We start from the raw sequence: 60948 nt of genomic DNA on the forward strand, positions 1-60948 counted from the left end.
GACTGTTCGAAGACACACTTCTCGTACTTGGCGTACAGACGATTTTCCCTCAGTCGTTGTAGTACCAGCTGCACGTTCTCTCTGTGGGTCTGGAGGTCCGGAGAAAAGACCAGGATGTCATCAAGATACACCACCACAGAGATGTAGAGAAGGTCCCGGAACACGTCGTTCACCAATTCCTGAAAGACTGCTGGTGCGTTACACAGGCCGAAGGGCATCACACAGTATTCATAGTGCCCATCGCGAGTATTGAACGCGGTCTTCCATTCGTCCCCAGAGCGGATGCGGACCAGGTTGTAGGCACCCCGAAGATCCAACTTGGTGAACACACGAGCTCCTCTAAGCCGATCAAACAATTCGGGGATGAGCGGCAGGGGGTACTTATTTTTCACGGTGATTTGGTTCAATCCCCGGTAGTCTATGCATGGGCGTAGGTCGCCTTCTTTCTTCTTAACGAAGAAGAAGCCTGCTCCAGCAGGAGAGGAGGATCTCCGAATGAATCCCCTTGCCAGGTTCTCTGTGATGTAGGTAGACATGGCCCTTGTTTCGGCAGGAGACAGCGGATATATCCGTCCTCGAGGTGGTGTAGTTCCCGGGAGCAGGTCAATGGCACAATCGTAAGGACGATGTGGCGGAAGTACCTCAGATTCCTTTTTGTCAAAGACGTCCGCGAAGGACCAATAGGCCGAGGGCAGTCCCGGTAGGGACTCTGGAACCGGAGGTCGTCGGATGGGCTGTATAGTCTTCAGACAGTTCTCGTGGCAAGAGGAGCCCCATCGGGTGATTTCACCAGTGCCCCAGCTGACTGACGGTTCGTGTGTCCGTAACCAGGGGAGTCCCAGCAGGATTTGATGGGACATATGTGGGAGGATGTAGAGAGCGATGTTCTCGGTGTGCAGGGCACCGATACGCAGTTCCCATCCACAGAGGCAATCACGAGGGGTTTGTCGAGTGGAGTAACAGGCACCTGGTACTTGTCCACCGTGGCCTGCTGGATGAAATGGCCTGCTGCCCCAGAATCGAGGTACACCTCGGCCGTGAACCGCGTCTCTCCCGTTGCCACTTGAACAGTCCACATAACCGGGTCTGAGAGAGTCCCAGCACCTAGGGTGGCCTCTCCTACCAACCCTAGGCTTTGGAGTTTCCCGGCCTCTCTGGACAGGAGCGTAGAAGGTGTGTGCCCTCTCCGCAGTAGAAGCAGAGGCCCTTGGCGAGCCGCTCTGCTCGGCGTTGTTCAGACTGCCGCACACGGTCGATCTGCATGGGCTCGTGGACGGAGACACCAGATGCCGTTGACTGAAGTACGGCAGGCTTCTGCGGAGGAGAGGAATGCCGTATCGGACGTCTCTCACGGGACACTTCTTTGGATCGCTCCTGAAAGCGAATGTCCACTCGAGTCGCTAGGGTAATCAGGGCATCCAGGGTGGACGGTACGTCACGACCAGCCAGCTCATCTTTAATTCGACCCGAGAGTCCTTCCCAGAAGGCGGCGGTTAGAGCCTCATTGTTCCACCCGAGTTCCGAAGCCAAGGTGCGAAAACGGATGGCATATTGACCCACCGTCAGAGTCCCCTGACGTAACCGGAGAAGAGATGAGGCAGATGCGGAGGCGCGTCCGGGCTCATCAAAGGTGCCACGAAATGCCTGCAGGAACTCCTGGATGTTCGTGGTCACAGGGTCCTCCTTTTCCCACAAGGGGTTCATCCACGCCAGTGCCTCACCCTCTAGATGGGACATCATGAACGCGACCTTGGCTTGGTCGGAGGCAAACAAATGCGGCAGCTGCGTGAAATGGAGGGAGCATTGGTTTATGAATCCCCTGCAGGTCTTGGGATCTCCGGCGTACCGGGGTGGTGAGGCCAAACGAAGTCTGGAAGCATCCGAAGAGGCTGCCACGGGAGCTGAAGCCGTGGATTGTCTAGTGGAAGCCCGAGATGCTGAAGATGTAACTGACGCTTGCAGCGTGTTCAGGCAGGCGTCCACAGAAGACATAAAGTTCAGCATGCGGGTCTGAGTCTCACGCTGGCGGGTGAGTTCCTCCTGCAAGGCCGCTAGTGCTTCGGCGGGATCCATGGCCTGTTCTTACTGTTAGGGCCAGGTGGACGGGCAGACCCAGGAGGTGGATCCACTGGGCCGAACTCCTTGATGAAGGCAAGGGGTCCGGTAGCCGGAGCACTACGGGTAGCAGGACAGTCCGTGTACAAGAGTAGAATGCAGAAGTCCCTGGGACCACGGAGTCACTGATGGTAGTCCGGGTGACGGAGCTCAGGTTCGGAGGCCGAGATGTTGTCAGGCGGAGTCCGGAACCGATGGAGCGTGAGGACGGGTCACCACAGGGATCAGGGATGGTACGGACTGACAGGATGGCAGATAGTCAGCGTTCGGGAATCAGCAGGACCGGATGGTGAGGCAGGATCGGCTCTAGAAGAGAGAGAGGTGAGTATATCACAGGGACAAGGAGACCTGACTCCTAGCTTGGGAAACACGAAGAACAGGCCCCGCCCACTTGGACACTAAACCCCTTTATACCCTGTACCTGTGTGCTCAATTTCCTGTCAGTGGACGCTGGCCCTTTAAGAAAGGGTCAATGACCGCGCGCGCGCCCTAATGCGCATGCGCGCGGCCCGGGTGCCAGAAGCCAGGGCAGGGAGCGGTGAGCAGGAAGCAGGAGAGCCGGGCTGGGGCTGTGTAGCCGACGGGCGCCGGGAGCGGGGACCGGGCCGCCAGGAGACCGCAGGCAATGGAGGCTGGAGACCGGGGAGAGAAGCAGGGAAGCCGGGGAGCGTGGCAGGTGAGCCGGGGAGCAGAGCAGGGGACCCGGAGAGCGTGACACCCTGATGGAGGACATTTACCAGGAATGGGGTAAAGGCTAGGATGGGGGAACAATTACCAGGATGAGGAACATTTACCAGGATGGGGTACATTACCAGGATGGGGGAACATGCCGGGATGGGGTCATTTACCAGCATGGGGGAACATGCCAGGAAGGGGGACATTTACCAGGATGGGGGAACATTTACCAGGATGGGGGAACATTTACCAGGATGGGGGAACATTTACTCTGGTGGAGGACATTTACTAGAAGTGGGGTACAATGCCGGGATGGGAAACCTTTACCAGGATGAGAAACATTTACCAGGATGGGGGAATATGCTGGGATGGGGTACATTTACCAGGATAGGGCCATGATTGGGACAAATATACCAGAATGTAGGAAATATATATCAGGATGGAGGACATGTTTACCAGGAAATGGCCCAGGAAGGGGGACATAACTACACAATGAAAGGGGAGAGGAGCAACTAGTATGTGTTTATGGGATTTCAAGATGTTCAGACTTTGAAATGTAGATGTGGATTACAGGGTGAAATCTGATTGCATTCCATGCTAAAATCTCTGTCTGTCCAATATGCTGCAATTTTTTCCAGAAAGATCAATCCAACTGCTGTGTCTGGAAAGGGCAGTGGAGGGGCTCAGCTTCAATGTGTGGTAAGCAGGCATGAGCGTGATGCCCCTGCTGAAGAGAAGACTGGAAAGGTAAGGTTAAAATCAATTACAGTGGAACCTTGCTTAACGAGAACAATCCGTTTTGGGAGTGTACTTGTTAACCAAGTTACTCGTTAGGCAAAGCAAGATTTCCCAAGGAAATCATTGCAATGCAAACGATTCATTCCACAACGTGTTAAATTTCCCATCCTGGTCCCCTATTCTGTCATTCCACACATGCACAAAAACACACAAACACGTACAAACACACACAAACACAAACACACACAAACACACAAGCACGCATGCACACGCACATATTATATGCTCACCTTACCTTCCGTTCCATCGCCGGTCTCCTGGGACTTGGTGTTCTATGGTACGGGGCCGGGCTGTGTATCACGTTACCATAACGACGATGGAGGAACTTCCTGGCCAGAGCGCTGACGTCAAAAGCAGAGCCGCTTGCCTCTGATTGGCCAGCGCGCTGCCTTTCAGTAGCGGCGACAGGCAGTTCCTCTCTCGTCGCTATGAATGCCGATACACAGCGTGGACTGGAGCGCAGCGGCGAACTACAGGACCCAGGAGGCTGGCAATGAAACGAAAGGTACACATATTATGTTATATTATATGCTCACCTTACCTTCCATTCCATCGCCGGCCTCCTGGGTCTTGTAGTTAGCCGCGAGGACATCGCAATGTACCCGGGAACTACAAGAACCATGAGGCCGGCGGTGGAACGGAAGGTAAGGTGAGCATAATACTGTATGTGCGTGCGTGCGTGCGTGTGTGTTTGTGCGTACATGTGTGTGTTTGTGTGGACTGCAAGTGCGGGTCAGAGCGTGGTGGATGTACAGAACCGGAAGTGTGTGCAGTGAGGATTTCGCTAGTACAGCAAAGCTTTCTCATAAAGTGGGTTACAAATTTACAGAAAGCTTTGCTTGTTAAGCGAAATTCTCGTTAAGTGGGTTACTCGTTAAGCGAGGTACCACTGTATTTACATAATAGGTCTGGTTGGCACTTCGGAAAAAAAAATTGGGTTGAGGGCTACAGTTTGGGCACTCGGCCTGTTGAAAGGTTCGCCATGACTGGTACATACTGTATATACATATATTAATACCTACAAAAAAATAAAACAACAAATGAGATATTAAAACATTAACATAGTAAGACCACATGAGACACATTGCCAGTGAATTATCTAAAACATATAATAAGTGGAAACATGCACTCGGTGAAAGTACAAAAAGTGAGAGATGAGAGTCCAGATTGTTAATTGAAAGCACAAAGTCAGGTATCTGAGGAATTTCTGGAATAGATGAAAATTTCTGAAGGCTACTGCAAGAACTGATGGAGACATCACTCAGGGGAACTACAGAAAAAAAAAGACATTAGGGTGAGAAGAGGTAAGGTATACAATGAATAAAAATAACATTAAAATTGAATCTGTCTGATGATTAGCTTTGTGCAGCATGTTATAAGACAGAAAACTATACTGTAGAAAAGAATTAAAGCTGATTTGTTCATTGAGCATGGGGTGACATAGTATTTAGCCTAAACATCCATTTAGGATCAATATGCGCTAGGTGGTTTCTATTCCCTTCACACAATAACAAGAATTTTATAGAAAAAAAAGCATAATTTTTGCCACATTTTCAATTTTTTTATTTCAAGGTGTTCACTGAAGGGGTTTACTAATGTGACAGATTTATAGATCGGGTTGTTCCAGATACGGCGATACCAAAAATGTGTACTTTTTGTTTTTACATAAATATATGTGTTTATTGGTATAATTTTATTTAACTTTTTTCACTTTTTGTTATTTATTTGGGGATTTTTATAAAATATTTACAATTTGATTTAACTTTATTTTACTTAGTCCCCCTATGGGACATTAACTTTTATTAGTCAGATCGCTAATCATAGCACTTGTCAGTGCTCCTGGCATAGTCTAAAGGCCCTGTCACACTAAGCAACATCGCTAGCAACATCGCTAGCAACATCGCTGCTAACGAACAACTTTTGTGACGTAGCAGCGATGTTGCTAGTGATGTCGCTGTGTGTGACATCCAGCAACAACCTGGCCCCTGCTGTGAGGTCGTTGGTTGTTGCTGAATGTCCTGGGCCATTTTTTAGTTGTTGCTGTCCCGCTGTGAAGCACAGATCGCTGTGTGTGACAGCGAGACAGCAACAACTAAATGTGCAGGCAGCAAGAGCCGGCTTCTGCGGAGGCTGGTAACCACAGTAAACATCGGGTAACCAAGAAGCCCTGTCCTTGGTTACCCGATATTTACCTTTGTTACCAGCCTCCGCCGCTCTCACTGTCAGTGCCGGCTCCTGCTCTGTGCACATGTAGCTGCAGGACACATCGGGTTAATTAACCCGATGTGTACTGTAGCTAGGAGTGCAGGGAGCCAGCGCTAAGCAGTGTGCACTGCTCCCTGCTCTCTGCACATGTAGCTACAGCACACATCGGGTAATTAACCCGATGTGTGCTGTACCTAGGAGAGCAGGGAGCCAGCGCTAAGCGGTGTGCGCTGCTCCCTGCTCTGTGCACATGTAGCTGCAGCCCACATCGGGTAATTAACCCGATGTGTGCTGCAACTAGGAGAGCAGGGAGCCAGCGCTAAGCAGTGTGCGCTGCTCCCTGCTCTCTGCACGTGTAGCTGAGTGCGCTGGTAACCAAGGTAAATATCGGGTTGGTTACCCGATATTTACCTTAGTTACCAAGCGCAGCATCTTCCATGTGGCGCTGGGGGTTGGTCACTGGTTGATGGTGAGCTCACCAGCAACTCGTGTAGCGACGCTCCAGCGATTCCTGCCAGGTCAGGTTGCTGGTGGGATCGTTGGAGCGTCGCAGTGTGACATCTCACCAGCAACCTCCTAGCAACTTACCAGCGATCCCTATCGTTGTTGGGATCGCTGGTAAGTTGTTTAGTGTGACTGGACCTTAACAGGCCACTGTAGCCAGATAACACGGAGGTCGTCATTTGACCTCAGGTTACAATGGTAATGATTGTAACCCCGTGATCATGTTGCAGGGGTCCAAATTGGTGAGAGAGGGAGCACACTCCCTCTCCCATCCTCCTAATTGCTGCAGTCGCTTTTGATCGTGGCATTTAGGGGATTAAATAGCCAGGGGCTACGTTGACCTATGGCTGAGCTGTAAGGAGGTGGGGATTCTCTCTGCACTTTTCTAATGTGTGTTATATTGAGAGGTTGAGGGCACAGGTAAAGGCCCTAGAGGAGGTGAAGAAAGCAGAAACAGTGGTGGAAGCGGTAAATCCAGACGTTTGTCTTGTAATCCTTGGTGATTTCAAGACTTGGACAGTAGCTCCTTTCTTGCCTGTCTCCACAGCTCCAGAGTAATTCAGTGCCCAGTCCGAGAGATGTAACGCCCCTGGCAATGCTTGCTCGTCCAGGTGCCAGTGATGAAATGCACCCTGGGAGACACAAAGTTTTACAAGGAAAAAGTAAAGTCTGCTACATGATGGTTGTTAGGTCCAGGTGGTGGAAACACTGGACCGTACACCGGACTGCCCCAGTGAGGCAACCAGATCGGTCACCCCGCCAGAGGGCCCTGATGCACAGCAGCCGAAGCACTACTGGTAGCAAGATAGTCCGATCAGGGAACTGGGAAGTAGATGTCTCTGGGTTCACAGAGTTCCTGAAAGTAGTCCGGAGGACGAGACTTAGGTTCAGAGGCCGGGCTGTGACGTCAGGCGGAATCCGGAACCAGCTGAACGAGAAAGCAGGTCACCCAACGGAACCAGGGATCGGAGACAGGTGGGACTGAGGAGGTGGTGGAATCCTCAGATGACAGTCACCGACAGGAGTCCTGGAACACCCGTGGATTTGTCAGTAGTTTTTCGTTTGTGAACCCTCCCCATACACACCTATTGCCAATCCACATCATATATATAGCCTGGGTCTCAGCTTCCCATACATGGTAAGTTTTTTAGCTGCATGAGAGGACACACACAAGCTAGGGACCCCAGCGTGGAGAGATGCTTTGGCGTAGTGTTGGGGCTCTATTGCATTGATCAATTCAGTAGCTAAATTTCTCTTTATTCATATATTCATGGCAGTAATGCAGGTTCCATTTTTCACATTTCATTCTTACACATAGCTGTTGGATTTTTCATGTCAGTATTCGCACAGCAGTTTCTGCTATTACATGTATTCCCCTTGCATAGTCACTGGTGTGCATAACTTATCTCCCCATAGTGATGTTTTTTTAGGTTTTTGCACCCAGTTCAGACATAGAATGGAGTTCCAAACGTTATTTCTTATTAGTCACCGACAGGAGTCCTGGAACACCCGTGGACAGGACCGGTTAGCATAGCAGAACGGGCTCTGTGAGACAGACAGTGCTAATACCGGACAATGCAAAAGAGGGACCTGAACTCCTAGCTTACTAAACACGTAGAACAGGCCCCGCCCACCTGGAAGGAAGATCCTTTTATCCCCAGTACCTGTATAGGCAATATCCTGTTTCTGGGTGCTGGCCCTTTAAGAGAGGGTCAATGACCGCGCGCGCACCCTAATGCGCATGTGCGAGGCCCGAGTGCCGGCGGCCAGAGCGGGAAGCGGTGCAGAGGAAGCAGGAGTGCCCGGCAGAGAGTCTAGCGTCGCAGAGGAGTGCCTGGAGAGAGGAACAGGACGCATGGAGGATGCAGGAAAGGGAGCAGGGTGAGCGCGGAGAGGAGGGCCGGAGGCTGAGGCGGTGAGTAAGGAGCGCCGTCGGGGACTGGAGAGCGTGACAGTGGTGTAGTGCAGCCACAGCTTTTTTTAGAGAAGTAATGGAACCTGGGCAACTGGTACTGGGGGACTGCCATGACCATCAGATTTCAGAAACAAAACAAGCCTCATATGGCTATATTGTTGGGAAAATACAAAAATGATGGCTCTTGGAAGAAGGAAAGGGAAAAACAAAAATGCAAGATTGCCGGGGTGAAGGGGTTTCCTAAAACGCCAAGCGTAAAAGAAGTAAAGTGGACCGTCTTTTAGCAGCTTTCCACTTGGAAGACACTCCATATTTTACAATATAGTCTTTAGGCAGGAAAAAAAATGTCGCTTTTGGAGCAGTGTAACCTAAAAAAGCTTGAATTTTATTCATTGTGCATTGGACGTAAAGTGTCCAGCAATCACCGCAAAGGTCGCTACAAAAACACTGGACACACAATGAAAACTGAGGGAAAATGTGGATAAACTGCTTCAGGAATTACCAAAAAGTTACTTCAGGAAAAAAAAAACCGCTGCCGTTTGCTGAGACGGTTTTCACCTGCCCAGAGCAAGGACATGGATCTGCACATGCGCAGAGACGGTCCCAGCAGAAAGCCGAACAAGTCACGTGTGACCTCTGGCCCAGGCGCGACCCTAGCGTTCCCGCAGAGACAGCGCCCCTAGCGCTCAATCAGTGACGGCGCCGCATTCTGCAGGATAATGAGTAAAGGGGCGTGGTCAGGGCGGCTGATTCCCGGCTGGATCAGGTGACTACACTTCCTTGTTTGCCTGCTTGTGATTGGCTGAGGGCGCGGCTCTGCTGTGGACACGTCACTGACAGGCAGCGCAGGCTGCAGGAGAGGCTGAGACGCTCGCGCTCCAGTCCGCATTCAGCTCCCTTGTCTCCGGTACAGCCTGCAGTCACCATGCCTCTCCAGTATGAGCTGTGCCCCGGCCGTATGGTGGGTGGCGACCACCCATGCTTCATCATAGCCGAGATTGGGCAGAACCACCAGGGAGACCTGGAGATCGCCAAGAAGATGATTCGCATGGTGAAGGTAGGACTGGTGATGTGGGGCCCCCTCCCTGCCAGCTGCAGTGTGTAGGCACTGTGAGGAGCAGGCATTGCCCCTGTCTTCTCCAAGGTAGCAAATGTATCTGTCTGTAGTGTGGGTGTAGGAGAGGTGGGAGTGGGTTTGCTGCAAGCTCTATGGCAGTGTGTGGGGGATGCATCAGCCGCTGCTTAACAGCCGCCTCTACTAACACTTGGGCACGTTCCCATAGTGAGCGCAGCGGCTCAGGGTTCCCTGGCTCACCTCTAGAGAAGGCATTCTACCATTACAGATGTAGCAGAGCTGAGCTTACAGGTGACTACTGGTGATGAGCGAGCACTGCTGTGCTAGAGTGGCCGATGCTCATAACAAGTAGTTGGATGCTTGGATGGGCGCGACTCGAGTACCCAAGTATAATGGAAGTCAAGGGCAAAGTTGAGCATTTTTACAGATTATCTTCCATTATACTCGTCGGGTACTTGAGTTGTGCCCATGAGTACTGAGCATGGTAGTGCCCGCTCATCACTAGTTATGGTACTGAGCACCCAAGCATGGTAGTGCCCGCTCATCACTAGTTACGAGTACCAAGCACCCATGAATGGTAGTGCCCGCTCATCACTAGTTATGGGTACTGAGCACCCAAGCATGGTAGTGCCCGCTCATCACTAGTTACGAGTACCGAGCACCCGTGAATGGTAGTGCCCGCTCATCACTAGTTATGGGTACTGAGCACCCAAGCATGGTAGTGCCCGCTCATCACTAGTTACGAGTACCGAGCACCCGTGAATGGTAGTGCCCGCTCATCACTAGTTACGAGTACCAAGCACCCGTGAATGGTAGTGCCCGCTCATCACTAGTTACGAGTACCAAGCACCCGTGAATGGTAGTGCCCGCTCATCACTAGTTACGAGTACCGAGCACCCGTGAATGGTAGTGCCCGCTCATCACTAGTTACGAGTACCGAGCACCTGTGAATGGTAGTGCCCGCTCATCACTAGTTACGAGTACCGAGCACCCGTGAATGGTAGTGCCCGCTCATCACTAGTGGCTATCAGTAATTGACATAATGACCTGGTCGTCTGCCAATATAGGATGATTGGGTTCCTCCTTGTGTTTGAGGGTTGAACATTTATGGAAAGCTCCTTTAAGATGAGGCAGATTTACAAAAGACAACATTTAAGTCTACATATCATTGTATCGCCAGATCCTCGTTCAGAACGTTAGGCTCCAGACTTTTCCTGCTTTTCGAGGATTTAGGAAAGGGGCATAACCTTTACCATTGTCCGCCATTGCTATCAAGAGTCCCCCTGTGCTCTCTCTAAGTTCGTCCCGCCAGTCATCATAAAGACCCTTCCTCAAATAACCCACTCTCACTGGAGAGGCAAGTTTCATACTATTACAATGTAACCATGATATGGATTTGTCCATTTTGGTCCTGTCTGAACAAAACAAATATGCCTTAAAATACTGATAATTAAACGTTAATCCACAAGTAATACTCTATCCCCTAGCCTTCACATTGGGAATATCTGGAGATGGTGCAAATCGGTGTTCAGCGGCCTCTTCAGTGATATGTAGTCAGTGGGAGTAGCCATGAGAACGGCCGCCTACTTGTTGGCATCCCTAGATCCTCTTTAGATTAACCAGCTTGAATCGCTCTGATGTGTTATGATATACATTAGCCAGTCGGATTGGGCTAACCAAAATAATATCCGTGGATGCTAGCAGTTACCCCTTCTCCATCCCCATGTGCCCCCCCCCCAAAATAAAAAAGCCTAAATTGCCTCTTGGTGCCAATGTGGTTCCAACAACGTCGAAACACGCGTTCCTGGGGCGCTCATGACATGACACGTGAGCCCCATGACCGATCAGTGCCAGCTTCCTTGTCCGTGCCATTTGACTCAGAAGTCATTAACAGAAAGTGAGTGGCAGCCGCATCAACATGGGAACCCTTTATAAGTGTGGATAAACGGGCAGCAGCTGTCTGTTAGTACCAGGTAAGGTAGTGCAAACATATCAAGAGACACAAGGTACAAGCAATCAGCAGGAGTAGGTGCACTTGAAGATGTAAGGGTAAGCTTACCTGGACCAACTGACGGCACTAAACGACTGCCAATCGGCAAACCTTTACTGATTGCTTGTCATTTAGTAGAATGTTTATACTGGCAGACTGGTAATTAATGTGCACTGGGCAATCTTTAAAGGCAACCTGATGTAAAAAAAAAAAATGCTGTTAATCTGTTGGTTAATAGCATTTAGACGTCTTGTGGCCCCTGCAATAAGCGTCCCCTTGCTTGGAGGCAATTATCTTTATTCCGGCAGCCTCGTGCTTAATGTCATAGAGGTGAGCATGGTTCTGTGCCTAGTAAGTGGCAGCTGTAACCATGCTCATTGAACGGACTGACAGCCAGCTCATCATTGCATCAGTACAGAACACTTTTCTTTAATGTATTCTGAGAGTGGAGCTAGCAGTGTGAGACATGTAATGACTGACAGTCTGCTCATATAAACCATCGGATGGTTAATTCTAACGTATCATTTCATTCAGCTTTCTATGACCTACATGCCCATATAGACATCTTAGGACAGTTGATCTTACTGACAGATTCCCTTTTAAGTTGTTTGCCTTAGGGCCTACTCACACTTGCGCTATTTTGACGCAAACGGAATCCGTCACTAATGTAGTACAGTTCATTTATTTACAGTGGAAGCGCGACATCATGTGGACACAAGCGGGTACTGCATGACACACACACGCACCATAGTAACGCGCTTCCACTGTAAATAAATGAACTGTACTACAATACTGACGGATTCCGTTTGCGTCAAAATAGCGCAAGTGTGAAACTAGCCTTATTAAATTAAATGGATACACCAAGGGGAATATTGAAACACCATTTTCAGATACTTATAGGGACTTTGTCAGCACAGAATGATAGTTCAAACCATGTAAGTGCATCATGATGTGGCCAAGCATAAAAGTGCACCTTCCCACCATCTTGTTTTCTGTTCATCTCCACCATTTTCTGGCTTTATCAAGCTAAAACTGTCAATCAAAGAAGAGGGGAGGGGTAGAGATGGTGGGAAGGGATATTTAATGATTGGCCACCTCTTGATGCACCAAGTGCCTGTACTTCCTTTGAACAGTCATTCTGTGCAAGGAAAAAAAAAAAAAAAAAATGCACGGTTTCGCTGCGCTGCTCAGAAAGGTAGTGATAAGGTTATTTGGGATGTAGATTTATTAATTATTTACATGCCACTACGCGTTTCGGGGGTACAACCTCCCCCTTCCTCAGGTAGCAGTAAAATGCAGGAAAATCAAATCTTAAATACACAAACTGGATGAAGAGAAAAAAAAAAAAAAAAAAAGAGAATCCTTATTCCCTTAATCAGATTGAATCCCCATCGGGGTGGGATCATTCAGACAATTAGTTGATTAGGAAGGCTCTCCCCTAGAAGATACCGATCTTTTGCATTCATAAAAAAACAATGGTATATACGGGTTTACAAAAAACACCAATACATAATGAAATAAAATGTGCATTAAAAACATTGATAATAGACAATAAATGTGTATTTTGCCTCCATTTGGTGCAATGCATGTGTGATGCCATATTGGCAATATGGGGAGTGACTAAAAAACAGGAAGGTTACTGTTAGTTAAAAAAGCAATGATATAAAATCAATATAGAGACCCAACTGATTTTCCATGTGAATTTTCATAAAAAAGACTTTTGGATAAAAAATTCTTTCGGAAAGATTAAAAAGCTATATAGGTAAAAATAAATTGGAAAGGAACTTTTGATAAAAATGTTGTTCCCCATCGGAGACTAAATTAAATTATTTGACTGGAGCTGACATACCAATATACGTTAAAAATAGGGTAAATTCATATGGAGAAAATTATATGGAGAAAATTATAATTAGTTAGTATAAGAATATAAAGGGGGAAAATGGAGGATTGGAAAAGGAAGGAAAGATGAATCCAAAAGAGGGAAAGAGGAAAAAAAAAAAAAAAAGGAGGAAAATGAAACCAAAATAGGGAAAAAAAATGAGAAAAAATGATAAAAAAATGATATCAAAAGAGAGACAAAAAAATATATAAAATTAATATGAAACCAAAAGAGGGAAGAAAAAAAAAACAAAAAAAAAACCAAAAGAGGGAAAAAAGAAAAAAAAAGAGAAAAGAGGTCCATGAGAGAGAAAAAAAAAAAAAAAAAAAAAAAAAAGAGGAAAATGAAAACAAATTGAAACCAAAATAGGGAAAAAAAAAGGGGGAAAAAAGAGGAAAATGAAACCAAAATAGGGAAAAAAAAAGAGGTATAATAAATAGTTCATTCCCTATGCAACAATGTGAGGATTGGGTGGTTAAATATTGAATTAATGATTTTCAAATATGAGTTTTCAAATTAAGTTTTTTTCTGTAATGGTATTCTGATCCCTCTTATTTAGACCTATTTTACTCGCTCCGTCATTATATTTAGACCTTCAGGATGTAGGGTGGCTAGTTTAAATATCCAAAAGGATTCCCGCTCCACTAGCTTCCAGTATCTGTCCATATTATCTGTCATGATTTCTTCAATGATTACTGTTTTAAAGGTGTCACTGTCCTTATTGTGTTCACACAAAAAATGTTTTGATAGACTGTGTGTAAGTAGACCATGGTGGATGTTGTATCTGTGACCATTTAGCCTGTTGTGTAACATTTGTGTTGTACGACCTACGTATTGTAGGCCGCAGGGACATTCCAACAGATAGATCACATAGGAGGTGGTACAGGTAAGGTGTTGCTTTATAGAAAATTCTTCCCCCGTGATGTTGGACTTGAATAAATGTGTACCTTGTTTCAGTGTTTTACAACATAGGCACCTTGGTTGGCCACAGCGGAAATTCCCTACTGGTTTTTTGATGTCTGACTCCTTCAGGGACACGGTAGATTTCTCATTAAATATTTTACTAGGGGCAATCATGCTTTTTAAATTTCTGTTTCTACGGAACACTACCTTCGGTTTATTGGGTAGGATCCCCGAGAGAATTTTGTCATTTTTCAGGATATACCAATATCTGCTTACCAACTCCTTTACCTTTCTGTATGAATCAGTGTAAGTGGTTACCAGGCAGCTCTTGTAACCAGTGTTTGCCCTACTCTCCTCCAGGCCCCTTTCCTCAATCTTGGACAGGCACTTGTCCTGATCCAATTTCGAACTTTTCTGAAAGGCATCAGCCAATATTTTACTAGGATAGCCTTTGCTCCTAAATCTGGTCCGTAATATTTTGGCTTCGGCTCTAAAGGATTCCACATTCGTACAGTTCTTCCTAATACGCCAGTATTGGCCGTACGGAATATTCCTGATCCAGGTGGGAAGGTGACTGCTGGAAAACTCTAGATAACTGTTGACATCCACCTTTTTAAAGAAAGTTGAAGTTTCAATGGTGGATGTTTCATTGAATTGGATATTTAGATCCAAGAATTGGATAGAGTCTCGGGAGATGGTGGCTGTAAAACTTAGTCCCCACTCATTCTGGTTTAGTGAGTTGATGAAGGTTACCGCACTCTCCTCGGACCCTGACCAAATAAAAAACAGGTCATCTATGAACCTGCGATAGAAGGTTATGTTCCCCATGGCTAGAGGGGACCGTGCGATGTGGAGGGACTCGAAACACCCCATGTATAAATTAGCATAACTCGGGGCGAATCTCGTCCCCATCGCACAGCCCCTCAACTGACGGTAAATATTGCCCTCAAAAGTGAAAATGTTATGGTTTAGTATGAACTCAATAGATTGTAGGATGAACTCCCTCTGTGGAGATGGGAGGGTGTTATCCGCAGCCAAATAGGAGTCCACACTCTTCAACCCAAGCCCATGGTCTATATTTGAATATAGTGCGGATACATCTAGGGTGAAGAACAGGCAGTTGGGAGTTGCGGGGAGTGTTTTAAGAAGGCTGATTAAATGAGAAGAGTCCCTAAGATGGGAGTCTAGTCGGCCCACATATTTTTGTAAAAATAAATCAATGTAATGTGATAAGTTTGCCGTGATGGAGTTGATTCCAGATATTATTGGTCTGCCCGGTGGGTTGGTTAGGGACTTGTGAATTTTTGGGAGAAAATAATAATGAGGTAAGGAGTAGTGTTTGATCTCTAAATATTGCTTCTCTCTCTTGTTTAGGATCCTCTCCTCACTTGCCTTTTTAATCAGGATTTTATAATGATGAAAATACTCACAAGATGGATCTTTTTCTAGGGCTTCATAATATTTACTGTCCTCCAGCTGTTTTGTCCCTTCCTTAATGTACCAGTCTCTATCCATCAACACCACCCCACCCCCTTTGTCTGCACTCTTTATGACCAAATTATGGTTATTTTTGAGGGAATTTATAGCCATCCTTTCCTCCCCTGATAGGTTGTCTCGTTTGTAATGGCAGCGGAATTCTCTGATGTCTTTGAGTAATAGCTGATGGAACGTTTCTATATTGTTACCCCTGTGATGGTGAGGATAGAAGTTCCTGTTCCCTTTGACCTGTACATGTACATATGTGTCCAATATTTCACCATCAGTGTTTTTCTTAGTTGGGCCCTTCTGTTTGGATTGAATCATAAAGTGTCTCTGTAGAGTGAGTTTTCGCACAAACTCATTTATATCCAGAAAAAGGCGAAATGTATTGGTGTTGCTGGATGGACAAAATGATAGTCCTCTTTTCAATAATGTGATTTCCCCTTGATTTAACTGGTAATTGGAAAGGTTGAAAATCCCTTTGTCCTGTTGATCTATATGGGTTGGGTTGCTGGCTTTTTCATTGGGGTTGGATTTATCCCTAATTCCACTCCCACCTCCCCCTCGGCAGCCTCTTCTCTTGTTTTTCTTTTTATTCGAACTTTTGATGGTTTTGATTGAAAAAACTCAGTAATCTTTTTATCGGTGGCCCCCTGGGAGGTGATGGACACATTGAGGTTCTGTTTAGTAATTTGTTCCCCTGGGTTAATTTGGGTTATTCCTATGGTGCTGTGGTTTGGTTCTCTCTGCACCCGAATAGGATCCTCTAAGGATAGGGAGGGTATAACGCTATTGGTAGAGATTTGATTTCTCTGGGAATTTGAGGAATCAGAACTGGTTAGTTCTTGGGTACCATGAACGGTTAAGATGGAGGAATTCATTAGATCCACAATTTCGGGGTCAATTCCCGCCTCATCCGTTTCTGATGTATCTGGTAGTTCCTTCGCTATGTTACTGTAAGTGGGTCTCATAGGTACATTATGGTTCCTCAAATTATTATTAGTGGTTTTGTGTTTGTTGGAATTTAAGAACACTCTGGTTAATACAGGTGTGTTCTCCTCGCCCCCATCGATCGGTAGGTGGGCCATGGTTAACCCAGATGCCCTGGGCAACACAGTGTCCTGGGAGACCCTGGGGGTTCGGACCCTATTTGGTGTGACGTTAGTTTCTGAGTTATTGTAGTTTCGAAAATTAAACCTTGGTGGGTGACGAGGACCACTGTGTCTCGGGTGATTATTAAAATTATTAGAATTACTAAAATTACTAAAATTACCCCTCCTTGTCCCCACCTGTGGAACCCAGGGAATTTTGTTTTGGGGTGGATCATTGGGGACCTTGACCCCCTGTCCCACCTTAGGATTAGTTTTGATGTACTTTCTACTGTGGTCCCAGGGAGGTGCCTGAGGGGATTTATAGTCCTGCCTATCCCTACTTAGTTTTTTTGCCTTTCTAGATATCAGGTCCCCTTCAAATTTGGTTAGTCTCTCTGTTAAGGCTAAGTTCATTCCCTTGTACTCAGGTGTGTTAGAGTATTCTATGAGTTCCTCCTTGGTTTTTAAAATATTGATCATTGCGGTCCCAGCTAATTTATCCCTTTTGGAGATCAGGAGTTTTAACATGCCACTAGAACAATCCAACATATATCCATCCCATTCCTTGGTGAAGCTGTCATCATGGGGAAATGATGAAGTGAATGGCATTCTAAGACCCCTGGGTATAATTTTTTCCTTTAAATACTGTTTAAGGAATAATGTGTCTATTTTTTGGATTATCTCAATTTTGGATTGGTCCTCAAATTTGAGAAAGAGATCAGTCATAATATTCAAAGATACTTTAGAGAGACCAGAGTCCGTTGAAATGAGTCTATCCTGTGGCTCAGGATCGCAGGACCCGATAAATTTGGAAATGAGAACATGCCTGATGGAATCCCTGTTATTACAGAATTCCATTCTGAATAGTAGTTCTCTGTCCGCTTTAATAGTCAGTAATTTTCCTCCACAGTGCACACACTTGGAAGATTAGGATAATGGTGCACTTCCACAGTTTGCTGCTCCTCCAAAAATTTGGATACCCAGATCCTCAGGCAGAGCCCGTAACTGAAATAAAAAAAGAGAGAGAGGGCGCTCCTGTGTGGGATCTTAATGTACCGAGGTATGTACAATGTGAGGTGCACACTCACCTGATAGTGTTGTACGTCAGGTACAACACTGATAGTGGTATTGAAGGGGGATCGCAAGTTCACCGCTCCTTGTCAGCAGGGATCCAGTCCTCCTGACTGCGCAGGACTCTGCTCACACGATCGGGGTTTCCACGTGCAGTGTGCAGCCGCCGGACCGGCGTCTGATAGCAGCTCCTCCTCCGGGTCGGATGGTCCCGTGATTACAGATGCGGTGATTCCCCAGCCCCTGGTGTTAGATTCAAACGGATAGTACGATCCTGGTTCTGGCTGCAGCAGCCCCGTGAGCTCCCATAGGGAGATAAAGATGCAAGGAAAAAAAAAAAAAAAAAAATGCACGGTTTCGCTGCGCTGCTCAGAAAGGTAGTGATAAGGTTATTTGGGATGTAGATTTATTAATTATTTACATGCCACTACGCGTTTCGGGGGTACAACCTCCCCCTTCCTCAGGTAGCAGTAAAATGCAGGAAAATCAAATCTTAAATACACAAACTGGATGAAGAGAAAAAAAAAAAAAAAAAAAAGAGAATCCTTATTCCCTTAATCAGATTGAATCCCCATCGGGGTGGGATCATTCAGACAATTAGTTGATTAGGAAGGCTCTCCCCTAGAAGATACCGATCTTTTGCATTCATAAAAAACAATGGTATATACGGGTTTACAAAAAACACCAATACATAATGAAATAAAATGTGCATTAAAAACATTGATAATAGACAATAAATGTTTTCATTTATTATACCTCTTTTTTTTTCCCTATTTTGGTTTCATTTTCCTCTTTTTTCCCCCTTTTTTTTTCCCTATTTTGGTTTCAATTTGTTTTCATTTTCCTCTTTTTTTTTTTTTTTTTTTTTTTTCTCTCTCATGGACCTCTTTTCTCTTTTTTTTTCTTTTTTCCCTCTTTTGGTTTTTTTTTGTTTTTTTTTTCTTCCCTCTTTTGGTTTCATATTAATTTTATATATTTTGTCTCTCTTTTGATATCATTTTTTTATCATTTTTTCTCATTTTTTTTCCCTATTTTGGTTTCATTTTCCTCCTTTTTTTTTTTTTTTTTCTCTTTCCCTCTTTTGGATTCATCTTTCCTTCCTTTTCCAATCCTCCATTTTCCCCCTTTTATATTCTTATACTAACTAATTATAATTTTCTCCATATAATTTTCTCCATATGAATTTACCCTATTTTTAACGTATATTGGTATGTCAGCTCCAGTCAAATAATTTAATTTAGTCTCCGATGGGGAACAACATTTTTATCAAAAGTTCCTTTCCAATTTATTTTTACCTATATAGCTTTTTAATCTTTCCGAAAGAATTTTTTATCCAAAAGTCTTTTTTATGAAAATTCACATGGAAAATCAGTTGGGTCTCTATATTGATTTTATATCATTGCTTTTTTAACTAACAGTAACCTTCCTGTTTTTTAGTCACTCCCCATATTGCCAATATGGCATCACACATGCATTGCACCAAATGGAGGCAAAATACACATTTATTGTCTATTATCAATGTTTTTAATGCACATTTTATTTCATTATGTATTGGTGTTTTTTGTAAACCCGTATATACCATTGTTTTTTTATGAATGCAAAAGATCGGTATCTTCTAGGGGAGAGCCTTCCTAATCAACTAATTGTCTGAATGATCCCACCCCGATGGGGATTCAATCTGATTAAGGGAATAAGGATTCTCTTTTTTTTTTTTTTTTTTTCTCTTCATCCAGTTTGTGTATTTAAGATTTGATTTTCCTGCATTTTACTGCTACCTGAGGAAGGGGGAGGTTGTACCCCCGAAACGCGTAGTGGCATGTAAATAATTAATAAATCTACATCCCAAATAACCTTATCACTACCTTTCTGAGCAGCGCAGCGAAACCGTGCATTTTTTTTTTTTTTTTTTCCTTGCATCTTTATCTCCCTATGGGAGCTCACGGGGCTGCTGCAGCCAGAACCAGGATCGTACTATCCGTTTGAATCTAACACCAGGGGCTGGGGAATCACCGCATCTGTAATCACGGGACCATCCGACCCGGAGGAGGAGCTGCTATCAGACGCCGGTCCGGCGGCTGCACACTGCACGTGGAAACCCCGATCGTGTGAGCAGAGTCCTGCGCAGTCAGGAGGACTGGATCCCTGCTGACAAGGAGCGGTGAACTTGCGATCCCCCTTCAATACCACTATCAGTGTTGTACCTGACGTACAACACTATCAGGTGAGTGTGCACCTCACATTGTACATACCTCGGTACATTAAGATCCCACACAGGAGCGCCCTCTCTCTCTTTTTTTATAACAGTCATTCTGTGCTACTGACTGAGTCCCCGAGCAATTTTCTGTTTTGTTTTGGGGTTTTTTCTTCTCCTTTTTTCTAGGAGCCATAACTGTTTTTTATTTTTCCATCGACCTAACTATATGATGGCTTATTTTTTGAGTTATATTTTTGAATAACTCCATTAATTTTATTATGCTACACTGTAAAGTGAGAAAATAAATTCTAAGTGTATTGAAACGGGGAAAAACAGGTGCAATATCAAATTGTTTTTTTTGTATTTTTTTGGTTTTGTTTTTTTTTTATGTACCATTTTCACTATACAGGAAAATTGAACTAGCAGTATGATTCTCCAGCTTAGGCCCAAGACACACGGCATGAAAATCGGAGCGAGTGGAGTGTGATAAAACATCGCATTCCACTCGGACCAATATTAGCCTGTGTGTCAGCACACATGAGCGATTATTTTCTCAGCCCTAATCGGACCGAGAAAACAATCGCAGCATGCTACAGGTGCAATAAGATCTTTGTTTTTCTTGCACCCATTCAAGTGTATAGAGCGAGAAAAAAATCGCACTGCACTTGTGGTACATCGGTGAACCATGAGTACAGGGCGAGAATGGCAATAGCCGGCTACGGAGGAGAGAGGGAGATAAATCCCTCCCTCCTCAGTGCCGTCCCGTCCCCCCGCAGATCATGCGATCGGACCTCAGTCGCAGTGACACTCGCATGACACTTGGCTCCTGCTTTGCTGCCAGCGTGAGCAGAGTGTCATGCGAAGATCGCAGTAGATCCCCGTGTGGCCCCGGCCTTAGCACGATTACTCAGACACTAGTGATGAACGAGCGTGCTTGCCATTGCTTATTACTCGATTGAGCATAGGGGTTATCGAGTGCAAATCAAGTACCAAGTATAATGGAAGTCTATGGTAAACTCCAGCAGTTTTAGGCCATGTGTCCACGGTAGAATGTTGCTGCGGATTTTTCTGCATGAAAATCCGCACCTTTTTTTTGCCGCGGATTTACCGCGAATTTGCCGCGGATTTTGATGCAGATTTTTTTTTTTTCCCATTCTATACCCAAAATCCGCACCAAAATCCGCAACAATAATTGACATGCTGCAGATTTTTCCGGATCAAAATCTACGGCAAATCCGCCGCGGAAAAATCCGCAGCATGGACACAGCATTTCCAAAATGCCATTGAAATGGCTTGGAAGTGCCGCTGCTGCAGATTTTCGGAAAGTCCGCGGCAAAATCCGCGCAAAATCCGCAGCGTGGGCACATAGCCTTAGGCTATGTGTCCACGGTAGAATGTTGCTGCGGATTTTTCTGCATGAAAATCCGCGGCTTTCCCGCAAAATCCGCACCTTTTTCAAAGGTGCGGAATTGCCGCGGATTTTGGTGTGGATTTTTTTTTTTTCCCAATTCTGAAGCCAAAATCCGGATCAAAATCCACAACAATAATTGACATGTTGCAGATTTTTCCGGATCAAAATCCGCACCAAATCCGCTGCGGAAAAATCTGCAGCATGGGCACAGCATTTCCAAAAAGCCATAGAAATGGCTGGGAAGTGCCACTGCTGCAGATTTTCGGGAAATCCGTGGCTTTTCCGCGAGAAATCCGAGGCAAAATCCGCGCATTTTCCGCAGCGTGGGCACAGCCTTAATCTCCTATGCTCAATCGGCTAACAAGCAGTGGTGAGCCTGCTCGCTCATCACTAGTACATACCATAAAGGAAGGGGTTAAAGCTAAACCGTTAACAGTATGCTCTGCATAAAAAGCATAAATATTATGTTATCATGCCCTAAATGAACTGCTTTAAAGGGGTTGTTTAGGCATATAATATTGTTGACCAATAGTGCCTTGAAAAATGTTTTCATACCATATTTTTTCACGTTGTACCCAAAAAGGTAAAGGTATTTTATTGGGATTTTATGTGATATACCAATACTAAGTAGCAAGTATTTAAGTGTAAAGTAAGTAATACATGGTTTTCTAAATATTTATTTAAAAATTATAAGTCTGAAAATCATGTGCATTTGTATTCAGCCCCCCTGAGTCAATACATTGTAGGAGCACCTTTTGCTGCAATGACTGCTGCCACTCTTTTTATGGGATGGCTTTACTAGCTTTGCACAATTTTTCATTCTTCTTTGTAAAATAGCTATAGATCAATGAAATTGGATGAAGAACATCTGTGAACAGCAATTTTCAAGTCTTGCCACAGATTCCCAATGGGATTTAGGTCTGGACTGTGACTGAGCCATTCACACACATGAATATGCTTTGATCTGAACCATCCATTGTAGTTCTGGCAGTATGTTAATGGTTGTTGTCCTGCTGGAAGATGAACCTACGCCCCAGTCTCGTGTCTTTTGCAGCCTCTAACAGGCTTTCCTTCAATATTCATCTTCCTCCATCCATTTTCCCATCAAGTGTGACCAGCTTCCCTGTCCCTGCTGAAGAAAAATATCCCCACAACGGAATACTGATAACACCATGTTTCATGGTGGGGGATGATGGATTTTTTTTATTTTTTAACCGAAAAAGGTCTGCTTTGTTCTCATCTGACCAGAGCACCTTCTTTTCCACCTGCTAGCTGTGTTCCCTACATGGCTTTTTGCAAAATGAAAACAGGCCTTCCTATGGATTTGCTTTTAAAGAAAAAAAAAAGTCTTTCTACACTTCAATAAAGACCAAATTTGTTGAGTATGCGACCAATTGCCCTGTGGACCTCTGCAGCACATCCATAGTTGCCATGTGCCTCCTGCCTGCTTCTCATAATTGGTGCTCTTCTTGCTTGGGAAGTTAGTTTAGGTGCATAACCATGTCTTGGTAGGTTTGAAATTGTGCCATACGCCTTTCGTTTTTGGATAATGGAGTGATGTTCAGAGATTGAGCTATTTCATTATAACCTAACCCTGCTTTACTCTTTTTCCACAACTTTATCTCTGACTTGTCTGGTGCGTTCTTTGGTTTTCATGATCCCCAATATTTTCAAACACACATCTGAGACCTTCACAGGACAGCTGTAGTTATACTGAGAATAAATTACACACAGGACTCAACTTATTATTATTAAGTGACTTCAAGAGGCAATTGGTCACTTTATATTTTTAAAATGTTTAGAAAACCATGTGTCATTTCCTTTACTTCATAAGTACTTGCTAATTTCTGTTGGTGTATCACAGTGGTCCCAATCTTTCTTACCATAAGAGCTACATTCAGGTCTGATAGATGGTCGCTAGCTACATCCAGCAGTAACCCTCCCACTTACACCATAGTGACACCAAAACCCCTACAGACCTGATATGACAGCCAAAGTCTCCCCACAGAAAGTACAGTTACAACCAGGAGTTCCCACTTTATCCCCTTTCGTAATTCTGGCATCATGGGCATTAAACACACTGTTGCACCCAGCTAAGTACCCCTCTGACTGGCTGTATCATTCTACCTTCTGTTCATATATATACTTCCCATCAGTATATGCAAATACAGATCTGCTCTTTTATCCACGGTTACTCACAAAAGTCATCGTATGAAGATCTTCTCTTCATAGTTGTTCACTTAACCTGATGCTAATTCGCCGAGCTGGTAGACAACTGTGGTCCACACAACATGAGCCCATAAGCCACAGCTTGAGGATTCTTGGTTTATCACCTAAAATACATCTTATAGAAACCCAAAATTAGAAGATTTGACCATAAGTCACCAAGAAATAATCCTAAATGGGATATACCAACAATTAGTTTAAACTAAATATCCCAAACCACTATAACCTCATTAAAAAGTTTCTTTATTGATGGCAATTAAAAACATAAACACAGACAATTTAAAACAAAAGTAAACCAATAAGGGCTGAGGGAGCAGACACCACACCATAAATAACATCCATTATATCATAGGGACTGATTACACATATAAGGTCCTGATATAACAAAGACCCAGATTTATTCACAAATCGCCAAAAAATTAATACTAAGGACAAATGCAGTAGGAGGTAACCTAATAGTGGTAAATATAACCCATATACAAAAATACCCACTACATTACTCTGCTCAAATGTCCCATATCAGACCTGCTGCCATAATAAGGTGTAGCACTGCTCCCCCGCCAGCCACTCCAACGCGCGTTTCACACCGCTTCCTCAGAGCTTATTGGTTTACTTTTGTTTTAAATTGTCTGTGTTTGTTTTTATTTGCCATCAATAAAGAAACTTTTTAATGAGGTTATAGTGGTTTGGGATATTTGGTTTAAAATACATCTTATGTCTTTGTACCATGAATAAATGTGGAAAATTTCATGGGGTATGGATAAGTAAAAGGCACTGTATATTTAGAACAATCATTGGTATCCAATTGGTGGATGGACAAGTGAAACGGACATCTGAATGTACTCTTCAGCATCAGATGGAGTAGTATGAAGCATGCCACCGCTGAACTGAGGGGCAGTGGAAACATTTCTCATGGAGTGATTAGTTTCACTTCTCTATCTTGACCATCTGATGGACAAATCTGGATTGGTGAATGGTACCTGTCAACTGTTGCGTTTATCAGGAGTGATAATGCTATGGACTTGCCTTGTTTTTCAGGGGTTGACCTAGGCACTTTAGTTCCATTGAAGGGAAATCTTAAAGAAGCAATCCAATTTTTTTTTTTTTTTTATTTTATTCATTAACCCCTTCAGCCCCCAGCCTGTTTTCACCTTAAAGACCCGGCCATTTTTTGCAATTTTGACCAGTGTCACTTTGACAGGTTATAACTCTGGAACACTTCAACGGATCCTGGCGATTCTGAGATTGTTTTTTCGTGACATATTGTACTTCATGTCAGTGGTAAATTTAGGCAGATATGTTTTGCGTTTATTTGTGAAAATTTCGGAAATTTGGCGAAAATTTTGCAATTTTCAAAATTTGAAATTTTATGCCCATAAATCTGAGAGATATGTCACACAAAAAAGTTACTAAATAACATTTCCCACATGTCTACTTTACACCAGCGCAATTTTTGAAAAAAAAAAAAAATTCCGTTAGGAAGTTAGAAGGGTTCAAAGTTCATCACAAATTTCTCATTTTTTCCAACAAAATTTACAAAAAAAAATTTTTTAGGTACCACATCACATTTGGAGTGATTTGAGAAACCTAGGCGACAGAAAATACCCAAAAGTGACCCAATTCTAAAATCTGCACCCCTCACTCTGCTCAAAACCACATCCAAGAAGTTTATTATCCCTTTAGGAGCTTCACAGCAATCAAAGCAATGTAGACGAAAAAATGAAAATTTTACTTTTTTAACACAAAAATGTTACTTTAGCCATAAAAATTAGTATTTTCACAAGGGTATCAGGAAAAATGCATCATAAAATGTATCGTGCATTTTCTCCTGAGTACGCAGATACCCCATATGTGGTGGAAATCAAATGTTTGGGCACACAGCAGGACTCGGAAGGCAAGGAGCGCCATTTGAATTTTTGAGTGCAAAATTAGCTGCACTCATTAGCGGACGCCATGTCGGGTTTGAAGACTCCCCGAGGTGCCTAAACAATGGAGCTCCCCCATAAGTGACCCCATTTTGGAAACTAGAGCCCTCAAATATTTTTTCTAGATGTTTGATGTGCACTTTGAACCCCTGGTGGCTTCACAGAAATTTATAACGTTGAGCCGTGAAAAGAAAAAAAATTTTTTTTACCACAAAACTGTTGCTTCAACCAGGTAGCTTTTTTTATCACAAGGGTATCAGGAAAAAATGCACCATAAAATGTATTGTGCATTTTCTCCTGAGTACGCAGATACCCCATATGTGGTGGAAATCAAATGTTTGGGCGCACGGCAGGACTCGGAAGGCAAGGAGCGCCATTTCACAGCAAAATTGGTTGGAATTATTAGCGGACGCTATGTTGCGTTTGGAGACCCCCTGAAGTGCCTAAACAATGGAGCTCCCCCACAATTGACCCCATTTTGGAAACTAGACCCCTCATGGAATTTATCTAGCTGTTTAGGGAGCACTTTGAACCCCTGGAGGCTTTACAAACGTTTGTAATGTTGAGCCGTGAAAATATTTTATTTTTTTTACCACAAAATTGTTTTTTCAAACAGGTAGCTTTTTGTCCACAAGGGTATCAGGAAAAAATGCACCATAAAATGTATTGTGCAATTTCTCCTGAGTACGACGATACCTCATATGTGGTGGAAATCAATTGTTTGGGCGTACGGCGGGGCTCAGAAGAGAAGGAGCGCCATTTCACAGTAAAATTGATTGGAATTATTAGCAGACGCCATGTTTCATTTGGAGACCCCCTGAGGTGCCTAAACAATGGAGCTCCCCCACATGTGATCCCATTTTGGAAACTAGACCCCCCCCCCCCCATACAAAAAAAATTAGTTTGGCGAAATAAAAAATACAGACATCAGTAGAAAAAAAAAAAAAAATGAGCGCCTGCCAAGACCAGTGCCAAACGTGAGAGCAATGCACGAGTCTCGCATCGCATCATCCACTGCAGTCTGGAAGCGAGCAACTGCGCTGGATAATGCGATGCGAGAGGGCGGGGCGGCAGATGAGAAAGGGCGCAGCGGATGGAAGATGGGAAAGGGCGCAGCGGATGGAGGAGCGGCAGAGGATGGGAAAGGGCGCAGCGGATGGAAGATGGGAAAGGGCGCAGCGGATGGAGGAGCGGCAGAGGATGGGAAAGGGCGCAGCGGATGGATGATGGGAAATGGCGCAGCGGATGGAGGAGCGGCAGAGGATGGGGGGGGTGAGATGGGGATACCTACCTTACAGGATGGATCTAGGCAGCAGGATCACAGCAGACAGAAGAGGCAGCAGATGAAGGAGGCAACAGATCGAGGAGGGTGAGAGGGGGCAGTAGATGGAAAATGGGAGAGAGCAGGCAGCAGATCGGGGAGGGGGGCAGAGTCTGATGGGAGAGAGAGATGGCACATGTAGGGGAAGGGAGGGGGGCTTGCAGCACATGTAGGGGGAGGGAGGGGGGCTTGCAGCACATGTAGGGGGAGGGAGGTGGGCTTGCAGCACATGTAGGGGAAGGGAGGGGGGCTTGCAGCACATGTAGGGGGAGGGAGGGGGGCTTGCAGCACATGTAGGGGGAGGGAGGGGGGCTTGCAGCACATGTAGGGGGAGGGAGGGGGGCTTGCAGCACATGTAGGGGGAGGGTGGCTGGCTTGCAGCACATGTAGGGGGGAGGGTGGCTGGCTTGCAGCACATGTGGGGGGAGGGTGGCTGGCTTGCAGCACATGTAGGGGGAGGGTGGCTGGCTTGCAGCACATGTGCTGCAAGCCAGCCACCCTCCCCCCACATGTGCTGCAAGCCAGCCACCCTCCCCCCACATGTGCTGCAAGCCAGCCACCCTCCCCCCACATGTGCTGCAAGCCAGCCACCCTCCCCCCACGTGGGGGGAGAGTGGCTTGCAGCACATGGAGGGATAGGTGGTGTGGCGATGGAGAAGGGGCAGCCGATGAAGGAGGCGGCGGCCGCCGCCGATCGGGGGCAGCAGCGGCTGAAAAAGGTGGGTGCGACGGCGGCGGGGACAGTGGCGAGCATGGCGGCGGGGACGGCGGTGGATCGGGAGCGGCGGCGGGGACGGCGGTGGATCGGGAGCATGGCGGCGGGGACGGCGGTGGATCGGGAGCGGCGGCGGAGACGGCGGTGCAGCGGGAGCATGGCGGCGGGGACGGCGGTGGATCGGGAGCGGCGGCGGAGACAGCGGTGCAGCGGGAGCATGGCGGCGGGGACGGCGGTGCAGCGGGAGCATGGCGGCGGGGACGGCGGTGGATCGGGAGCGGCGGCGGAGACAGCGATGCAGCGGGAGCATGGCGGCGGGGACAGCGGTGAAGCGGGAGCAGCGGCGGGGCGATCGGAGACAGCGGCGGTGAAGCGGGAGCAGCGGTGGGGCGATCGGAGACAGCGGCGGTGAAGCGGGAGCAGCGGCGGGGCGATCGGAGACGGCGGCGGTGAAGCGGGAGCAGCGGCGGGGACAGCGGTGAAGCGGGAGCAGCGGCGGGGCGATCGGGGACAGGGGCGGGCGGCGGGGCGATCGGGGACAGGGGCGGGCGGCGGGGACAACAACTTACCGCTCTCCTCGGCTTCCAGGGACGGTCACAGGCCGCAGATCCACATTGATTGGAGAGAGCGGTCACAAGACCGGTCTCTCCAATCAGAGCTGGGGGCGGGTGAAGCATCGATCACCCAGCTCCAGCCAATGGCCAGTGCTACAGCAGCACTGATCAGGGCTGAATTTCAATGTTCCAGCCATTTTCAATGGCTGGAACATTACAGTGGCTGTAATTGGCTGAGCTGCGTTCGTCAGCCAATCACAGCCTCTGTAGGTTCGGGGAGGAGGCACCACCCCTCCTGAGGTCAGGCAGAGGTCCCCTCCTTCCCGAATCCACCGTTTAAGTAAATAAATTTCACTCCCCGGGGCTCTGGGACCGCGATTTCGCCAGGACGTACTGAGTACGTCATGGGTCCTTTAGCACCATGTCACCATGACGTACTCAGTACGTCCAAGGTCGTTAAGGGGTTAAATATGTCAATGTAGTGTATAATATAAATTATATATAATTTTAAATACATACTCACACACTACTGCTCTCTCCAGAGTCCACCGCCGCTCTTCTTCACTTCTGAGAGACGTCACCACATTTGCGAGTAGCCGCCTCACTCTGTGTGAGCCTAAGTCTCTTTTAGGCCCTGTGCGCACTAGAAAATGGAATTTTCTTAAGAAAATTCCGCAAGCTGTTAAAGATTTCCGCACATGCAGGAAAAAAACGCAAAAAATCCGCACCGAAATCCAAATGCGATATGGTGCGGATTTGGTGAAGAATTGCCGCAGGTTGTTCCCTGCGGGATGTCAGTTATCCCCGCTCCTGCTGTCCGTGGTGCTGTAATCTCTGGGCCGTGCTTTTGTCCCACGCGGCTGCCTCCGGCACTCTGCTGTTTGTGGGTCAGCTGTGCACTGCATAACTGCATATGCATGAGCCGGCCTGGAAACAGGAGAGGAGAGTCCGGAGGCAGCCTCGCAGGAGAAGGTGAGTATAAGATCAGCGGCGACTTCAGTCAGCTGATGTGCAGTGACCGCTGGAGTCCTCCACCTGTCACTGCAAAGCACATCAGTGAAGTCACCGCTGATCCCGGCGGCTCACTTCACTTGCATCCTGACCCTCACAGTGAGCAGTCATAGTCTATGGCGCTCATTGTGAGTGCCAGGTGTAGCAAAGCTGGAAGCGTCGTGGGAAATCTTGTGGATTACGTCGGACCTGGAGGGCTGTTATTAGGGGTTAATAAAGTGAAAGAGGGGGCTTTTTTTTGTCTTATATTTTAAATGAAGGATTTTGGGGTGTTTGTGCTTATTTACTTTCACTTACAGTTTAGTGATGAGGGGGGTGTCATATAGACGCCTGCCATCACTAAACTAGGACTTAGTGGCAGCTATGGGCTGCTGCCATTAACTCCATTACCCCGATTGCCACCACATCACGGCAACGGGAAGAGTCGGGAAAATCCGGGACTGTCGCATCTAATGGATGCGGCAATTTCGGGCAGCTGCTGACTGATATTTTTAGGCTGGGGGGCTCCCCATAACGTGGGGCTCCCCATCCTGAGAATACCAGCCCCCAGCTGTGAGGCTTTATCCTGGCTGGTTATCAAAACTGGGGGGGACCGCACATGGTTTTTTTTTAATTATTTATTTTACTGTACGCTATAGACTGTGATTGGTTGTAGCTGTCACTCAGCGTGGGCGTGTGTCTGCCTGCAACCAATCACAGCCACCGGTGAGCAGGGATGGAGTGAATACGAGATGGAATAATGAGCCGGCTCTGGAAGAGGAAAGCCGCCGCGGGAGCAGTGTGACAGCCGCCCGGTCATCGGTGAGTATGAAGCTCTTGCTCCTAACCTATTGGGCCATATTCTGTTCCCCATAAACTTCATATGGGTAGCAGCATCTGGCCAGATACCGGGGATCAGTTCTCCGCCGACCCAGAGTCAGCGGGTGATTGATCTGCCAGCCCCCAAAACCGCAGGGACCTGCGGAAAAGAAGTGACATGCAATTGTTTTTGGGAATCCCGCAGCAAAACATGCACCTGTTAAAATCCGCATAGTGCGCACAGCATTTTTTTCCCCATAGGATTTGCTGGTGAATCACTGCAGAGATGTTATGAACATTTTCTGCAGCGAAACATGCAGCAGATCCGCAGGAAATCCGCAGCAAAAACCGGCAAGTGCGCACAGGGCCTTATAGTATACATCTAAGGAGCCTCGTTCTGCAGCGCCATAAACTTGCATTGTAAAAACCAATTGTAGGTCACCTGGAGCACAGTGTGACCCGGAAAGTTTGCAGACATTTGACATCACTCCAAAGTCAAGATACTGGAGAGTACTGTGGTATGTGAGTATATTAACACACTCACATTACATTCACATCTTATATATACAATGCCTTGCAAAAGTATTCGGTCCCCCTTGATTTTTTTTTTTCAACCTTTTCCGACATTTCAGGCTTCAAACATAAAGATAAAAATGTTAAATTTTATGGTGAAGAATCAACAACAAGTGGGACACAATTGTGAAGGTGAACGGAACTTATTGGTTATTTTAAGTTTTTGTAATAAAATAAATAAATGAGAATTTGGAATTGGGGCGTGCAATATTATTTGTCCCCTTTTAAGTTAATACTTTGTAGCACCACCTTTTGCTGGCATTTCAGCTGCAAGTCTCTTGGGGTATGTGTCTATCAGTTTTGCACATCGAGAGACTGAAATTCTTGTCCATTCTTCCTTTGCAAACAGCTCGAGCTCAGTGAGGTTGGATGGAGAGCGTTTGTGAACAGCAGTTTTCAGCTCTTTCCACAGATTCTCGATTGCATTCAGGTCTGGACTTTGACTTGGCCATTCTAACACCTGGATACGATTTTTGTGAACCATTCCATTGTAGATTTTGCTTTGTTTGGGATCATTGTCTTGTTGGAACAGAAATCTCGGTCCCAGTCTCAGGCCTTTTGCAGACTCCAACAGGTTTTCTTCAAGTATGGTCCTGTATTTGGCTCCATCCATCTTCCCATCAATTTTAACCATGTTCCCTATCCCTGCTGAAGCAAAGCAGGCCCAAACCATGATGCTGCCACCACTGTTTGACAGTGGGGATGGTGTGTTCAGGGTGATGGACTGTGTTGCTTTTACGCCAAACATATCGTTTGGCATTGTGCCTAAAAAATTCGATTTTTGGTTTACATCTGACCAGAGCACTTTCTTCCACATGTTTGGTGTGTCTGCCAGGTGGCTTGTGACAAACTGTAAATGACACTTTTTATGGATATCTTTGAGAAATGGCTTTCTTCTTGCCATTCTTGGTAGATTTGCAGTGGTATGATACTCCTTCCATTTCAATATAATCGCTTGCACAGTGCTTCTTGGGATGTTTAAAGTTTTGGAGATCTTTTTGCAACCAAATAAGGCTTTAAACTTCTCCACAACAGTATCACGGACCTGCCTGTTGTGTTCCTTGGTCTTCATGGTGCTCTCTGTGCTTTAAACAGAATACTGAGACTATCACAGAGCAGGTGCATTTATACGGAGACTTGATTACACACAGGTGGCTTATATTTATAATCATCAGTCATTTAGGACAACATTGGATCATTCAGAGATCCTCAATGAACCTCTGGAGTGAGTTTGCCGCACTGAAAGTAAAGGGGACGAATAATATTGCACGCCCTAATTTTCAGTTTATTTTTTACAAAATTTTAAAATGAGCAATAAATATCGTTCAACTTCACAATTGTGTCCCACTTGTTAATTCTTCACCATAAAATTTTACATTTTTATCTTTGTTCGAAGCCTGAAATGTGGGAAAAGGTTTAAAAAAATCAAGGGGGCCGAATACTTTTGCAAGACACTGTATATGGACAACTGCATGCGTGTCCAACCTTTTAGGAACATTAAGGTCTCATGCGCACACTGCATTTTTGACGCATATTGCCATTTTCCTTCCCCAGCAAAATCTGAGATGTCAGTTTTGCTGTGCGCACGTTGCAGCTTTTTTTTTTTTTTTGGCTGTGTTTTTGTGGTGACCACAAAGATGCCACATGTCAATTCTTTTTGCGTTTTTCCCAGCGTTTTTGAGCCCTTCCAGGCAATAGATTTTCACTTTAAAAACGCATTTGCCAAAAATGCCTTGAAAACACATGCGTTTTTTGGATGCGTTTTTACCGCGGGTGCATTTTTTTTTGGGTCAAAAAGGTGCATCTTTACAGTCGCCACAAAAATGCAGCGTGCGCACATATCCTTAGGGGAAGACATTTTTCTGTTCCAGCATGACTGTGCTGTAATGCACAAAGCAAGGTCCATAAAGCCATGGTTGGGTGAGTTTTGTGGGGAAGAAATTGGCTGGCATACACAGAGCTTAGGCCTTAAAGGTTTTATTCACTAATTGAACAGCTCCTTAAATGAAACCATCCCTCATTTAAATAAAATAAAAACAGCACATGTTCACCGCCTGGATTGGCGTTATTCCAGCAATGTCCGTGGCTGCAGTAGCTGCTCTTGGGCTGCAGCACTCACTCCATTGCAGCGATACAGTATCAGACTTGGGAAGTGTGAATTCTAGTGGTTATCAGTGGCCCTTCTTAGGCAGCAGTGATCATGTGACATAATGTGATGTAATGTCAGACAAGTGCCTACAGACACAGCGGCTACATCACTGAGACCACACCGCTCCAGGAGGTGAGCAATGCTGAATTTACTTTATCTGGGGCACTGTTTTAATAAAGAATGATTAAAGTTTTCAGTTTTTTTTTTTTTTTTGTTTTAAAATTGTCTCAAAGGTAGGGAATGTTATAATTCTGAAAGGGAAGCTGTCACCACTTTTTTGCCCTATAAGTTGCGGCCACCACCACTAAGCTCTTATATTCAGCATTCTAACATGCTGTATATAACAGCCCAGGCCTCTGTGTAGAACATAAAAAACACTTTATAATACTCACCTAGAAGGTCGCTCCAGTGCACAACAGTCTCCGTACTCCGGGACCGACACCTCCCTTTTTTGACCATCTTGATCTTATTCTGAAGCCGCGGTGCATGACGCGTCTACATCATACACACTCGCCGATCCTGCACAGGCGCACTACAATACTTTGATCTGCCCTAAGCAGGGCAGATCAAAGTGCGCCTGCGCAGGACCTCAATACTGGCGCGTGTGTATGACGTAGACGTGTCATGCACCGCGGCTTCAGAATAAGGAACACCAAGATGGCCGAAAGGGGAGGCGCCGGCATCAGAGAACGGAGATAGACATCAGACCGTTGTGCACCGGAGCGACTGGTTTAGGTGAGTGTTATAAAGTGGAGTTTTTTATGTTCTGCTCAGTGCTCTGGGCTCTTATATACAGGATTCTAACATGCTGTATATAAGAGCCCAGTGGTGGTGGCCGCAGCTTATAGGATAGGACGAAAAAGTGGTGACAGGTTCCCTTTAAGAAATAAGCAGTAAGCTCATAGACTTCAGTGCTTCCACTGCTACAGGAGTTGATGTTGCCCTGTTCCTCAGTGTCTGCATGATATTGGCAACCAATCCCTGGCCTAAATGTTTTTATACTGGCAATAATGGAGGGCTTTCTGGTGCTGTGGAAGTGTAGAATTCCCACACTCAATACTCACTGCTTTTAACAGCAGTCCGAAGATTTAGTTGGCTGTAACGGCAATACTCTGCATTTGCTGAACCACCTTTGGCCATACAAAGCAAGAAAACACGTTGACCTCAAAAATACCCTGTTGGACCCTATTGTTAAACTGGTTTGCCAAAAAAAAAGTGGTTCACCCATATTCATTATTGGCCACATCAATATTCTGCTGATAAACAAGGTTTCCCTCAAATACCTTGTGTTGCCAATAATGCCTGTGAGTGGCGCTATTGCGGACCACACTTACCTATCGCCTGACCCTTGGGCTCCGTGACCTCTGGGATCATGGGGTCATGTCCACTTTCTCCTCTTCTGATATCACCGCGGCTGGCCCCAGTTTCCCTGAGTAACTGGGCTGTGGGCGACGTTTCACCGCTCAGCACAGCCCAGTGTGTCTCCTGGTTGCAGCGCTCTGCAGTGAAGTAGGAGGGAGCAGAGAGATGATGGGCTGTGATGAGCGGGGAAACGCTGCCTACAGACCAGTCACTCAGGAAGACTGCAACCTGCCTCAGTTGACGTGACATCACCGGACCCCAGAGGTCACACGAAGTGGTGAGTGCAGTATAATAGCGCCGCTCACAGGCACAATTGGCAACACAAGATATTTGAGTGAAACCTTGTTTCTCAACAAAATAGCAACGTGGCCAATAATGAATATGGGTGAACCACCCCTTTAAGTCTTGATTTCCATCTGGATTTGTTGAGATCTTTCAAAACTGTTATAGTTATATTGTATATTATATACAAACCCTTTAACAGGCACGTTATGGGATGACTTTAGTTGAGAGTTGAGGCACCATGGTATATTTACTGTATATGTTGACTGCAATACATGGATTGGTGATGGCTCTTCCAAACTGAGTATCACGGCCTCACATATTTTTGTGATGCGGTAATGCTCTTGTCAGGAGTCCACTGGCAGTTCCAAGATCGGACCGAAATCCATGGACATCTGAATGATTCCTTGTGCAAATTGTCCCTCCAGTTAGGAAGGAGACAAACTATAGCGCCACCTATTGGAAGTAGCATTCCTAAACGTCATAAGTGGCTTTTTAAATAAGTCTTTTCATAAGTCTTAGGATTTAGTACCAGATCAGAATCCCAATTTGCAGACAGTGTTTTGTGGTGATTGCCCCTCCACAGTGCAAAGTGTGGGTATCTGATCTGGCTTACGAGAAGCTATATGGGGACCACGAGGAAGACTATTCTCCTTATGGAGACCTGACAAACCAGTTTAAGGAGAATAGTCTTCCCTGTGATTCCTTATGGTGATCGCATAAAATCTAAAGCTGTGCTCTCGCAAACTCTCCTCGGGAGCCTGCTGGTGTCTAATAGCTAGCCTAATGATGTAAGGACTGGAATGGGTGAAACATGTGAATGTATGCATTTAACCTGGTGGTTAGATATCGCGATTGACTCGCCACATCAGCTCCCCACAACACAATATCTGGGTACCAATGTGTTGCAATGTGACAAGATGTCTTACAATGGCCTCTGGGTTTGTCAATTATGGAATCCTATTAGACTCTGCCAGAGGCTACCTGTCAGTAGAATTTTAACAATGTATTACAGTATATATCACTGATCAACAAGTGTTAAAAAATGTTATGCTCCAAGTCTTCTGGTTCTGCAGCGAAATATATAATGGATAAAAAAAAAAGTAATTTTCCCCCCAATTTATTTAAAAAAAAAAAAAGTGGCAAATTTGGTGTGAATTGTTTTGCACCAGAGTCTTTTATGCTATATTTTGCTGTGGCTATGCGCAACATGTAAAACTACCATAAAGGGGTGTGTATATATCTATTATAATGTAAAATTTAATTTTATTTGTACTGGAGTTTTCAGTCTCCTAATTGGTGTGTCTAAACGGCCACTTGATCTTAATGCAATCTGTCTCATGTGCCAGAAAACTGACGTAAAATGTTTCTGACAATAATGGTAGTGCGGGGATTAGTGCTGTATTGTTGCAGCACTGGGGTCCGGATTCCTATCCTACCAAAGACAACAGCTGCATTGTGTTTGTGTTCTATCCTTGTTTAGGCTAGGTTCACATTTCCGTTGTTTTGCATCAGTCACATGCGTTGCTTGACGCATGTGACTGATGCGTTGTACAACGGATGACAAAACAGAAATCATTGTCGGACTCCGTTGTGTGCGAGGGGGCGGAGCCGAGCGGAGCCGTGGCGCTGAGGACATCAGTGCCGCGAGGACTGCAGGGCTGGGGACGTGTGTGTGTGTGTGTGTGTGTGTGTGTGTGTGTGTACACACATGCGGAGTGCGGGAGGGGGCAGAGCCGAGCCGGGAAGTGTCGGCCTCCTTGCACACGTATCCAGGGTAAATATAGGGTAACTAAAACCAAAGCACTTTTTGCTTGGTTACCCGATATTTATCTTGGATGCCAGCATACATTGCTTAGCGCTGGCTCCCTGCACATGTAACCACTGTAAATATCGGGTAACTAACCAAAGCGCATTGCTTGGTTACCCGATGTGTATCCTGGTTACGTGTGCAGGGAGCCAGAGAGAGCATGCGCAGCAAAATCCTACGGATTGCGCTGCTCAAAAAACGTTACGGGCTGCGTTGCTCCCGCCCGGCGGTCAGTTAAAAAACGACTGACCGCGACGCAGCGGATGCAACACAGCATCATCAGTCGCAATCCGTCACTAATAGAAGTCTATGGGGAAAAACTGGATTCCTGCAAAATATTTTGCAGGATACCGTAATTCCTCAAGGCGACGGATTGTGACTGATGCAAAACAATGCAAGTGTGAACCTAGCCTTACCTGGGCTTCTTCCTGGGTACTCTGGTTTCATCTAATTCTACGAAGACATAGTGATAGGGATTTTAGATTGTAAGCCTCAATGAGGACGGACAATAAGTGTCTGGAAAGATCTGCAGAATGTTAACATTATGTAAGCAAGCATAATAATTATAGTATGCTGGCAATGCCAGAAATATATCTGATATACAGTGGTGCATGAAAGTAGATAGGCCCTTCATAATTTTGCATAAATTTAACCTCAAAACTGCATCAGATTTTTACACAAGTCCTAAAAGTTGATCAATAGAACCAAATATAACAGGCGTCAAAAAATACATTGCAAATTGCTAAATGAGAAATTGTCTCCAGTAGCTGTTTGTGAGTGGCAAAAGTTTGTGACTAGAGTTGAGAGAGTAGCTAACTATTCATACTATACTCATAACGAGTACTGTCTAACACTTGCGTATTCTTTCCAAGTAGTGTGTGTAATGCAAGTCAATGGGGAAAAGCTCGCAATGTAACAAGTAACCCGAATGCCGCACTATATTCGTGTGAGTAGCAAATAGTGCACAATTCGGATTACTCATTACCGTACATTGCGAGTATTCTCCATTGACTTGCATTGCACATGCTATTCGGAATGAATACGCGCGTATTAGACAGTACTCTTTCAGTATCACGAGTACAAATAGTTAGGTACTCGCTCATCTCTAGTAGTGAACCTTTAGGATTACAAGGTAATGTGAAGATGAAATTAAGAGTCTGGTGTTTGACATCCTAGTGACTGAAATCAGGTGTAAGTGGGCAACTTGTTTTTATTTAAAGAGGGATGTATAACAGGGATGTAGAAGTCTGATCTTAACAACACACGTTTGTAGAAGTACATCACGCCATGAACAAAAGATTTGAGAACCGTCAAAGAAGAGATGTTGATGCTCATAAGTCTGGAAAAGGTTACAAAACCAAAACATTTTCACGCCACAAATCTCCAGTCTGTTTGTGTACAGATATCATAAATACAAGACCATGATTACTCTCCCAAAGAATGGTCAACCAATAATGTGTATCAGTCTGTGAGGTCACAAAGGAACCAATGGTAAACTCAAAGCATCGAAGGGCTAACAAATACTGAGGTAAAAACTCACCAAATACTCAATGTGTGCACATGGCTTTAAGGAGACCTCTAGGCCATGGTATGTTCCTCTTCCCCTTCAGATTTCAAAAAGGAAGATGACTCGAAATCTTGGGCCAACTATTGGAAGTAGCAATCGTAAAAGTCAACATTGACCCTTTAACCAGCCTTACCATATGACCTTGTTTTGGTTTTTATACTATTTGTATATGTTTCAGGTTGTTTGGCCTATCTTCTTCCATTTGACAGCGCACTGCACAGGATGCAAATTCTGTTTTGTCTGTTCCATTTGGAACCCATGTTTATAGGTTACAGAAGCATTACAGAAGCTGTTTCGTATAGCTCTCTGCTCTCCCCTACAATCATTGTGTTATAGATGACTGGGAGGCAGATCTAGACACCTTAGTACAGCATGGAGAGGGGGGAAAGCAACTAACGTTTCAGGGACGGCCGACAACAGGCTGTGGAAAAGGCAGAAGGCATATGAAGATGAAATAAGTGGAAAGTAGAAACTATGCTGCTATATGAGCTAACAAATTCAGCCGCACACTGATCTCATAAGCAGGGTGTATTGTAGGAGAGACACTGACACAAGCGGAAAACATGAATCTTGGAGTAGGCTTAACACTGCATATTGGGAGGTCTGAAAATCTTAATGATTTAGCCGGTGCATGAGCATCTTTTATATGTCCTAAAAAATAATTCTAGTCAACAACGGTGAATATGTTTCTGGCAATACTCAGTGTACAGGGACCCGATGATCATTCCTCCCCATACTTTTTACATCGGCCCCTCGCTGTGCCCCACTTAGTTAAGTCCTCTGATATATAGCACAATTAATGGCTTGTTTTGTTCAGTACATGGAGTAAGTGTATATGAGTCACAAAGTAAACTTAACACAAAATTATTAATGCGACTAAGTAATAAAAACAAGTTTAATTGCCTGCTTAATACAGAAGGATAAAAACCCAAACTATACCCTGATACAAGTGGGCTGCATCGTGTCACAGCCGCTCAGCAAGCACTGAATAAGTGGTTATATTATTTTGCCAATTTTTTTTTTGATTTTTTTTATTTCACTTTTTATTCTTGGCCTGTCGCCTTCCAAAGTAAGGATGTCCTGTTGTGTTATGAAACCATCTGTAATTAATTTTATGCAGACGCTCAAAATCTTGCTTACTGAGTGGGCGTAGCACAATCAGCATGCAAATGCATGATCTAATGAAGTGGTAACGGAGAAGAAGGCTCTATGAGGGCAAAAATGGGATTTGCTTAATTTATTTAATGTGATCAACCAGTCGCATTGTACATTTGCTTAGTTTAATGTGACCTAATGGTAATAAAATAAATAATAATGGTAAATAAAATATATGTGTGTATCTAATCCTATCCTGTGTGATACTGTCTGCACAGCTGTGTATTTAATCCTATCCTGTGTGATACTCCTGCTGTCCTTGGTGACACTTTGGACATTTGTGGTCATCAACAAAATGGCTGTGCATTATGTCCCTACATGTCATTCTCTGTTATCTGTTGTAAACACTCAGATTGGGAGGGGGGAGCTCTGCCATCACACACAGGAGAGCAGACTCCGCCCACTTTTACTGCAGGCTGTAATCTGAGCTTTTTATACAGTGGAATTTCTGTAGGATTTCAGCAGCTGCTTCCCCCTAGTGTTTAACAGTGGAAAATATCAAACTTTTTAATTTTTTTTTTTTTTAGATTTTGCTCAATTAAAAACAAATATTTAAACAAAACATTAAAACATTATTACTTTACATTTTTTCAGTTATTGAATTTTTTTTTTTTTTTTTTTTTTTGACGATACCTTCCCTTTTAAAGGGCTTGGCTACATTATCATTGGTTACCTATTCTTAAAATATCAGATTGCGTTGAAGGAGATGGAAGAAAAGGGTTAATCCACTCTGCCAGAAGATCAATGGGGACTAAAACATCTGATTTTATTGTTCGACGCGTTTTGGAGCTATTGGACTCCTTCAAGAAGAAAAATCAATAAATGTGCATTATTGATTTTTGTTCCTGAAGGAGTTATACAGCTCTGAAACGTGTCGAACAATAAACTCAGATGTCCTAATTCCCATTGATTTTCAGTGATCATCTTCTGGCAGCGTGGATTAATCCTTTTCGTCCATCTCCTCCAACGCTATCTTCCTGGGTTCTGCAGCAGCCTTTCTCAACACGTGGTAATAGTGGTTGTGTCTATAACGCAACCGCACAAGGTTAGTGCACCTAATTAAATTCTTTCTGGTACCACCAGATAAGACACCATTTGCGCCCCCTTCTGTGTCATTTCAGTTTCACGAGATAAAATATCAGATTGCAGGAGGTCTGATACCCCTACCAAATAGCAGTTAGGGCTGCAGATGGAGGTAAGCAGTGTACGGAACAGACGGAAGAGTGCTGCTCCTGGTCAATGCCCTCAGTTACTGCAAGTGGCTCTCACTGGGGTGCTGGCTCCCATCAATCATTGAAGGGAGTTGGCTCTGTGTCGGATTGTTCAAGATTGACACATCACAGGACCTGCGATACTCAGCCGCGTGTACCCGAGCACCTTGATCATGTACACTGTGTGCAGAATTATTAGGCAAATGAGTATTTTGATCACATGATACTTTTTATACATGTTGTCCTACTTCAAGCTGTATAGGCTGAGAGCCAACTACCTATTAAGTAAATTAGGTGATGTGCATCTTTGTAATGAGGAGGGGTGTGGTGTTATGACATCAACACCCTATATAGGGGTGCTTAATTATTAGGCAACTTCCTTTCCTTTGGCAAAATGGGTCAGAAGAGAGATTTGACAGGCTCTGAAAAGTCCAAAATTGTGAGATGTCTTGCAGAGGGATGCAGCAGTCTTGAAACTGCCAAACTTTTGAAGCATGATCACCAAACAATCAAGTGTTTCATGGCAAATAGCCATCAGGGTCGCAAGAAGCATGTTGGGCAAAAAAGGCGCAAAATAACTGCCCATGAATTGAGGAAAATCAAGCGTGAAGCTGCCAAGATGCCATTTGCTACCAGTTTGGCCATATTTCAGAGCTGCAACGTTACTGGAGTATCAAAAAGCACAAGGTGTGCCATACTCGGGGACATGGCCAAGGTAAGGAAGGCTGAAAAACAACCACCTTTGAACAAGAAACATAAGATAAAACGTCAAGATTGGGCCAAGAAATATCTTAAGACTGCTTTTTCAAAGGTTTTATAGACTGATGAAATGAGTGACTCTTGATGGGCCAAATGGATGGGCCAGAGGCTGGATCAGTAAAGGGCAGAGAGCTCCACTCCGACTCAGACCCCAGCAAGGTGGAGGTGGGGTACTGGTATGGGCTGGTATCATCAAAGATGAACTTGTGGGACCTTTTTGGGTTGAGGATAGCGTGAAGCTCAACTCCCAGACCTACTGCCAGTTTCTGGAAGATAACTTCTTCAAGCAGGGGTACAGGAAGAAGTTGGTATCGTTCAAGACAAACATGATTTTCATGCAGGACAATGCTCCATCACATGCATCCAACTACTCCACAGCGTAACTGGCCACTAAAGGTCTGAAAGATGAAAAAATGACATAGCCCCCTTGTTCACCTAATCTGAACACCATAGAGAACCTGTGGTCCCTCATAAAATGTAAGATCTTACAGGGAGGAAAAACAGTACACCTCTCGGAACAGTGTCTGGGAGGCTGTGGTGGCTGCTGCACGCACTGTTGATCGCAAACAGATCAAGCAACTGACAGAATCTATGGATTGTAGGCTGTTGAGTGTCCTCAGAAAGAAAGGTGGCTATATTGATCACTAATTTTTGGGGTTTTGTTTTTGCATGTCAAAAATGTTTATTTCTAAATTCTGTGCAGTTATATTGGTTTACCTGGTGAAAATAAGTGAGATGGGAATATATTTTGTTTTTATTAAGTTGCCTAATAATTCTGCACAGTAAGGCTATGTGCCCACGCTGCAGAAAATGCGTGGATTTTGCCGCGGATTTCTCGCTTAAAAGCTGTGGATTTTCCAGAAATCTGCAGCACAGCTACTCCCCAGCCATTTCTATGGCATTTGGGAAATGCTGTGTCCACGCTGCGGAATCGTGCGGAAAAATCTGCAGCATGTCAATTATTGTTGCGGATTTTCGTGCGGATTTTGCCTATTCAATTGAATTAAAAATCGCAAAATCCGCGTCAAATCCGCACAAAATCCGCACCTATGAAAAGGTGCGGATTCCGGGGGAAAGCTGCGGATTTTGATGCAGAAAAATCCACAGATACGGAGTCCCGTGGGCACATAGCCTAATAGTTACCAGCACAAACAGATATCCTCCTAAGATAGCCAAATCTAAAAAAAACACAATTCCAACTTCCAAAAATATTAAGCTTTGATATTTGAGTCTTTTGGGTTGATTGAGAACATAGTTGTTGATCAATAATAAAAAAAATCCTCTAGAATACAACTTGCTTAATAATTCTGCACGCGGTGTATTAAGCAGAGGTGAGCACGCTCGCTCATCATTAGTTCCTATTCAACCAAACAGTTGTGTTATGGTTCTTTCCACATGGCAACTACCACATGCTTTTTTACTGCAAATTTCTACTGTCTTCCGATAAGCTATACCCTGAGATTTGGGCCTCATTCAGACTTTAGTGATTTATCATTTATTTGGGTCCGATCATCATCTGTTTTTATCATCGTAGTTTCATCAATGATTTTCACATATAAAAAAATAAATGACAAAGCTTCTCCTATATATTGCATGGTTAATCAGACTTTACACGGACTGTACACTGATCCCATCCATGTGCGGTCTGTCATTATACTCATAGACTTGTATGGGATCATTGTATGGGATCTGCATCATGGGTCAAAAACAAATGGGTCTCTGTGACTTGTGTGTCCATAGAAAAATTGACATTGGACAATGGACATTAACAGCTCTGTAAGTTTTGGGTAGAAATAAAACTAGTGACTGACTGAGGCCTTTTAGTTTCATAGTCTTTTGGAACTCTGAAACCCTCCATCTGTCTAATCAGATGCTTGTGATTCCTTCTCAGATGCTCTCTGCTACTTGGGCTCCAAGAAGCCCACAAGAACAGCATGCTTACATTGGTAGTTCTTTTAAGTAGGCATATTGCTAAAAGGAACTCTTCCAGTTATTTTCTTTATGAACTATGGGGTCTGATTCAAGAAGGCTTTTCACCACAATTCTGACGTAAAGTGCCTTCAAATTACATATGGTGAAACATCAAGTTACACAAAATTGTTGCAGCTTTTGATGTTTGTGTGAAGTGTTCAGCCGGCTCCTTCTGTGACTAGGATGAGGCGCGTGGCTAGGCCACCTGACAAATTGATCACAAGTTGTGGCTTATCTTATGCTAGTAGTGTTAAGGCCCAGTCACACACCGACTTACCAGCGATCCCGAAAACGATGCAACCTGATAGGGATCGCAGGTAAGTCGCTTGGAGGTCGCAGGTGAGATGTCACACAGTCAGATCTTACCAGCGATGCAGGAACAATACAGGTGGCAGTAGTGACCTGTATAACGATCTCAGCAGTCACTGTGACCCTGTCACACAGTGTCAAACACAGCGATGTGTCCTGCCCAGCAGGACATCGCCTTTTGAAGAAAATGGCCTGAACCATTCAGCAACGACTAGAGATCTCACAGCAGGGGTCTGATCGCTGGTAGGTGTCACACATAACAAGTATTCCCATCTTCAAGATCCAACAGCAATTTTGCTTACCTCATGTGCAGGACATTGCAACAGCTTAGGTGTCCATGGTTTTATAACAACTCATATAGTGACAGTTTCTAGTGGTCATAACCATGGATAGCTAAGCTACTGTAATGCCCTGCACGTGATGTAAGTGACATAGCTAATCAGGAGAACTATACTACATTTTTAATTGGAGGTATTTGCTTTATATTATTACACCTACTACATATTGGGATTGGATCTTGGAGATAAGAATAGCCCTTTAAATGTTTGGCGACTCCATGGTGAACCCAGTGCCTATATTTGATTTAAATAGTCATTCTGTGCCGACAAAGTCTCTTTAAGTGACATGTGCCTCCTAATAAATAGGGTGCATAATATTTCTACATGCCCATCATTAAGACTGACGTGTATAATGCCAATCTTAAAGCCACTCCAGCATTTTAATCTAAGGTCATTGCCCTTAGTAATATACTCACCCTCAGACGCCCTCAAATTTTATCTGCACCACGCCGGTGCTGCGGCGCTATCTTGTGACCACAACTTCTGACAGCCATAAGTCACAAGATGTCACAAGCACTTGATGCAAGTCTATGAGAGCCAGAACGAGGCTCTCATAGACTTTAATCGAGTGAGCCGGAGGTCACTCTTCAATGCAACACTGGAGTGATCCTGCAGGTCACAAACTGCAGAAGACTGATGGGAGCGGCGTGTATAGAAGATAAAGGAGGAAGCTAAATATAGGAGTAGGGTTAGGGAACGTAGCGTTAAAAAAACACTACATTACATACATACTCCAAGGCATTACTCCAGACATTTCTCCAGTAATGAATTGGACGAGCTTTGGCGTAATGCTCCAGCTCCACCCAGTGTGTTGGTGTTTTTTGTGTGTTTGCCACCATTTATTCTTCCTTTTTGGGAAACATGCCATTTTTTTTGCCCTAAAAAGTTTGAAAAAAATGCTAAAGACAAAAATGAAGACCATTTTTAACCTAGCACAATACTTCATGAACCATATGAGCAATTTTTAAGAATTTCCCTAAAAAACAAACCGTGAATTAATACCACAAGACCAAAAGAAAGTGACTTAAAAAGAAATAAAGGGGAAGGAAAACCCATCCGCTCACCAGTGTAGGAGATACTTCATAGCGCCGGCAGTGCACGGGAACTCCAGTCCGGTAAGGGTACTTATACACTTGCGCTGTTTTCCTTCCGTTACAATCCTCCCTTTTGGAAAACAGCGGAATCCATTAACGGATTCCGCTGTTTCCCATAGACTTGTATGGATGACGGATTGTGTCAAAAGGACCTGCGTTGCTTCCGCTGGGCGACGCTCCGTTGCTTCTGCCCAGCGGGAGGAACGCAACATGTAACGTTGTTTTGAGCAGCGGAATCCTCAGGATTTCACTGCGCTTGCTCTTCTTCTTCTTTTTTTTTTTTTTTTTTTTTTTTTATAAAATCACAAACTTTATTTTGTCTTGCGGTGGCCAAACGTTCAACTGAGCGCCCGGCCGCCGACAAGTGACAGCGGTCAGCTGAGCGACCGGCCGCCGGCTATTGAGAGCGATCAGCTGATCGTTCACAATAGTCTGCTGCCGGTAAAACTTAAAGAAGAAAAAATAAATAATAAAAAAAAAAATTTCCGTTGTTTTGTACGATCCGTAGCATTGCGTTGTGCCACTATATGCAATGCATCCGTTGCATCCGTCACACAACGCAATGCTACGGAAGCCGTCCAACGCAAGTGTGAAACTAACCTAACTCGGCAAGGCAGGCAAATGAAAACTGCAAGTGTGGGTCCAGCAATCCACCCAAAATATTTTTTTGAATTAAAACATCACATTTTATTGAAAAATGATTAAAACAGCGAAGTTTAAAAATGCATCATGCTGAATAAACCAGGTCTACGTGTTTCGACCAGACCTTTAGTTCTTTTGTCTGTCCAAAACGCTTAGACCTGGTTTAGTCATCATGGTGCATTTTTAAACTTCCCGGTTATAATCATTTCTCAATAAATGTGATATTTTAAGTAAAAAAAATATATTTTTGGGTGGTTGCTGGACCACTATTGCATTTTTGCTTTGCCTATTTAAAACAAAAGCTACCGTACAAATGATGAATCTGGGGCATTGTGTAGGTTTATTATTATTGAGGAATAGAATCCAAGATGAATCTAGGCTTTTCTACTAGTAACTTGGATAAAAAAGGAGAAATTCTAGTTGGTCTCCCGGCTGCACCTTTTATATTTGGCCATTGCCCCATGATCTTTTTCTTACAGGTGACTGTCGTCCTTTTTTTTTTATAATACTCCTAATATTTCCTGTTAGCTCTAATGGAAGCTGCTCAACATTCACATTCTGGTGTTTATAAATCAGCCATAGAGCATAGTGCTACAGTATACCGCATGGTGGAGGGACCCCACATCTGACAAGACAGATGGTATACTTCAGGCTGTCTTCTGACTTCTTCACCAGCTGAAGCCAGTCATAAGTATGAGATCCCTTTTAGCTTGTATAGCTGTCAGCTCTTTCTTCTCAGACCACCATAAACAAGTACACTTGGCCAAGCATGCAGGTTATTTATTTAACCCTTAACTGGTGAGGTGGGGTTTGCAACACCCCAGGGAAAGTTTGATCAGCTGGCATTCATTGGAAAATGCTGGTATGAATCATCAATGTATTACATTATCCGATACTTGTAGGTGTCAAGTTTGGTATATTCATGTGTAATCAATCGCCAATAAGAAAACTATTAAAACAAACGTGATCTTTGCATTTTCTGTAAAAATTAGAGATTTCTAAACACTGGAGTATAGGAAGCCCCACATCACCAGTTGCGTGACAAAAATCCCACCTCACCAGTTGAGGGTTAAGGCCCCTTTAGACACTGCAACATCGCTAGCGATATCGCTGTAACGTCAACAGTTTTGTGACGTAATAGCGACCTCCCCAGCGACATTGCAGTGTGTGACACGCATCAGTGACCTGGCCCCCGCTGTGAGATCGCTACAAATCGTTCAGGAACATTTTTTGGTTCTTTGTCTCCCGCTGTGCAGCATCTATCAGTGTGTTTGACACCGTTACAACAACATTGTTAGCGACTTAGAACCCAGCCCGTAGGCGTGCTATAGCATTCCCTTTCCTGGCCCCTTACCTCCGATTGGTGGTCGCTGTTGCGTTCTGATTGGGCAGCTTTCACTGAAAAGAAGGCAACTTTAGCGCTTCCGTCCTTTTGTTTCTAAGCTACCTTGTTCCTGAGTGTGCTGGTTTGTGGATCATTAGAGAGTTCTCCAGTCTGCAATACTATAAAGCCTATACGGTAAGCATCATTTTGATTGAAGCTGTATTGATGCTGTATAGATAAACCATTGTGGAGTCGCCGCACAGAGAACTCTACAAAGATCCGCTAAGCAACAGAAGCTCCGGAACAAAGGATATACAAGCGCGACTTTTGCCAATCTTTCCAAGCTCGGGGTCGCCAATAAGAACGTATTAGCAATCACCAAATCAGAGCTGAGGGGGGGGGGGGGCGTGTGTAAAAAGGACACCTAGGTGACTTCAGCGCCAAACACCACGCCCCCAATATAGGTGTGAGATGTCAAATAGCTGCTGTGACACGTCCCCAACAACCAGCGAGGTCGTTCTGCAGGTCCATATCGCTGCTGCGTCGTTGGCCAGATCTGCCTGTTTGACAGCTCACCAGCGACTGTTTAGAGACTTTCCAGCGATCCCGGCCAGGTTGGGATCACCGGCGGGATCGCTAGAAAGTCTCAGTGTGTAAAGGGGCCTTTAAAGAGGAAGCTTGGAACCTGAGATGTCTTATCTCTTGTGCGAACAAAGACTGAAATGCAAAAATGTCCAATCCCTCTTCCTCCCTGAAATCTGCAGTTAGGGAGAGTAGGGAGGCCTGATTGTCAGCTGATCCCATTTAGGGTATGTGCGCAGTGTTTAAATGTAGACATTTTTTGCACCAAAAAAATGCACCTTGTCGCAGAAAAATACACCAAAAAACACATGCTTTTTTTGTGCCATGCAGAAGATTTCTGTTCCTATTTTTTTTTATAATATTTTTATAACCTATCCATATGTTCTGTCATCAGTATCAGATTGATGGGAACACAACTTGCAGTGCCCCCACCTATTACCTAATTGAAGGGTCTGCAATGCACCAGAGCTGGCACAGCTGTTCCATTTATGTAAATGAAGAGAGCTGCTGCATACTATTCAGGACTGGAAAAAATCTACAGAGCTGCAGCTGTTCCAGGACAACATAACTCCTATTTTCAGAGGGGGGAATGGGATCCCTAATAAACTGGTATTGATAATCTATCCAAAGGATAGGTCACCAGTATGAAAACCCTTGAAGGTTTTGTTTTGTTTTTTTTTTAAATCGATAGGTTACACTTACATTTCTTTTGATTAGGCTCCTTTAGAATACAGTGTACATGAGCAGCAGGAATAGAGCATAGTTTACAGAAGAAAAAAACAGGCAAGAAAATTAAATAAAAGGTATGCATTTCACATGGAGTGCTGGATTAAAGGGCATTTATCAAGTTCTTAAATTGCTTTAGACTGCATGGAAATAAGCAAGTTTACAATTGACTTGCTTTTGCAATCTGCTGGCTTTCTCCTGCAATGAGAGCTTTCATAGCTGTGTTCCCCAGCCTTTCTATCCTTTTGAGACCCACATTCAGTTATGAGAGATGGGCGTGAGCACACATCCAGCGTGTTTACGCTCCCCTTCTGTAGTATCACCCAGAAACCCAATTACCTGTATTACCGCCAAAGCTTCCCCACAGAAAACACTGTGTGCTACCCTCCCTTAGAGGCTGTATACTTACATGCAGAGGTCCCCACTTTACCCCTTCAACACCCCTCTATCTAATACTATCGCCAGCTTGCCATATTTATCCGACCACCAGTACACAGCTCTGGCAAAAATTAAGAGACCACTGCAAAATTTTCAGTTTTTTCTCTTTATATGTATTTTTGAGTAAAATGTAAAATTTTTCTTTTATTCTATAAACTACTGACAATGTCTCCAAATTTCCAAGCAATACATTTTGTATTTATTTTCTGAAAATGAGAAATTGTCAAAATAACAAACAATGCATTGCTTTCAGACCTCAAATAATGCAAAGAAAACAAGTTTATAATCATTTAGAAATAACGAGACTGTTTTACCTCAGGAAGAGTTCAGAAATCAATATTTTGTGGATTAACTATGATATTTAATCACAGCTTTCAGGCGTCTTGGCATGCTTTCCACCAGTCTTTCACACTGCTTTTTGGTGACCTTATGCCACTCCTGGCGCAAAAATGTAAGCAGTTCTTCTTTGTTTGATGGCTAGTAACTATCCATCTTCCTCTTGATTACATTCCAGAGGTTTTCAATGGGGTTCAGGTCTGGAGATTGGACTGGCCATGACAGGGTTTTGATGTGGTGGTCCTTCATCCACACATTCAGTGACCTAGCTATGTGGCATGGCGCATTGTCCTGATGCAAAAACCAGTGCTTAGAGTTGGGGAACATTGCCTGAACAGAAGTAAGCAACTATAGATACTCGGATGGATGGATGGATAGAGCGAGATCTAATTTTTTAGATATATCTCGCAGAAACCGCTGGCTGCTTGTTATCTTATAAAGCCTATTAGTGTGACGTTGCCTCATTGTCCTTTATGTATTGCATGCTTGTTTCTACTTCTAGGAGTGTGGTGCTGACTGTGCCAAGTTCCAGAAGAGTGAGCTGGAACACAAGTTTAATAAAAAAGCCTTAGAACGACCATATACCTCGCCACATTCTTGGGGAAAAACCTATGGAGAACACAAGCGCCATCTGGAGTTCAGTCATGATCAGTATCGGGAGCTACAAAAGTTTGCAAAGGAAATTGGAATTTACTTCACAGCCTCTGGAATGGATGAGGTAAGAGTATATTATTGTGGGGGCTTGTTAGGACGATGGGTGTGCTGCTCCCTCATTCTTCCTATGGATGTTTAGCGCGACTACAGCACCCCATTACTCACAGTTCTGTCGTGCATTGTTAAAGGCTCAAAAGTTGAGGTTTTATTCATGTGACTAGTCTATGGCTACATCCCGTGATACATCTAAGGCACATATTCGGGGCAGGCCTGCCAACTTGACTTTATTCTTTTAAGGACGGCTTATCAAAAATCTTGGGCAGACAATATTTTTTACATACACTTGGTAAAACCATAATAAATTATTATAAGTCATTCATGTCTGCAGCCCCTAATTCTGATATAGAGACATTAGCTCCATACACTGAAATGATGAAAATTATAGTAAAAATCTGTAGAATTTTTTTTTTTTTTTAGCTTCAAAAAAAATGACAGATGGCTTTATTTTTTTTTTTTTTTTTTCTTTTATGGACTATGTAAAAAAATAGGGCATTTTTTTTTTTTTTTTGCTGTATGTCCTGAAATTTCTGGATGATTGGCAACCAAGTTTAGGGGGAGAATTTGATAAAACTGTAGTTTTTCATATGCCATTCTTAAATTTGGCAAATTTCACTCAATGTTGTTAAAATTCTCTCCATATTAAATTTGGAGCATGTTTTTTTTTGCACATCTTAGGCATCGCACATATCTGGGCATGCTCGCCTCTTCATTTGTTTTTCTTGCATAATTGATGGAAAATGTATTGGTCTGCAGGAGCCTCCACCACCCTCTTGATAAAACTCCTTCTGCGCTCAAAACTTTAAGACGTGTGGCTTCTTTCTCTTTTTATGCCTACAATTATGATATATAACGCATGTTTTCTGATATTTTCTCTTAGATGGCCGTAGAGTTTCTACATGAACTTGAAGTCCCGTTCTTTAAAGTGGGATCTGGAGACACTAATAATCTCCCCTATATAAAAAAGACTGCCCAGAAAGGTAGGTAAAGTCCTTTATTGGAAACTCATTTTAACAGTCTGACCTTTTTTAAAGGGGTTGTCCAGTCTAGAGCAACAAGTCTGCAGTCACTCTATATGTATCACTCTGACTGCAGACTTGTGAATCGTCACATAGCACACACTGTGCACTGCGAGGATTCGCCAATGTCCGAGCTGATAAGAGCTACAATTCGACTAGATGGGTTTAGCCTCACTCAATGCAAGTGTATTGCGCGAGGCCACACCAATTTAGTTGGATTCTGGTCAGGAGTATGCATGTAGCATACTGGCGGCCATGTGACCTCTGTTTCCAGCTCTGACACTGGTGAATCCTCACAATGCGCATAATGTGAGAGTCTGTGGTCACATAGTGACTGCAGACTTATGGTTTATACCGGACAACCCCTTTAATTATATTGTACTGATAGCCAAATTAAAGCAGATCAGCCACTACAAAATGTACATATTTCTAACTAAAGGACCCTGCAGCCCCTTCAATAAGCTAGTCAGCAATGGGGGGGTTGTATGACAAGGATCTCTGTGTGATGGGGGCACTGGAAGTTGCTACAAAGCGGTGAGACCGTGATGATGCACAATAATTGGGGACCGTCTCTTACTCTCTAGTGCATAGGGAAACTGCTGAATAATATGGATATATAATACGTTCTTCTTATGGGAAAACCCTGTTAAAGTAGATGAATTGAGAAATGTAGGCAGCCCATGACCTCCTACTTAGCAGCTGTCATTTTGGAACAGTAATTGGTTCCTTCTAGTCTTTTGGACTCCTACACTTCTCAGAGATATAAGAATAAGGGAGGTTTAGAAGCAAAAAAATTGGATTTTGCATATTTGTGCTGTAGGGTTTTTTTTCTTATTATCAAGCAAGAATCTGGGTCGATGAGAGAACTTAAAAACAACATTCAATCATGATCACATCATACACTGTACAATATGGTCCAGTAACAAAAAAAAATGAGTAGTGCTTATTCCTAATAATCAAGGGGTCCCTGAATTACTATCCCAAGGGCCAAGACGTCAGCAGAAATAGTTTTTCTTGTCCATAAGATTACTTTAACATATACAGAGATCACTGTGACTTAAGGAGAAAATGTTATGGATGTACTGCTGTTACGGGATTTAGGGACAGATATATCATCGTTGCAACCTATGCTGGCACACGGGCCAGAGAGGTAAAGGCCCACTTTTACTTTCAAAGCTAGTGTAAATTACATAGTTACTTAGGTTTAAAAAACGTGCATTTTTAATGATATTTTGGACTATAAAGGGCCCATATATTCTTGCACAGGGGTCCTCTCTTGTCTGCTTCTGCTGGGATTAGTAAGGATCTAAATGATGTCACTTTCATAATGGTCGATGAGATCTGGATTACATGCCATAGTAAGCAAGTTAAGCAGTATATTAATATTATATAATATTGTAGCACCATTTATTCTATGGCGCTTTACAAGTGAAAAGGGGTTTTACATAAGAACAAGTACAGCAATCCTGAACGTTACAAAAACAGACTGGTACAAGAGGAGAGAGGACCCTGCCCGCGAGGGCTCAGGCTACAGGGGATGGGTGAGGATACAGTAGGTGAGGATAGAGCTGGTCGTGGTGTACTGGTCTGAGGGTTATTGCAGGTTGTAGGCTTGGTCCATTACAAAGCATAGTGGCCGTATCTTTTTAAAGCAAGAAAAGAAGGCTTTTTCTAAATACCTATTTTTCCAGTTCAACCTGTGAGCGGCGCTGGCCACTCATCTCCATCATTTGACCCAGGCTGCTGTGACCTCTGATGTCTGCTGATGTCACATCAACTTCCGGAATTGTAAGTTGACCCGACATCACCGAGGCAGGACCCAGTCTCCCTGAGTGACTGGGTTGTGGGCGGAATTTCATTGTACGTCACAACCCAACATCTCACACGCTCTCCCCTTTATTGCTTAACAGAGCGCCGCTATCACACGAGATACTGTGACGTATGCCCACAGCCCAGTCACAAGCTGAATTGGAAAATGAAGGTATTTAGAAAAAAGCCTTATTTCCCTGCTTTAAATCGATGTGGCCACTATGCTTTGTAGTGGACCACCTCTTTAAGTATTTTTTTTATGTAGTTCCACATATGCTTTCTATAATTGCACTTTTATTTCTTAGATATAGCCTTCAGAGTAAGGGCTCATTCAGATGTCCAGTTTTCTCTACAAGTGCTATGTGTGGATTTCAGAGATGACCCTCATATCTTTGATAGACTATGGGGACATTCACATGTCAGTGATTTTTCACAGCCTGTGCAGTCCATGGAAATTCATATCTGATTTTTATTCCAGTGTTGGATCAAAATCAGCAATGCAAGTCTGAGTCAGTGAACAAAATCAGACCGCACTGAGATGTTCGATTCTCTCCACGTACGAGAAAAACTGTTAAAAATAATTGGTCCTTTTCTCTCCTACATGATAAAATCTGTTGTCTGAATGAGCCTTAAATCTTTGTTTCCTTTCTAGGTCGACCAATGGTGATTTCGAGTGGCATGCAGTCAATGGATACCATGCGCCGTGTTTACGAGCTTGTAAAACCAATTAATCCAAACTTCTGTTTTCTCCAGTGCACTAGTGCATATCCCCTTCTTCCAGAAGACGTCAATCTACGTATAATACAGGTAAGATTTCATCTTTAATATATCACAGAGAAGCCAGTCTTACTGCCTTTAGGAAATTTGAAAACCTTGCTGTTAAATGATGTTCCATCCGTGTGAGTACAGAGGTGTATACATACAACTGCCTCTGTACAAGCTAGTTAGGATGCGGGTAGTAATTTGGATCAAATACAATTAAACAGAATTTGTCTCAATTTTACCCTTCAAAACTATTCATACATGTAACTTTTGCACACAAGTCTAACAATATATTTACGTGGCCAGTCCATTCCTCTCTTTCTAAGAAATCGGGGTTTGAGTTTATATGTAAATGAGACTAGATCTGATGCCTCTGTCTCTCCAGCTGTGTTCCCCACTCAGTGCCACCTTCTCCTGCAGAATCCAAAATTATTGGCTTGGTGATGTATCAAGTCAAAAGCAAAATCAAGTACATATTTCACATTTTTATCTTCTTTTTACTTTTAGGAGTTTAAGTCTGTCTTTCCAGACATCCCGATTGGTTATTCTGGCCATGAAAGTGGCATTGCTGTTACTGTTGCAGCCGTAGCAATGGGAGCTAAAGTGGTTGAGCGCCATGTAACCCTAGATAAGACATGGAAAGGAACTGACCATCAGGCTTCTCTTGAACCAAATGAACTAGCTGATCTCGTCAAATCTATAAGGCTAGTAGAGAAGTCTATGGGATCACCAGTGAAACGTCTCCTGCCTTGTGAAATGGCTTGCCTCAATAAGGTAACACTCTCTATTTCTCTAAACTTTTAGATTTTTTATTTTTCCATTGAATAAAAGAATAATGTAACTTATTGGTGAATTTGCAATATTATACTATCTGTTGATCTCTTTTCAACCATACTTTATAGATGACTTAATGGAATGGAAAATAAGGTGGTAATACAATTAGGGTAAATATTAAAGCGTAACTAATTTTTTTTGAGTCTTTGCAAAGTTATGAATCTTTGTAACATATTTCTGTTTTGATTCCTTGTTCCTGCACTTATGCCTGCAATTCAAAACAGCTACTCCATCAAATATCCTTACTCCAGTGTGTGTTTCTCTGCTTCATAGTGTGCATGACCGGACGTTCTGGAACTTCTGATCATGCGCACTGACACTAAGCCCAGCATCCTGAAGCGGTGACAACAGACACAGGTACGCGCTTCACCGCTGATGACTCTGGGCAATGGGCATTGAATAGCATGTTGGCACGCATCTGTGGGCGTGCTAACCTGCTAAGAGGGTGGAATGAGCGCAGGAACTAACACCCTTGCAACCAGTCCCTGTGCTCATTAGCCTATGATAAAATATCTTTAGAAATACTTTTTCTAAAGATCTGTTTATCTATTCTAGTGTATACAGGGACGGTTAGGCAGGGATTAGCAATATACACCCAGAACTGCTTATGCTCATTTTTTTGCTCATTTTTTGCACATATATGAACGTACTCCTCTACGTTCGAGTGTCCGTCTGCAGAAACGTATATGTGCAAAAAATGGCACAAAACAGAGCACACGCTAACGCAGTGCGCTCCATAACAGTGAATGGCCCTGTCGGGCGCATGCATCCGGAGCACGCTTTGCAGAGTGGGGGAGGGGCGGTCCGGACGGATGCCCCGACCGGACCTGTGGACGTAGGGAAAAATGCAATGTGAAAGGGGCCTTATACTCAAGTTAATAAGCCATCCCAGTTTTTTGTGGTAAAATTAGGGGCCTCGGCTTATACTGGGGTCGGCTTATCCTTGAGTATATATGGTACATTAATAAAATGTAGTTACTCTTATTAATCCACATTTCCATAAAATAAAAATAGGATAGGGAAAAGTGTCTGACTAGCTTTCTTAATGACTGACTGGAAAAGTAAGACTAAATCTAAGCTGTAAATTATTTCCTTCTCCTCCCTGGAATTTAATTCCTGTGGGAATTCAGTCATTGGAATAAACATTTAAATAACACTTTGCCTTATTTTCTTATAGAAAATGATGAGCCTTTTTAACTCTAGCGTATCTTTCGTATAGCACCCAAGTGTTTTATGCTAAAACAATTTTTTAATGTATTTTTTGGTCCTACACTCATGTATTTCAAGATTTTGCTCTCACGGGCCCTCTGTCCTGATATGGCTTGTCCCACAGATATTCTAAAGCTGAAATTACACAGTTCTTCATTCTTTAATATTGATTGTAGAGGTGTTTCCAAAAATTAGTGTGTATTATATATCTCACTTGGAGATGAGGGGAAGATTAGCGACAGGTCTCTAGTTAGCAGAACTGTTGTGGTCGAGGTTTTTTTTTTTTTATAAAGTAAATGAGTTATGCTGGCGTGTATCAATGAAGAGGGAAAGATACCTAATGAAAGAGACCGGTTAAATATTTTAGGTAACGAGTGACAGCTGGGAAGTGAGACTGGAGGAGATGAGGGAATGGTGTCAGTGGTGCAGGTTTTAGGATGAGAAGAAGCTAGGAGCCTAGTCAGTTCTGTGACAGCCTCAAAGGTGGTGAGGGAGTCTGTACTTTAGGTCTCAGGAGCGAGTAGAAGATATCTAATATTCGTTTTGGATTGCTAGTTAGTGATGTGATAAGGGTGGGAAAGTAGACTTGCTTGGTCAGATGGAGTGCAGAGAAGTTTTGAGTATCAACATTTAAGAACCTGGAATAGGGTGAGAGCTCACTTTTCTGTTCCATCGGCGCCTCTGCAACGTTCTCAAGATGCACTGACTGTTACATTTGCAACCTGAGGTTGTCGTGAGAACCTTTTGGGTCTGCCAGCTACACCAAGGCGGATAGACCATTCCAGGTGCATGGTCTAAGAGGCTTCTTTCTGTCAGTGCAGGACTGCCAGGTATAATGCATCACAATGTTGGTACATGGCAATGTATTATATCAGCAATCAGCAAATTAAGTAATGAAATTTAAAGTCACATAGAGTAAAAAAGGTAAAAATAAATAAAAGTAAAAAAAAATTATTATACAAATATATGCATATATTTCTGTAAAAACTAAAATGAAAAAGTACACATTTTGCTATCTCCACGTCCAGAACTACCTGACCTAAAAAACGGTCACACCATTTAACCCCTCGAATGAACACAATTATATAAAAAAAAGTGCCAAAAAATGCTTTTTTCATGAAACCACTGAACAAAAAGCGGAATAAAATGCAATTAAAAAGACTAATGTAAAAATGGTATTGCTAAAAAGTGAAATTTTTTATTTTTTTCTCCTTCCACTTTGCTTTAGTTATTCTGATGCCCCTGAAGGGGTAATAAACGTCTTTTTTTATGTGATTTTGAGCGGTGCAGCTTTTAGAATGGCGTTTGGGTATGTTCTGTCACATAGGCGCCTCAGTCACTATAAAAAAAAAAAATGGTTTTGTAAATTTTGTTGGAAAATTTTAAGATTGCTAACTTTTTTTAACCCTTCTATCTTCCGATCAAAAAATAAATAGTTTAAAAAGAAATTATGCTAATGTAAAATGTTACTTAATTGTTGTGTGACATAACTTTTCATAACGCAAAAATATTTTCCTAAGTTTACCACTAACATAAAGCATAATGTGTGACGATAAAAACAGTCCCAGTGTCTGAGAATCACTGGGATCCATGGAGTCGTTGCAGTTATAACATCGAAAAATGACACTGGTCAGAATTGTAAAATTTGTCTTTGTCAGGAAGGTGAAAACAGGCTTGGGCGGTGAAAGGGTAAAATAGATGAAAATTGAAATTAAATGCGTGAGGCCCTTTCACACGTGCGTATAAAACTCATATTTAAAAAAAAAAAAAACAGTACCGGATTCATCGGTGTTTTCAATCATTGTGCCATCAATGAGTTGGCTGTCTCATCCTTGTATTATCCTGGTTTTTATCCGGTATGGCTAAAAGAAATGGATACTACAAAGCATCTCCTATACTTTCAATTTTAAACACTGTCATCAGTGGGCTATTTGTTTTTATAGACTTGTAGTGGTTCTTAACATCCGTGCTGCCAGAAAAAAACTGACCTGTCTTCCTATGGCTCACATTCACACATGGTCCTTGTAAAAACATGGATATGTGAGCAGCACCATAGGTTATAATGGGTAAGTGTTGCATAAATGAAAAAGGGATTTATTTACATATCTGTATTTTTGATTAGTATTTCATCAGTATTTGCCAAAACCAGGAGTGTCTTCAAAACTCAGGACAGGGGTCAATCTTTCAATTTATAATTTTTCTCTGTACGTTCTACTTCTGGTTTTGGTGCACAAACACTGATGTGTGAATGAGATCTTACTCTGTCTCTTCCCCAACCCTGGGTTTCGCCTGATGGATTCCTCTGGGGCAACAAGTATTCTGGAGGACTGTTCTACCTGCATCAAAGCCCATATGAGTGTTAGTTATATTTACTCTATTTTTCTTGAATGACCTGCAATTAACACACTGGCAATTAAATTTTACTGGGCCTATTTAAATGAGTTGTCTTTACTCCTAAAATGGGTAAGTATTCGAAGTACTTGATAATGTATAAGATCTTATTTTTAATTTCATAAGCTCTATTAAAAATGGGATTTATAACCTGAGAAAGGAGTAATTTAAGCTTCTAGTTTGTTCATTGTGTAGGTTTTTCGCCACTGCAGTCCATCGGAGCTGGTTAGGCTTCCTAGATAAGGAGCGCATGTATGAAGCTCGTTGGATCCGAATGTCGCCCTCTCAAGTGCCTCTGCACTCTTCTGATGGTGCAGAAGGAAAAGCTGCCTCTGTGTGCAACATGGGAGAGAACACAGTTCAGACAATCATTGCGACCGTGCAACTGTTCTGAACTGTCAGTCTTCAAGAGCTCAAGCAGGAAGGTAGAGGCGTAGTGCGCTCTTTAAGAAAGCTGGTTAGATACCCCCTTTGAAGTGGTAGGGCATATGTGGATGTAGTATGATAGAGGTGTGGGCTGGAGCTCATTCACTTTCAGCTGTGGGCAATGGGTGAATAGGGAATTAAAATATGCCTCCACACATTTTCAACTATACAGCCTATTTGTTTTTCACTTTATCCAATTGTCAACTTTGCAACCTAATTAATTGGTCCTTTGTCTCTTTTCAGCTTGGTAAATCCGTAGTGGCAAAAACAAAAATCCCTGCAGGCACTGTGATATCTCTTAACATGTTGACGGTGAAGGTGGCTGAGCCACGTGGCTTTCCTCCTGAAGAGATCTTTGACCTTGAAGGCAAAACGGTTAAGAGAGACATCGAGGAGGATGAATCTGTCACAGAAGAAGCAATAGAGAATTACAACACGAGAACGAAATGTTAATTGAATGTAAAACCTGACCGTTATCCAACAGTTCTTCTCCAGTCACCTTTTACCTTACCAATACATGTTCTACGTAGGAGTCAATTGCACAGGGTTTTGGATCCTTTTTGTAACAACCTATTCAGTGGCATGTAAGATCGAGTTGCTGTACTAGATTTGTCAAGTCTAAATGGGTGAAAGTGCTGTTGCTTGTACGGCTGTGACAAACGCATGGCAATCACTGTTTTGTAAGCAGATTTTTGAAATTTGCAAATCACAGCATTTTTGTGAATGATTCTTATAGTTTGATATATACATTGAAAAAAATAAATCTATTAAAAAAAAAATCAGTGGTGGCTCTGCTCTTGACCTTTTTGCTTTCTAGGGATTTATTTCACCTCCACCACTGTGTTGTAAGGCTAGCAATTAGCCCATCATCACCATCTCCTCATGTAATGCTTGCATAGATCCATTGAACATAGAGCATGATTACAACACATATCCCATCGGAAACCTCCACCTCGGGCTTCATGCATTTGAACTGACCCATGATCTTTTGACAGCATGTTTACTGGAATATTGGTTTGTTATTTTACTATATATTCTCCTGGCATGTTTACATTTAGTGCAGCGCCACCTCAAACGATGATCCTTTTTGGTTTTTGAATTTAATTTTGGTTAGAAAAGAATACATAGTGCACGAGTTACCATCCCGGGAAATGTCCTTTTTGAAATGCAGTTTCTTTGAATGTTCAAAAAGACTGAGATTTTGCTGAATGCCGTGTAATATTTGAAGTTGCTCATTTTCAATTTGTTACTAAACTCTTGCACTTTGTTAACAGGAAACATTTTCTGAATAAACAATCCTTTCCAAAAAGGAGTTTGAGACCAGTGCTATTATTATGGTAGATTAATGTATATAAAGTCAGTTTAGAACAGGTTACAACAGGAGGCGGCAGTGAGTTTTTAGTAAAAACAAAGTCGTAACAGTGTAAAACTCCTCCTTTTGAGATTATTAATAATGCTAGCTAAATAGCTGCTTGAATGATTTTAACCGGATAGATGTATAATAAAACAAAAGGCTGGCTTGTATATGACGAAGAATATTTTACTTTGACCGCCACTTATTGATCATTAGTGTATAGTAGCCATGGCCCCCAGCACTATCGTACTGACCCAGTAACTCTCGAATGGGTTGAGCTTCAGCGCTGATCTCCTACTTATGTACATAGACATTGCTGTGTCGACTACCACCCGTAAAGCGCTGCAAGAGCAGCAGGCCCATTTTGTTGTTTGGACATGTGGTAGTCCCTGAAATCAGTTGCTCCACAGAATGAGCAACCTTAGGTACAGTAGTTTGGCTTTTTCACTACCTTCTATGGACACTCATTTATTATTCAACGTATGGACCCCGTTTCATCAAAGCTGTTTTGCTAGAATTCTGCTTTGAAAAGTCGCAAAATTCTGAACAAACTGGGAGAATCGGGAGTGAAAATGCCAAAAGCAACTGTTACCTCAAAATGGGCAGATCTGGATAAAGCTAGGTCATGACGCCTATGCTTGTCTAACTCCTGACAAGCTGTGGCATTCCTTACACCAGAAATCTTACACCAGTCTGTAAGATTGAATGCTCTAAAGCCCGCTTTACACCCTGCAATGTATCTTACAATGTGTCGGCGGGGTCACGTCGTAAGTGCCTCACATCCGGCATTGTAAGGTACATTGCAGTGTGTAACAGCTACGTGCGATTGCAATTGAACGGTAAAACGTTCATCGCACGCACGTCGTTCATTTCTCTACAATTGAACGTCAGATTGTTCATCGTTCCGGGATAGCACAGATCGCAGTGTGTGACACCCCGGGAACGATGAACAGATCTTACCTGCGGCTCCCGGCCAGCAATGCGGAAGGAAGGAGGTGGGCGGGATGTTTACGTCCCGCTCAGCTCCGCCCCTCTGCTTCTATTGGCCGGCTGCCACGTGACGTCGCGGTGACTCCGAACGTCCCTCCCATTCCAGGAAGTGGACGTTCGCCGCCCACAGCGAGGTCATATGGACGGTTAAGTACGTGTGACAGGGGTTAATCGTTTGTGCGGCATATTCAACAAATTGAACGTGCCGCACATACGATGGGGGCGGTTACAATCGCATACGATATCGTATGCTGGATCGTAAGATGTAAAGCAGGCTTTAGATTTCTGGTGTGGTATACAGAGGCACCTGCCATTCATCAAATGCTTCTGATTCTTGAAGAGGTGAGCACCAGTTTGTTAAATTGGAGTATCTAACTTCACCAAACCAGTTAGAAAATCATCGGTCTTGATGAGTCTGGGCCATAGTGTCCATACCACACTGCCCTATTAATAAATTAGGGAGTGTAGTTGCATCCTGTGCAGTTTTCTTTCCACAGCTTTGGACTATTTCCATAGACCCTGGTTCATTTAGACTTGTTCACACCAGTCTTAATAACTTATGTGGTGGAAAAGTAGGCACCTGATTAAGTGGCAAGCAATTTTTAATCAGGTGCATCTTAAAGGAAATATGTCAGCAGGTTTTTGCTACCTCATCTGAGAGCAGCATGATGTAGTAAAAGATATCCTGAATCCAGCGGTGTATTACATAGATTACTGGTGTAGCAGTTCTGACACTATCAGAACTTTTATCTTTAGTCATGTAGCTGGGCCCAGAGAGCTGTCCTGCCCACAGCAGGCTCACTATAGAGATTGTACACTGACAGTGAGGTGTCAATCACAACAGGGGGTGTGCTGGACTTCTCTGCAGTAAGTTTCTAGTTCTGTAATGATACAAATATAGCAAATAATAGATCTGACTGCAACAAAACAGGCATGCCTGAATTTTTTTTGTTAACCCTT

At 43.7% G+C, this 60948-nt stretch overlaps 1 protein-coding gene across 1 annotated transcript; it reads left to right on the forward strand.

Annotated features, from left to right (window-relative positions):
* Positions 1-9033: 9033 nt before the first annotated feature.
* Positions 9034-58946, forward strand: LOC142243618 (N-acetylneuraminate-9-phosphate synthase-like). The gene is made up of 6 exons (XM_075315718.1): positions 9034-9269; positions 48986-49201; positions 50075-50174; positions 52675-52829; positions 53292-53558; positions 57888-58946. The coding sequence occupies exons 1-6, from the start codon at positions 9138-9140 to the stop codon at positions 58095-58097; spliced, it is 1080 nt and encodes a 359-aa protein (XP_075171833.1). The 5' UTR covers positions 9034-9137; the 3' UTR covers positions 58098-58946.
* The last annotated feature ends 2002 nt before the right edge of the window (positions 58947-60948 follow it).

The sequence above is a fragment of the Anomaloglossus baeobatrachus genome, chromosome 1, assembly GCF_048569485.1.
Source record: "Anomaloglossus baeobatrachus isolate aAnoBae1 chromosome 1, aAnoBae1.hap1, whole genome shotgun sequence".
Taxonomy (NCBI): domain Eukaryota; kingdom Metazoa; phylum Chordata; class Amphibia; order Anura; family Aromobatidae; genus Anomaloglossus; species Anomaloglossus baeobatrachus.

Excerpts from the sequence above, each read along its gene's own strand:
- LOC142243618 (XM_075315718.1), top strand. The coding sequence starts at position 9,138 with ATGCCTCTCCAGTATGAGCTGTGCCCCGGCCGTATGGTGGGTGGCGAC. Across the intron at positions 9,270-48,985 it reads AGATGATTCGCATGGTGAAG|GAGTGTGGTGCTGACTGTGC; the intron begins GTAGGACTGGTG and ends TTCTACTTCTAG. Across the intron at positions 53,559-57,887 it reads AAATGGCTTGCCTCAATAAG|CTTGGTAAATCCGTAGTGGC; the intron begins GTAACACTCTCT and ends GTCTCTTTTCAG.